Source organism: Phycodurus eques, chromosome 14 (assembly GCF_024500275.1).
Source record: "Phycodurus eques isolate BA_2022a chromosome 14, UOR_Pequ_1.1, whole genome shotgun sequence".
NCBI lineage: Eukaryota > Metazoa > Chordata > Actinopteri > Syngnathiformes > Syngnathidae > Phycodurus > Phycodurus eques.
In genome coordinates, this window is record NC_084538.1 from 16260798 (window position 1) to 16332886 (window position 72089).

General features: G+C 41.1%; 1 protein-coding gene across 3 annotated transcripts; it reads right to left on the reverse strand.

The window, feature by feature from the left end:
• Positions 1-10039: 10039 nt before the first annotated feature.
• kiz (kizuna centrosomal protein) lies at positions 10040-45021 on the reverse strand. Of its 3 annotated transcripts, none has more exons than XM_061696552.1 (14): positions 44882-45021; positions 43882-44044; positions 43071-43133; positions 41246-41849; positions 40938-41126; positions 38427-38546; positions 32646-32877; positions 31792-31936; positions 29189-29348; positions 28694-28756; positions 25203-25304; positions 24684-24753; positions 16096-16142; positions 10040-10282 (listed from the first exon to the last, which is right to left on the reverse strand). In XM_061696552.1, exons 1-14 carry the CDS (start codon positions 44953-44955, stop codon positions 10179-10181), a joined length of 2136 nt encoding a protein of 711 aa, XP_061552536.1. In that variant the 5' UTR covers positions 44956-45021; the 3' UTR covers positions 10040-10178. The 3 variants fall into 3 exon arrangements, with proteins under 3 accessions (XP_061552536.1, XP_061552537.1, XP_061552538.1); XM_061696553.1 differs by having other exon boundaries at positions 32646-32810; positions 40938-41130; XM_061696554.1 differs by lacking the exon at positions 44882-45021 and having other exon boundaries at positions 43071-43107; positions 43882-44037.
• Between the last annotated feature and the right edge of the window lie 27068 nt (positions 45022-72089).

Genomic DNA, 72089 nt, shown 5'->3' on the forward strand with positions numbered 1-72089 from the left:
TTGCACAATCAACATTGTCCAAGATTATCGCACGACTCGTCACTTTAAACTGCATACACTCCTTGCAGGCTCGGCACCCTTTGCACAATGGTTATTGCACCGGACTATTGTGACATATTTATACATATTTTTGCACAATTGTCAAAAAATATATAAATATTGTACCTGCAGTACCAGATAACTAGCAACCCTTTATTGCTCAGTGACTGTTTTTCTCAATGTCTTTATGTCTCCAAAGTGTTCTCTGTCAATTGACTGTGTTGTCGTACTATAGCTGCTCCAACTACCGGAGACAAATTCCTTGTGTGTTTTTTGGACATACTTGGCAAATAAAGATGATTCTGATTCTGATAACCTTCATAATGCGCCACACACTTTCAATGGGAAACAGGTCTGGACTGCAGGCACGCCAGTCTAGTACCCCCCACTCTTTTACTACGAAGCTGTTTATGAGAAACACCTCGGCAGCGATCTTATGCAATCTAACATCATAAACGTGGGTTGTGTCTATATGCAGTATCCAGTTCAGTGCTGGCAAAAATGTGAAAAGGTCAACTCACATTAATTTTCCAACACATCTAAAAGCGGAAAGGCCATTGCCCATTACCAATAATAGGTGTTTTTGTGAGGCCTGGTTGATTGACAAAAAAATGCAAGTGCATTAAAGCAATTGTTTATTACCAGTGAATCGTGGTACAAATAATGTAAAATGTTGTATACATTAATTCAAAAAACATGAGCTTGTATGGCGGCAGATTGTCCTTCCATTACAGGCTGTTTTCTCGCTCATAGGTAGGGCTAAAGAAATATAATGTAGCCTATTGCATTAGGCAGATCACAGAAATTGATTTACTGTGGCTAAGGTTTTTGTTTTTGGTTTTTTTGGGGCTCGGCTGTGGTGGTATTCTGCTCATATAATCAGGAATGAGCCTTCCCTGTCTACCAAATCTAGAACCACATCCCAGTGGGGAAAAATGACTTGTAACAGGAAAACCGGCATGAATACTAATTTGCCTACTTGGCTTTAACAGCTTTTGCATGCCTGTCTCAAAGGAATATGTAGAACACGATGTCTTTCCATCTTTTTATATTAATTATCCCAAATGAAAACTGGGACATCAAAAGATGAGTGTGTGCATGTGTGGATGCGTGTGTGTGTGAAAGTGTGAGAGAGAACCATGGGAATAGCTCTAAACAGGGACTCTTGGCTCTCCCTCATAAATGTGGTTAATGAAAATGTGATTTGAAGCGTCTCAAGCAGGAATCTGGCAATCTACATTTTGCAGCTCTCTGGCCACAGCTTCAGTTTGACTCTCTTCATTACAGCTTAGCCTTGTGGCATCCCTAACACCTTCTCAGCCCGCATGGTCATGGAAAAAAGACCAGATACAGGAATAATACATTGCTGATGCAAATTAATGTACCCTTTTTGTGTAAATGATTTGGATGTGATTAGAATAACTATATACCCTATGTTTAACTTACTTTCCTATAGATCCACAAGTCAAAATTAGGTACACTTAGGATTGGAAAACATCGTCTTATTATCACATAACACGAGCTAGCTGATAGCTAGCGGCTCTCGTCGTGGGATGGAAAGGCCTGCGACGATCGGTGGGATATATTCCAGCCACCGGAGGCTTCACGTGTACATATATTTGCAGCTCAAACATGGAGGGCTGTGTTTGCATAAGATTCTAGATGGAGTGGTATTTGATTGACATTGACAGTGGAGTGAGACGCGGTTTCAGCGTATTCAGTGGACATGCCCACAGCATTTGAGAGAGGGGAGAAAGGCTAGATTTTTTAGGATTTTGAAGCCTCATTTTAGATACTTGGAGATTTTTTGTTCCCCCTCTGTGGTGTGTCAAATTTACTAGATATTTATTTTCACGTTACAAGGTCAGATGAGGGCGGTGTACGTAGAAGTAATGTCTCATCACGGTTACTCCTCAAAGGTCAGCAACGGAAAATCAGACTCTCCACTACCAATGATTAAGTAACAGCAGCAGTGAGACGGTCTGGTTCTGACAAAAGAAAACTGCCACAAACTTTGATTTAAGTCTGTGCCATTTTTATGTACAATATACTTTATTTTCAGTATATTCTGTAGATGTACAGTATACTACGGGAACTTTGGTTTAAACCATATAAATTGAACAATACCATAGTGGAGTAATCAATAGATTTATACAAAATAAGTTTTTCATCAGTGGAAAGTGTATCTCATTCATTTTGTATATGTCCACACAGACCCTCCCTATAGCATCTCCATAATAAGGCTCCATTCTGAAAACATTTTCTCCTGGCCTTTTGTATGCCAGAATCTCACCTGTTTTTTAGAGTAGGGGTAGACGGGAGCCAACCTTCCCGGCCCGAGTATGGAGACACAGCCCTTCTCTGTAAGCCACTCTCATTCATAGACATCATTCATATGGAAATCTCCCTTGGACCTATTGTTCACCCTCTGCACTTTCAGATACTCACTGAATAAAGTGATAAATGCAGTGGGACCATAGGAGATGTTCTCCATGTAATGAATAATATAACATAAAACATGTTGCAAATTATTATGCAAATAGGAATTAAATAAACATATTTTTTTTTGTTTTTCTGGGGAAGTTATTGCACAAGGTATTGTTTTTTGTTTAGCGATCGATGTCAATCTCTGACAGGTTTTGTAATTAGTTTCTTATAGGAGCCTAATTTTTTACCATTTTTTTATTTTTAATTTAAAAAAAAATTAAGATGAGACTAATAAAGGTAAATTCCAGATAGGGCTGGGCATTGTTAAGAACCTCACGATTTGATTAGATTTTTTAAATTGCGATGTGATTCGATTTCGATTCTTTAGGGTTTCAAAATTCGATTTGATTTGATATTTATTTAAATATTCTGACATCGATACAGTAAGAAGTAAAAATACACAAATAATTAAGAGTCAATTTTGACATATTTTTGATTCATCCATCCATTTTCCGTACCACTTATCCTCTCTAAGGTCCCGGGGGTGCTGGAGCCTATTCCAGCAGACTCTGGGGTAGAGGCGGGGTACGTGAATTGGTCGCCAGCCAATCGCAGGGCATATATAGACAAACAACCATTCACACTCACATTCAAACTTTAACCTACCATGCATGGTTTTGGGCTGTGGGAGGAAACTGGAGTACCCAGGGGAAACCCACACAGGGGAGAATATGCAAACTCCACACATGCGAGGCCGGATTTGAACCCTGTCCTCAGAACTGTGAGGCAGATGTGCTAATCAGTCGGCCTCCGTGCCGCCTTTATTTTTGACGCCATGTAAAAATATGTTGTATGCCACATTACAGGCGAAAGGACAGCTGAAAAGATTGAGTTAAGCTTTAATTACAACCCCAATTCCAATGAAGTTGGGACGTTGTGTTAAACATAAATAAAAACAGAATACAATGATTTGCGAATCATGTTCAACCTATATTTAATTGAATACACTCCAAAGACAAGATGTTTAATGTGCAAACTGATCCACTTTATTTTTTTTAACTTAGAATTTTATGGCTGCAACATGTTGCAAAAAAGATGGGACAGGTGGGAAAAAAGACTGAGAAAGTTGAGCAATGCTCATCAAACAACTGTTTGGAACATCCCACAGGTGAACAGGCTAATTGGGAACAGGTGGGTGCCATGATTGGGTATAAAAGGAGCTTCCCTGAATTGCTCAGTCATTCACAAGCAAAGATGGGGCGAGGTTCACCTCTTTGTGAACCAGTGCCTGAGAAAATAGTCGAACAGTTTAAGGACAGTGTTCCTCAACGTACAATTGCAAGGAATTTAGGGATTTCATCATCTACGGTCCATAATATCATCAAAAGGTTCAGAGAATCTGGAGAAATCACTGCATGTAAGCGGCAAGGCCGAAAACCAACATTGAATGCACGTGACCTTCGATCCCTCAGGCGGCACTGCATCAAAAACCGACATCAATGTGAAAGGATATCACCACATGGGCTCAGGAACACAGAAAACCAATGTCAGTAAATACAGTTCGGTGCTACATCCGTAAGTGCAACTTGAAATTCTACTAAGCTAAGCAAAAGCCATTTATCAACAGCACCCAGAAACGCCGTCGGCTTCTCTGGGCCCGAGCTCATCTCAGATGGACTGATGCGAAGTGGAAAAGTGTTCTGAGGTCCACATTTCAAATTTTTTTGGGAAACTGTGGACGTCGTGTCCTCTGGGCCAAAGAGGAAAAGAACCATCCGGACTGTTATGGACGCAAAGTTCAAAAGCCAGCATCTGTGATGGTATGAGGCTGTGTTAGTGCCAATGGCATGGGTAACTTCCACATCTGTGAAGGCACCATTAATGCTGAAAGGTACATACAGGTTTTGGAGAAACATATGCTGCCATCTAAGCAACGTCTTTTTCATGGACGCCCCTGCTTATTTCAGCAAGACAATGCCAAATCACATTCTGCATGTGTTACAACAGCGTGGCTTCGTAGTAAAAGAGCGGGTACTCGACTGGCCTGCCTGCAGTCCAGACCTGTCTCCCATTGAAAATGTGTGGCGCATTATGAAACGTAAAATACGACAACGGAGACCCCGGACTGTTGAACAGCTGAAGCTGTACATCAAGCAAGAATGGGAAAGAATTCCACCTACAAAGCTTCAACAATTAGTGTCTTCAGTTCCCAAATGTTTATTGAATGTTGTTAAAAGAAAAGGTGATGTAACACAGTGGTAAACATGACCCTGTCCAAGCTTTTTTGGAACGTGTTGCAGCCATAAAATTAAGTTAGTTATTATTTGCGAAAAACAATAAAGTTTATCAGTTTGAACATTAAATATCTCGTCTTTGTAGTGTATTAAATATAGTTTGAACATCCATCCATCCATTTTCAACACCACTTATCCTGGTTAGGGTCGCGGAACGCTGCAGCCTATCCCAGCTGACTTCGGGCAAAAGGCTGACTACACCCTGAACTGGTCACCAGTCAGTCACAGGGCACATATAGACACGGACAACCATTCGCACTCACATTCACACCGTCACTGAGTGGGAACTGAACCCACGCTGCCTGCACCAAAGTCAGGCGAGTGTACCACTACACCATCTAGTTTGAACTTAATTTGCAAATCATTGTATTCTGTTTTTATTTGTTTAACGCCCCAACTTCATTGCAATTGGGGTTGTAGTTTTGTTTCAACACTCAAGGATAGAAGCGCAAATCTTTACTGGAGAATTTTTCTTTTTTTAACATCAGTGAGAAAGATTGTTTAAGTTTAAGTTAAGTAAAATCTCAGTATATAATGATGCCCTATCTGTGGAAAAAGCCCAAACTTGCATAATTAAAAGCATAGCCTTTTGTCTCTTAAGCACACATACCAAATAAGCTGCTGAAAAGGCCACATCGAATGAATTAATTTTTAATTGAGGCCTACTGAGGCAGGAGATCCAAAAGACCTTATTTGAAATGATTATTTAGTGAAAATTAAAGAAATGTACAGGGACAATGGAAGGCGCACACACTCGAGAACATTGGTTTGTCCAACTCACAGAAACATTTCACACGAGAGTGAAACCAAGGCATTGTTCTACAATGTGTTTAGTTTTTCCATTTGCTTTCATCAGAGTCCACTCTCCACTTCATCTAACATCAAATAATTGCACATAAATCAAAACTGCATAGTAACTGTCATAGACATACTTTCAGGTTAAAATATTACAAATTGTTGATAAGTTTATGTTCTTTCACGCATGTCCAAAGCATGATTTAAAAATTATTTGGACACTTTGGATCAACTGTCCACGCAAGAAAGTTAAATATGGTAAGCAAACCATAAGAAACAGCTCTCAGTGTAATCCGTTGTAGTCCGTTTCTACACCTGTGTCAACTACAACCACAGTAATACAAATATTGTTAGTGTGACAGTGACAGTGTGAATGCCAGTGTGAATGTTTGCCAGTCTCATACATATACGTATGTGCCCAGTGATTGACTGGCGACCAGTCCAGGGTGCAGTTTACCTCTCTAACAGTGTCACTCAAGAGTCAAAACTAAGTATTATCAACTGCCAAGGGGAAGACTTATCTTTCCTTGTCATGCTATTGGTACAGTCCACCCAAGAATGGAAAAGGCAACATCCATCCATTGTCTTAAATCATCTTTCATAGACCAGGAACTTGCCCAGCCAACGACCACAAATATGGCTTGTCACAAATAATTCCACCGTTGTGAACAGTGCGGCCTTGGCAGAGCTCTGGGCTCTATTAAATATCATTATATTTATCTTTTTAAAGGCACTTTATACAGCTCTTGCATTAGAGCTCATTTGATCATAATGTGTTTTATGGATGTAATCTCAAAATTCAAACGCCCTAAGGGTCATATAATTTAGAAAAGTTAAAAAAAAAAAAAAAAAAAAATTCTAGACCAAGGGAGATCAAAAGGTAGGGCGTGACTGCAGAATAATTGAGCTCAGCGAGAATTGAATAGAATAATTCCATGTGTTTTGCTTTTTTCATTTGTGTGTGCGTGTGTGATGTCGCCACAAAATCTTGCTACTTTGCAGTGATGGCAAAGAGCAATCATGTGAGGACAGCAAATGAATCAAGAATTGAACTTTTTGTAATGTAGGAATATACGGTATACAAGTCTTTTTCCTAGTTGTTATGATCTGGTTAGAGCAAAAATAAGTCAGCATCACTACAACAAGAACATACTGTTTAAGCTGCAAAGTCTTTGGGCTCTATTATCGTGACTAGCGCAAATCCAGAACTGCACGTGGTGCAACTATGCGAGGAGGCAGGTTAGACACGGTCTTGGTAACTTCGTGGACGGGCTTACAAAAATGCATTTAAAAATACTCTGGTCTGGGCATCTTCACAGCCAACTTCAATCCTGTCCAATTGAAGCAGCTCCTCTCATTCCCTTTAAGAGCGGTGCAATAGTCTCACATGGAGATGTCTCTATATGGACGAAGTGAGTCGAGCGTGACTGGAGCATTGAACGTTAGCGGGTACCCTCATTAAAAACAGAATGAGTTGGTGAAAACTACTGGCGAATATCCATCCATCGATCCATTTTCTGAGCCACTTCTCCTCACTAGGGTCGCAGGCGTGCTGGAGCCTATCCCAGCTATGATCGGGCAGGAGGCGAGGTACACCCTGAACTGGTTGCCAGCCAATCGCAGGGCGTATTTTGACATGTTTACTGTATTTCTGACATTAACTGTTCATTGTCTCATTTAATGAAACACTACAACAAATACATATGGTAGACAGTATTTTCCTACGTCAATCCCAATACTAACTTGGAACTTCCATCTACACACAGAAGAGCCTTCTTTCTTTTTTTGTTGTGTTTACAGGCAACAGTAACCCTTTGTTGTCTAAATTCAAGAGACACGGCAATACAATATATATCATACATACTGTATATATATATATATATATATATATATATATATATATACCATACATACTGTACTGTGGACAGCGTTTTTTGCCATGTTACAAGCTAGGTGAATTGTGAATGTTGAACTGCGAATATGCAGGGGTCCACTGTATCATAATATGTTTTCAGTAATGCATTAAATAATGCACCAACTCCTGCAGGGTTATATGATTTCTATATATAGATTTAAACTATTCCAATCACCATCAATTCCTTCACAGTCTTCGTCTTCTGTGGCACTAAAAAAACAAGTATTTTTATGCCCAATGTAAAAAAAAAAAAAAAATAAAAAAAAAAATGGAATCAAACAGGTTAATTCCATGACAAGACTCACTCACACTAAAATAATAGCCAGAATATCATCCTTGTCATCGGTGTGCCAAGGAACCAAAAAGGTAATTTAAAAAAAACAAAAAAGGTTGCTTCACATTAGTACAATCTAACTCCACTTCCAAAATGAGCGATCTGTTGATCTCAAGTATCTGTTGACATGCTCCTTAACACAGATATTATGTAAGGTGGCCTTTTAGCAAACTTCAAATTATTGTGCAGTCCCTTTTTCTGTGGTGGGTCAGGGCTGTCTGATGCCATTACTGATAATGAATATGCTGTTTTGATATTTATAGTCCCCTGAAGTGTAATGGAGTTCTGCTGACATTAAATGCCACAGGCTTTTACCGCATCTCAGGATGGCAGTTTTGAGTTTCATACTATGCATATACTGTATGTAAACTTAAAAAGAACACTTACAAATGGTGGACTTTGATTTTACTATGCAGTGGTGTGCCCCTATATGTAAACCTGAAATCAAAGCTGTTCATTAAAATACACCAATAAAAACATTTGTTGAGAAACAAACAGACAAACCAGCAATCCACATACATCATGCAAATGTGCCTGGTATGAGAACTGCCTGCCTCATGACCGAAAAAACAAATGACAAAAAGAGCTATTCCATGCATTAGACCTCCTTAATCTCATCTGATCCACATATAATACACAAATCCTTCACAGAATTGGGCTCGGGACTTGGGGCTAGATCCGTAAGTGCAACTTGAAACTCTACAATGCAAAGCAAAAGCCATTTATCAACAACACCCGGCTTCTCTGGTCCCGAGCTCATCTAAGATGGACTGATGCAAAGTGGAAAAGTGTTCTGTGGTCCGACGAGTCGACATTTCAATTGTTTTTGGTAATTGTGGCCGTCGTGTCCTCTGGGCCAAAGAGGAAAAGAACCAGCCGGACTGTTATGGACGCAAAGTTCAAAAGCCAGCATCTGTGATGGTATGAGGCTGAGTGAGTGACAATGGCATGGGTAACTAACACATCTGTGAAGGCACCATTAATGCTGAAAGGTACATACAGGTTTTGGAGAAACATATGCTGCCATCTAAGCAACGTCTTTTTCATGGACGCCCCTGCTTATTTCAGCAAGACAATGTCAAACCACATTCTGCATGTGTTATAACTGTGGCTTCATAGTAAAAGAGTGGGTACTAGACTGGCCTGCCTGCAGTCCAGACCTGTCTCCCATTGAAAATGTGTGGCGCATTATGAAGCGTAAAATACGACAACGGAGACCCCGGACTGTTAAACAGCTGAAGCTGTACATCAAACAAGAATGGAAAAGATGATGTAACACAGTGGTAAACATGACCCTGTCCCAGCTTTTTTGGAACGTGTTGCAGCCATAAAATTCCAAGTTAATGATTATTTGCTAAAAACTATAATAAAGTTTTTATCAGTTTGAACATTAACTATCTTGTCTTTGGAGTGTATTCAATTAAATATAGGTTGAACAGGATAATTGTTCCAATTACAAATAATTGTTTTCTGTTTTTATTTATGTTTAACACAACGTCCCAACTTCATTGGAATTGGGGTTGTATATCCATCCATCCATCCATTTTCTGAGCCGCTTCTCCTCACTCGGGCCGCGGGCCTGCTGGAGCCTATCCCAGCTGTCATCGGGCAGGAGGCGGGATACAACCTGAACTGGTTGCCAGCCAATCGCAGGGCACATACAAACAGACAACCATTCGCACTCAGTCATGCCTACGGGCAATTTAGAGTCTCCAATTAATGCATGTTTTTGGGATGTGGGAGGAAACCGGAGTGCCCGGAGAAAACCCACGCAGGCCCAGGGAGAACATGCAAACTCCACACAGTCGGGGCCGCTCAGAACTGTGAGGCTGACGCTCTAACCAGTCGTCCACCGTGCCGCCGGGTTGTATATCCACTGTAAAAAAAACATCTTTAACTGGACTGTGTGGTACGGGGTGGAGGGATGGTCCTCTTCAAATAGTTCACAGGTCACGCGGCAGCATGCCGCGAGGCCATTGTGCTTTGTCATTTAACAGGTGACTCACATCACTACACTTGAGCATGCCGGAGGCAGAGCACTCGGAGATGCTTGCGGCATTCAAAATGCATGATTTTCAGCCCAGTGCAAACAAATCACTTTAAAAGATCAGTTTAATCTATTTCGAGCTGCTATTATGAGCTGGGAGAGTTGTTCACATAAAGAGACTGAAGCAGGGTTAACTGCAGCGTGTTAGGCAACTCTTCACATACTTTACTCAGCCTGAGAGTTGTCAACTTTATTATTTGTTTTTACAACACCAGTGCTAGGTTTACAATGCAGACTACTAATATAGAGGTCAAGGTGTAAAATAACATATATTTAGCCAAGCTGTGTGAGTAGGCGCTTTTATATAAACGCAGCTTTTTTCAAGCATCAGTCGTAGAAGTCATCTGTGTCGTCGTCTTTTGTGTTGAAAGGTTGTGGACGCAAGGCTGCTTCGATCTCTGAGTTGCTGTCATCTGACTCCCCCCAGAGCTCTACACCAGACAGTAGAAAGAAAGAGAAATATTACACCACAGCCAAATGTTTATTATTGTATGCTGACGCTGAAGATTATTTGCATACTTGCGCTAACCTGCTAAACTGACACTTCATAAGCATTCCAAGATTTGAACACGGAGTAAAAAGCTAACCTTGAAATACCACAATGAAAATCTTATTGCACTCTCTTTTATACAGTCTTGTATGTTTATTTCAATTTGTATTCTACCATTACAAAATTAATGCTCAGGAGTTTTTAAACTGTCAGAGAAGATTAATTTATCAATACATTCGTAATTGTGGCGGCACGGTGGCCGACTGGTTAGAGCGTCAGCCTCACAGTTCACAGTTCACTCCAGGCCCCGCCTGTGTGGAGTTTGCATGTTCTCCCCGTGCCTGCGTGGGTTTTCTCCGCGCACGCCGGTTTCCTCCCACATCCCAAAAACAATCATTAATTGGAGACTCTAAATTGCCCGTAGGCATAACATCCCAAAAAACATGCATTAATTGGAGACACTAAATTGCCCGTAGGCATGACTGAGTGCGAATGGTTGTTTTGTTTCTATATGCCCTGCGATTGGCTGGCAACCAGTTCAGGGTGTACCCCGCCTCCTGCCCGATGACAGCTGGGATAGGCTCCAGCACGCACGCGACCCTAGTGGGGAGAAGCGGCTCAGAAAATGGATGGATGGATTCGTCATTGTGGCACCAGCTTATGAAGTTAACCAAGGTAACCAAATAATAGAAACATGGGATGTTCTGGCCTGTATTGTACAAGACCAAACACAGATTGGTAGACTACGGACACCTTTTCAGATGCTTTTCCTGACCCTCATGCACCTTATGCTGAATTTGCCAATATAATACATTGCCCACATCTTTCATGATTGTAGACAGAAAAATCAGTTTCCAACACATTCAGTGACATCATAAATGTTTTGCATGCATTATCTGCAATTAAGTACACTATATTGCCAGAGAAAATTACCCATCAGCATGGTGGTGTCATGCAAGGGTGAGGACATGACATTCCTCAACAAGACTGTCTCAATGCAGTATGCTAACATGAGTCATGGTGTAGTTGTGAAACACAGCTAAAGCTACTGCTTTAGTATACTTTTTATCATGAGCAAGATTTATTTATTTATTTATTTTTTGAAATAAAAGAGCCATTTTTCTTTTGCCAATCATTCCTACCTTTATACTGAACACATACAGTCCCCTCCAATAGTATTGGAATGGCAAGGTCAAATCATTTGTTTTTGTTGTATACTGAACTGACTCTCTGATCAAAAGATGAATATGAGACAAAAAGCTCAGAATTCCAACTTTTATTTCATGGTATTTACATCTAGATGTGTTAAAACAACTCAGGACAGAGCACCTTTTGTTTGAAGCCACCCACTTTTCAAGTGGGCAAAAGTATTGGAACATGTGACTGATGGGTGTTTCTAATTGCTCAGGTGCTGCCTTTTAGATTGATTGCTTAAACATTAGATAGTGCTTGTTTTTGGCTATGGGTTTCACTTGTGAAAACTGCATTTGCTGTTAAGCAAACACGAAGACCATAGAGCTGTCTCTGGGTGAAAAGTAAACCATTTTGAAGCTGAAAGAAGAGGGAAAATCGATCAGAGCTATTGCACAAACATTGGGCCTAGCCAATACAACAATTTGGAATGTCCTGAAAATGAAAGAAACTCCTGGTGTACTGATCAACAGACATTGAACAGGTCAGCCAAGGTTATCAACAGCAGTTGATGACAGAAACATTGTGAGAGCTTGCTTCTTTCTTTAACACACTAAGAAAGTCAAGCAGTCACGGAAATTACTGCCAACTTCCACAGGGCAGGGGTGAAGGTACCACAAGCCACTGTTCGAAGAAGACTTCGAGAGAAGAAATACACAGGCCATACCACAAGATGCAAACCACTCATCAGGAAAAAGAATCAGATGGCCAGATTGAATTTTGCAAACAAGTACAGAGATGGGCGGTGGCCAAAGGCGGGGACCTTGGCGATCTGATCCCCGGGTACAGAAGCTGCCTCTAGGGACGTGGAATGTCACCTTTCTGGCAGGGAAGGAGACCGAGCTGGTGTGTGAGGTCGAGAAGTTTCGACTAGATATAGTCGGACTCACCTCCACACACAGCTTGGGCTCTGGTACCAGTCCTCTTGAGAGGGGTTGGACTCTCTTCCACTCTGGAGTTGCCCACGGTGAGAGGCGCCGAGCAGGTGTGGGTATACTTATTGCCCCCTGGCTCGGCGCCTGTACGTTGGGGTTCACCCCGGTGGACGAGAGGGTAGCCTCCCTCCGCCTTCGGGTCAGGGGACAGGTCCTGACTGTTCTTTGTGCCTATGCACCAAACAGCAGTTCAGAGTACCCACCCTTTTTGGAGTCCTTGGAGGGGGTGCTGGAGAGGGCTCCTGCTGGGGACTCCATCGTTCTGCTGGGGGACTTCAATGCTCATGTGGGCAATGACAGTGAGACCTGGAAGGGCGTGATTGGGAGGAACGCCCACCCCCGATCAGAACCCGAGCGGTGTTGTTATTGGACTTCTGTGCTCATCACGAATTGTCCATAACGAACACCATGTTCAAGCATAAGGGTGTCCACACGTGGACAGCGCTCTACTTCTGAGGAAGTAGAGCGCTGTAGTCTGGCTGCAGCAGCCTGGATAAGCGGTGTGGCTGCGTATTGCCGGCCCGTATCTAATTTTCAAACACAACGGCTCATTATTTTATACTGAGACAAGACCACAACGATATCGAGGTACATGTAATTTTGCGATATCGCGAATATTGTTACATCCTTAATAATAATAATACATTTAATTTAAAGGCACCTTTCTGAGCATTCAAGGTAACGTTACACAGCAGATAAAATCAAGGAAGCAACAACAATAAAACAAAGGCAGAGGATAAATACAATGTAAAAAGCGAGCATGAAAGGTTTGTTGGGTTAAATGAAATGAGGCACTGACAAACCCACACTGGCTCTTCATACAGTATGATGCTGTGCAGATTTACACTATAATAATAATAAACATGAATATGTCTCCGACTGTGCAGATAGAAATCTGCCTTGTATAAAGGCAGGCTTTTTGATACAGCTCTCGTATTACGAGTGCATGAAAGTTAGTATACTAATGATGGCAATCTTGTGCTATTCAAAAATCAGGGAAGCCCCAGAAGCAGGTCATGATTATTTTAAGATGATTTTATTGAATCAGAAATGTAAGAGATTACCTAAAATCAGACCAATAATGTTTTTGATTGTAGAAAAACATTATGTACATTACTTTTCAGTAAAAGCGATTCAGCTTCAAGGCTGATTTCTGGAGTACAAATTCTCTAAAAGGGATTTAGCTCCAAGGCCGATTTCTGGCTTACAAGTTCTGAAAAAGCAGAGCTGCTTTGAGAGAATTTTTTTATTTAAAGTTAAGATAAGCCAGCAGGCAGCTAGAAGCTAAAGGGGCAAACCCGTGGGAGCTAGCGGCAGGAGCTAGCTAGCTTACATTGCAATGCAGAGTAACGATCCAGGAAGGAATGAGTTCTGAGTGAAAGTCTTAAAGGTAGCCAACTGGAGACCAGGTTGTGGTGGAAGGTAAGTGGTAATTTACCAGGTACTGTATATAGGGCAAAGTAGCTAGCGAGTGGTGTTGCGATGACCTCACAATCGGTCCTTGACCCGGAAGTCCGTCAAGAGAGATATGATATCGATACGACAGTGCCCCAAAGATGTCATGATTCTTGGGTGAGCAGTGAAACTTTTGCGGATTATATATACATTTGTGCGGCGGCACGGTGGGCGACTGGTTAGAACATCTGCCTCACCGTTCTGAGGACCTGGGTTCAAATTCAGCCTCGCCTGTGTAGAGTTTGCATGTTTCCCGTGTCTGCGTGGGTTTTCTCCGGGTACTCCGGTTTCCTCCCACATCCCAAAAACATGCATACGGTAGGTTAATCGAAGACTCTAAATTGCCCGTAGGTGTGACTGTGAGTGTGAATGGTTGTTTGTTTATATGTGCCCTATGATTGGCTGGCGACAAGTTTAGGGTGTACCCCGCATCTCGCCCAAAGATAGGTCGGAGAGGCTCCAGCACGCCCGTGACCCTAGTGAGGATAAGCGGTAGGGAAAATGGATGGATATATACATTGGTAATATTAGACATTACATATCATATTGGAATGAAAGTCCTGTGGTGGTGGGTTGTAATTCTCCTCCGGAAGTAAGGGCCGATTAATGTGTTTAAGATAGATAAGTTAGATAGTTAAGATTCTGGTGTCTACTTCCCTTCGACTTCCGTGTTTCCTTTAGAGCGCTTTCTTTTACTCGACATTAAAAAAAAAAAAAAAAGAATATATATATATATATATATATATATATATATATATATATATATATATATATATATATATATATGTATATATATATATAAATATGTATATATATATATATATATATATATGTATATATATATGAATGAATTCTAATTAATATTAATTTATTATATATATATATTAATTCTAATTCATCCCAAAGGTGTTCTATTGGGTTTAGGTCAGGAATCTGTGCAGGCCAGTCAAGTTCATCCACACCAAAGTCTGCCATCCATGGCTTTATGGACTTTGCTTTGTGCACTGGTGCACAGTCATGTTGGATAAGGAAGGGGCCAGCTCCAAACTGTTCCCACAAAGTTGGGAACATGGAATTGTCCAAATCTCTTGGGATGCTGAAGCATTCAGCGTTCCTTTCACTAGAAGTAAGGGGCCAAGCCCAGCTCCTGAAAAACAACCCCACACCATAATCCCCTCTCCACCAAACTTTACACTTGGCACAATGCAGTCAGACAAGTACCGTTCTCCTGGCAACCGCCAAACCTAGACTCGTCCATAGGATCGCCAGATGAAGTGTGATTCGTCACTCGAGAGAACGCGTCGCCACTTTAGAGTCCAGTGGCGGCGTGATTTACATCACTGTATTTTACTTGAGCGATGTACTCTGTGAAATGGCGGTTCAGAAATAAATCTGCCATCCAGTAAACTAAGATGCTAAATCAGATGCTGTCAACAGACAACAGATATATATGATATGTTATGACGGTGCCCGCAATGACGTCATGATTCTCGGGTCAGTGAAAATTGACCGTATTATATATGAATTTTGTAACATTACATGTCACATATCCTATTGGAATGAAAGTACCCCGTTTACACAACGCCTTTGGAGCCTAATTTATTTTTTATACATGGGAAATTACTATTATTATTATTTTTTTTTAATTATTATTATTTATGAAAACTTTCATAAAATGTTTCATGAAAAAGAACTAATATAATGCAATACATACAGCATAAGGCTGATGATCAATATTTTTGAAAGTGTTTTCTGGGGTTAAAGTGCACCATTTCCAAGAACGTCAAGTGTGTCAGGAAAGCCTTAAATAGGTGTTAAAGGTGGCTGCTGTGATGAGAATAGTGATCATTTAAGGGAAGATCATAACAATAAGATATGTGTCTTCTGCGTTTAGGGTTATATGTCATACGCCTGATCCAGGATTACATCCATTCATGTTTTAGTTTTGTACAATAAATAAATAATAAAAATATACTCTGTATGTTAAAGTTTGTGTTTAGCTAAAAAAAAATGCTTTGACTCCAGAGTTGAGCACTTGGGAAGTGCACTTTAGCAAGTGTGATCCTTTTTACATGCATTATGTATTCTACAAAACTTTTCAAGTGAGCTAACACCGCAGTAATGGTAGTTGTCTATTTCCACCTACTGTGTGGTTTTGTATACACTAACTTACCTTTTGACTGCAGAGCAGAATAAATCTTTGGGTTCATCTTGTCTTTCCTATGAAAACAAAGGCACTTATCAGTTTTTGTCTCAATAGCTATGGTAAGTTGTTTTGAAATTGCAGAATGTAATAGTGGAAAATGTGACACTACTACAATACATTGCTCAGAATTTCAAAACTGTAACCTATGCACACTTTTCATGAACATACAGTGAGAGTATTTTTCTATAAACCACCAAAATAAATTCTGAACGTACTAAGGAGTATGTATTGGTATTTAAGGGGGATTTATACCACCTATCAAAACTGTTTGGAATTGATATCAGTGATTTGAACATAAGAAACAACATGCAGAGACTTTCCCAGAGAAATAAAATATTTTATTTGACTTAAATCCTGTTTGCATAATCATTTGAAGCAAAGTGTATTCTACATAAAATGGTTGGTAATTCAGAAATTGTAAATATGTCATATTTTTGTGAAACTCTTAAATTAAAGCTGAAAGTCTGCACTTGAATCACATCTTTTTTGAAATTTCAAACCCAGTGTGGTGAGCGGAAGAGGAAAAATCCCCAAAACTATTTCTGGACGCAACTGTATGTTGAGGTAAGATTACTCGCAAAGCTTGAACAGTAACACAAGAAAAACTTCCCTGACTCCTGTTGTAATTGTGCCAAAATGATTCCACAAGGCCCCCCATTGAAAACCAGTCCAATGCCAGGGTTGCCAGGTTCCCATAGCTCTGCTGATATCGCTATGTAAATGTATGACCTCCAAAAAGGCTTTGATCTAATTCAATGCATATTCAATAAAGTCCCCAGTTCCACTTAAAAGCCCCCAGTTCCACACATCTTCACAGAGCCCATTCATAGCCTCAATCTACACTCATCTCCCAGGTTAGCATACATATATATATCCATATGACATATTTGTGTGCTTCTATGCTGCGTTGATTTTTCCGGGAAGAGGAGAAAAGGGGGAGAAAGATGATGGCTTTCAACAAGTCATGTTTTCCTCCATATCTATCAGTTCAAACCCATGACCTCTTGAATTTTCATCCTTTCACTCTTATCTTCTCATCTGTGCCTCAGCTAATCTTGGCACAGTCGGCTGTACATTGAGAATAAGAAGCAGAATACATTGGCTGCATTCGAGTTGCTCTCTTCCCATTTATAACGTGATGCTTTGCAACACTCAAGCTATAGCCAGTGTACTCACAACAAAACATTTATTTTCATTTTCTACATGACTTTGACAGGGCATTTTTTAATTCTGCTCTTAAGGTGTTTAGAACCAGAGGTAAACACCCGCTTACAAACTAAACATTAGTACACACTTGATTGAATACACAATGGAAAATTAACTTTGTATTTCATGGTTTGTATACAAATAAGAGCTACAGGTGAACAATGAAGGAATTACAACAGTTTGTATATGTACCTCCCACTTTTTAATGGACCAAAAGTAATGGGACAATTGGCTGCTCAGCTGTTCCATGGCCAGGTGGGGCATATACCTGTATGGCTGCCAATGGAACTGGTTTCCTTTTATTCATTGATGATGTAACTGCCGAAAAAGCAGCAGGATGCATTTGGAAGTGTTTTGAGTAATATTCTCTGGTCATATTCAGCCAAATGTTTCAGAACTCATTGGACGGCACTCACAGCACAGATGAACACTGACCCGAAGCATTCTACGAAAGCAACCAAATAGTTTTTTAAGGCAAAGAAGCGGAATGTTATGCAATGGACAAGTTAATCACCTGACCCGAATCCGATTCAGCATGCATTTCAATTGCTGAAAACAAAGCTAAAGGGAACATGCCCCAAGAACAAGCAGGAGGTGTAGACAGTTGCAGTAGAGGCCTAGCAGAGAATCACCTGAAATGAAATCTAGCCTCTGGTAATGTCAATGCGTTTCAGACTTCAGGATGTAATTGACTATAAAGGATTTGCAACAAAGTATTCAAAAGTGAAAGTTTCTCCCTGCCGTGACTTCCTTTTCTCCCTGTGGACATCGATCGCTAACATCGCGGCTGATCTACAGAAATGTGATAGGAAAAGCAGGAATCAAGATCGGAAAGGAGAAAGAAGAGTGGAGATGTGTTGGAGACTAAAACACCTCAGGCTGGACAACCGCAGCAAACCTCCTCCACTCCGCTGCTGTCAAGTGTCAAATGACAGCTGCACCTCGCTATCAAACCCCAAACATTCCGCGATTGGCGATATGGACGCTCTGAACGGCAAGCTTGTATAGGCGTTTGATCCTGTACATATACTGTATATTGTACTTTATCACATTTATTGAACCATAAAAAGATAGATTAATAGTTGGATGTAACGGGTTTCTACAGAACAGGACGTGGGAGTGCAATACAGTATTTTAAAAGACGCTTGTTTATTTGAATGGCCGGTGCGGTACGTATAGCATAACAACACATAACACCCGCATACATTTTAGCCACAAGCTTCGCTTTTTTATCCACAGGTACATAATAAATATAGTTCAGTATTGTTGTAAAACGCCAATATTCTTCGCGTCGACTTAATCGCTAATCATGTGTTTTTGACATCTCTTCTTCCAATTGGCCATATTACAGGAGAGTCTTGACAGCTGCCGTCGCCAGACTATTATGCTCTCTGGAGCAGCGAAATGTCCAATCAACAAAGCAACATAGTCTTCACACATCTGTGTTAGTCAGAGAGTACAAAAATGAGGTAGAAGAGAATAGTGGTTAAGCCCGTTAGCCTCACTAGCGTAGGCTTTTCTGATCACCGCTAGTCTTAAAGATTCATAACAGTAGGACTATGGGACTCGCGGTGGGGAACGAGGGCAGTGGCGCAAAATGCAACTATCTTCGTCGCCTCAATGTTGTCTAATAATGCACAAACAACAAATGTGCGCTAATGGCAACTTTATTCATAATAGAAGTTGTGCGTAACCTGCTGATGACTCATTCTGACACTAAGTTCAGTGACCAATTCTCTCTGAGAACATCAAGTTTGAAGCCTTGCAATGGTAAGGCTATGTTGATAAATTGGTAGGGGTCTTTCTTGGTTTCTGGAAGTCAAAATGTGAACAGCAAGAGTGGACTGCTTAATTCCTTATTTTAATTGAACCTGTAAATTAATTGGTCGATTTAGGATAGAATACCCCTTGTGAATTTTGCTGTCTAGCTCCTTGTTAGAGAGCAGCAACTTGTGCAAAAGTTACAGAAGAATTTATTAGTTTATTAAAGGTTAAATTGCATTAGAGGGTCATTGAGAAATTTCATCCAGAAGCCCAATATCCTTAACTTTTTGTAAGTAGTGCACAAGTGTATATATGTACATATTGTATATACAGTACCATGAAAAAGTATTTTCCCCTTCCTGATATTAGACAACCTAAGTAAATACAAAATGCAATTTCTAAATGATGATTAAGAATAAAAAAAATCCCAAAATATCTACCCCCATGTGAATAAATAATTTTCTGCCTTGTTTGCCACATTAGAGAAAAAAACATTTTCAGTGAAACAATAAAACAAATAAAAAATACATTTAAAACATATAGGTGACTGTGCGAGTATGGGGCAGTCCACTGTATATATAGTGTATTTACTGTATTGCTAGAGCTTAGCAGGCAGCTGGCTCTCGCTTTGTACCCGGAAATGTCATTTTCAACATAGACTTTTTGATTTGCCGCTACATCTGTGACATTATGATGCCGTTCACCAATGATTCAAATTTCCAATCACAGCAAAACGAGTTGCTGATGGTTGGCCAATCATGAGAACGAGTTGCACAACCCCGCACACCGCGTGACAGTTCAGTCGCATAGAATCTGAACTTTCTCCCTTTCACTCGCCTCAGGGCTTGCCTGACTTGCACACACACACCTGTTCTACTTGCACAGGTGCTGTGAATAAATTATTTGATTGATGTACAATGCATGAGCTTGTTCTGCATTTGCTGAGTGCATTCATATATTTATTATATTGCATTGACCAGAAGAGTTGCCATAAAGGTGCACGGGTTAAAACAAGACAACTTTAAATCCCACAAAAATTGCACAAATTAAATTACAAGCATTCATCAAAATGGTTTAATAATAGTTCTGTGTAGAACGGCATCTGGATCAGGACCCAGCCCTTCGCTTTAAAGGGTATATTAATATTGCTCGAAATGTCTCCCATAGCAAGTAACTTTTAATCAAGTCATTACGAATGAATTATGGTCGACTGTCAGAGATTCTGGCACAAAATGACTCAGTTTAAAAAAATAAAAAAAAGGCATCTCATAATCATGTAATGCTTAGGACAATTATTTGTAGGGACACGCAGTAATGTATTGTATGCATGTTGGCTTTATGTCGATAATAGGGGAAAAGAAAAGATACATGAAAAGAGAAAATCTCCCTTCCATCGTCATTCAATAAAGTGAACAATGGTTGAAACAAAACAAAAATGTATATCATAAGGTTATAGGTTACAGATACCAGGCCATGCTCCAGTAAAAAAAATACATTAGTAATCTATGCAAATATATGCTATAATTCCTTTCTCTGCTCAGAAATAACTGTTATAGTGAGTAAAAATTATTTTTATTTTTCTTTAAAAACCCAATTTGGATTTGAATTAGTTGAGCATGCTTACTAGTCTCAAGCCCACATAATATGTGCAAAAAAGAAGCTAAATCAGAGTCTGCCTGCTCAAAGATTTTGATTGACACTGTGGTGTACTTTTCAATGAACAACAGCACTGTATCACGCCATGGTGTCTTTAGATTAGATTATTTTATGATTTAGATTGTTTACCTATATAAGCAATGTAACATTTAAATTAGAGCGATCCATGTTAGGTGCATGTGCGCCAGTCAGATGCATCTACTTGATGGAACATATATACACACTACTAAAGCTATGCATCAACATATAACTAAAACATAAAATAAAATAGAAATCTGCTAAAACAGCTACTCTATGATCTTTTGATTATACGGTAAGACATCAGCAAGCATAAATTTTGGCTGAAATAAGGCTTACAAAGCATTTGACACTGGCTTGCAAATCCAGACTGAGTGGCAGAAAAATGCTTTTGTTTACCCTTTTTTTTTTTTTTTTTTTTTTAAGCTCCCGCCACCCACACACAAATGTTAATAGCTCAACAGCACTTTTGCACAACAGAGCTTGTCTAAAGGTAAAGGTAGACCCATCACCTCATAATTCCCATCAACTCCTACTCCCATCCCAGCTATGACCCCCGCACAAACCATGTTTAGGCTAAGCTTGGATGTACTCTAACGGGCCTGAATGGCAGCAGGATGCCGCCCTTTGTGGGGGCAAACAACAAGAGACAAATGTGAGTGCGCCGTGCGTGGGCACACTCTAACATGTGAGTGCTCTCTGCTGGCAACGCGTTTGTACTGCAACTGAGAGGAAGTCGCAGCCATCTCAACAGTCTCCTCCTATCCTGTGCGTGGCGGTCGAGTGGGGACAGCCTAGCTTGATTGCTAATGTGACCAACGGTAAAATATAATAATACATATTAAAAGGACCATTTTAATCACTGCACAAAGCCACCACATACTACAGTTTATAACGGTGCCACGAGCAACTACTCGCACTGTTCACAACACTGCACCTGCACAATCTAATGAAATAAAACAGAAAAAGGTATAAAAACTATTATTTAAAAAATGTATGATATTTTTCTGAGACTGTCAATGATTCATTGCAGTACAATAACACCACTGTTAATGCATCTTTTTAAAGGCTGTTGTTTTCCTATAGAGCCCCTGTATTGGATCTCATTATTGTAAGTGTACCTAAATATGTTTGTATCACCATTTTGAGTAGTAGTATGAATAAATCTAACCTAAAAAATAATAAATATACAATCTAAAGGCAGCTATCAACACTTATTGTTTGGCATGTTTTGTCTCTGTAGAAAAAAAAACACAACTTCCTTTATATTAACTCAACTCTAAAACTGATTTCAAATGACTAAATTTTTTTCTTTAGTGCAAAACATACAGATGCATATTGTAACATAATAATGTTGCCCTTCCTAATGTTGTTTTTCGCCTTCTCTTTCTACCTGCGGACCTCCCCTTCCCTCATTTCCTCTCTTGGCTCTCCCGTCCTTCCCTCCTCCCAGCGAGCCGACGGATCCAAACACATCACCTACCCACAAGAGAAAGAGAGCGCTTCTGATTTTGACACTGTGAGTGATTTGAGGTCGAATGCTTGAGCACATCCTGTTGTCCAAGGCAAAGCTGTAAACCACTAATTGTTGTGTCAAGGTTTTTGTCAAGCAGGTACTAGGCACAACAATAACACCGGCTGATGGTGAGCGGATCTTTTTCTTGCGCGCGAGTGTGCGTGGTCATGTGCTGACCATAAAAAACAGGGACGAATTTTAAAAAAGGTATTTGAAATCGCTAAACAAAAATAAGAAAGGCGTGGTTTCTGAAATGTCCATGGGAGAGAGGAGCACAATGTTTCTTTGCACTAGAGGAAGCAGTGGCATGCACTTGCATTCAAAGGGGAACAAGTGGTCTTTACATGGAGTGCAGCTGCTTATTAAGACTCACTCCTTCGTGCATTATTCCTTTCATCCCCACTCAACCACAAAGTGATTTTACTTCAGCATTCAAAAAGACAGCAAAAGATTTGTAATGGACAAATCCTTAATAAATGTTGCAGACCAGTTGCTTCCCCACCAGTTATAATACAATACACACATTTTATATATATATAAAAAAAAAGACTAATTTCTCAATTCTCTCAAACTCCATAATAGTGAAATGAGCACATATAAATGTGTGAAGAGTATCTCATTGCATCTTGTATAGACTGCATGTATTTAATCTGTAAAGCTTATTAAGGCTTCGGTCATTGCTATGCAAAGCAGCACCCAGTGCTTTTCTCTCGCTTTTCATCCAAGTGCAGTGTTTGGCCAATAGGAATGGCCCCCCGCCTCTCATTCTGCATTCATAACATGCAACATTTGCACAATGTATCTCTCAAAGGCCCTGAATAGAAGGCCTTAATACTCATGTAAACAACTGCAAACCAATTACTTAATGAATCAGGCCCACACATAATGAGGAGCCTCACAAAGAGTTATAAATGCATTTTTTTGCACCAAAGCTTCTGCTTTAAACTACAATCCCCTCTGCTGCAGTCTAAGCTTAACAGACAAATCATAATTATTGTCTAGACAACACAGCGGAGGACATTTTTGTATTTGGAGTCCAGCGTCATCTGCTTTTTGATGTCACTCATCAGCTCGCTGACCAAAAAAAAAAATTAAGTCAATAATGAAGAAGAGGGAGGGAATTGGAAAAGAAAGAAAATCCTCAAGGAAAGAGGACGAGGGGCAAAAAGACGGAGACAGGGCAAAGAGTGACAAAGTGAGACAGAGAGAAGCTGGTCAGAGAATCCTGCAGTGTTATGCTTCTGCTTGAGTGGAGGGCTTCTGGACCACTCGTGGGTGCATTTAAGTGCAAAAAGCGACAGTAATAAGCGGGCCGCTTAAATCTAACATCCAGGAGAAGATGAAAAAAGAAAACACATGACCAGAGGACGAATTTAGGGTGACTAAAGCACTTATTGGCACTGTTTCTAACTGTAGAGAGATGAGAGGGACAACCATATCATCATGTATAAATCACAAATCAACTTGTGTTTACAATCTGCATCACTATCGTTTTGTAGAATTCTCTTTTTTTGTTTTGTGAGTTTTGTTTAATCACATATATTTTGGGCTTCCAAAGCAAATTAATAACATGGGGACAGGCAACATCTGAGAGGGTCTGGGTCTGAAATTGGCTCATGTTTATTAAAGAGGGTGGTCCATGCACTGTGGCTGGCAGAAGCAGACATCAGCAGCTATGAGGACCACAATAGAGTCAGCCCATTAGCCCTTCCCTGGGCTAATAGGCAGACTGCAGCGTCTGCTTGCCAGGCCGGGGACATACAGCCTTCAGTCCTCATATCAACGTGCTGCCCAGTAATCACATGAAATCAGAGAAGATTATTCCTCATAACGTTTACGCAGCCATTACAGGAGCCCAAATGGGTTTTGTGGCGAAGAGGTGCTCTAAGGACCTGATAGGCAATTGCAGATTTGATGAAGTTGTGTTGATATTCAAATGTAAGCGCAATGTCGTTATCTTCCGCGAGGCTGTTTATCATTAAATGTTCTCGTGCGGTCCACTTAGGGCTCTGATTTTTGAGAAACTTCAATACATTTGATGGTGAAAAATGAAAGGACGCTTGTCTTTGTCAACAGATCTTTGAAGGTAGTTGCTCTTCATCCTTCTTAACATGATGTGTTTGCATTCTTGCAAGGAGCCTGAAAACAGTGATATTATGACACCAATTTAACTTTCGGGTTGCTGTTTTGATTTTGATGGGTTTTGAACCCTGGTAACAGAGTGAGAGGGGCTTTAGGGGCTTTTGTCTTTGTGAGCAAGTTAATGGGTGGTGTCCCCTTGATCTTATGGAAATGAACAGAGAATTATTAGAGTGGCCATGCAAATGTACATCAACCACTTTGGTGTCTGGTGGCCCATTTCCTGTGGGATGTTGAATAACAACAATGTTCTTACCGAGGGTAAGGGTCTTGATGTGAGGAGCATTTGGCCCTCCCAAGGTCCACTTCAGGGCCATGATTTATTTCTGAAGCAAAAAAGACCAGATAATACATTGTTATTTGGGTAGACTCCATACTCAGAATATTCATTTAGAAACTTTGAAATAAATCCATCAGAATCAAAAACAAACTGAAACGTGCAAGCCTTGGTTCTGCTGACAATAATTTTTTGAGTGTTGGCTCATCAATGACCAGGCTTCAGTCAATGTGTTTTTACAAAACTTTTAAAGGAAATGGTACATAAACTACCACACTATATGACCTTTGAACTGGACCACTGAACATCACTCAGCAGTAATGCAATCAAAATAGCGTAGAGCTAAAATTGTTAAAATGTTTGCTCTTTTTAGCTAAAAGTGGTTAGAGGTTACTCTGGGTCATTCTTCTCACATTAATAATCAAAAACTGAGACAAAAACTGTAAAATTTCTACTAGAACGGTGTCTCCCTGTACTTCTTTGGACCACATTCCTTACCTGAGGCGTCATCCTGCTCTCCCTCTTCTTCCTCCTCCTCTTCAGAACTCGGCAGTCGTTCTTGCATGGCTGATAGCTTAAGTAACTGATACGCTTTTGTCTCTGTTCACATGCATGCAGATGCGCACACACATACACGCACGCACACACACACACACACAAACTCAAGTCAAATATTTGCTTAAAACCCAGGTTTCCTACTTTCAGAGGTTTCTGTGTTTGACGAGCCAACATGCTTCAGTAGCTGAGTCTTGAAATCTCAGTTAAAAGCGAGGGCGAATACATCACCTTAGCTGTTGATTCAAGACAAAAGTAGCAATCTCAGTGTCTCCACAACACAGCAATTAGCAGTCATGTTTTTTCCGCAACCCCTACCAGAATGACTGAGTAATTTCTCATTTTGAAAAATTCACAATTACATTTTTAGCACACAAAATAAAGAGGAGACAAAGTCTACACACTCAATTGAAAAAAAAAACTTTTTCGAGAGGGGAAGTTAAAATAAATGAGATAATGTGGTTGCACAAGGGTGTACACCCTCTTATCAGAATAATCTTTATTTGCCAAGCATGTCCAAAAAACACACCACGAATTTTTCTCCGGTAGTTGGAGCCGCTCTAGTACGACAACAGACAGTCAATTGACAGAGAACACTTTTGAGACATAAAAACATTGAGAAAAACAGTCACTGAGCAATAAAGGGTTGTTAGTTATCTGGTAATGCCAGTACAATTTTTGCTTTTTGACAATTGTGCAAAAAGATGCAGTCCTCTAGCACTTAGAGCTGTTTGAATGACTAATATAGCAATAGTCCAGTGCAATGACCATTTGCACCAGGGGCGCCGAGACTTCAAGGAGTGTATGCAATTTAAAGTGACTAGTAGCGCGATAACCTGGGGATGTGGCTGTGTTCGGAATTAACCAATCACATTCACACTCATATTAAATGGGAGTCAGCACAAATCTGCCCCCAGAGGCACCTCTGATTAATCCCCCAAAAAGTTGCGCCTCCTGATATTTTTGTGCTTCCAGCAGAAACCTGTAAGTTTTGTGCTAACGCTACTGGTATTTGGAACTGTTAATTCCCTCTACATTAACAAAGGCCCTTGTTCCAGCTAAAGAAAAACAGCCCCAAACCACAATGCTGCCACCACAGCGCTTCACTGTAGTTACAGTATAGTGTTCTTTTGGTGATGAGCAGCGTTGTTTGCAGCAGACATACTCTCTGGAATTATGGCCACAAAGTTAAACATTAGTTTCATTGGACCATAACACATTTTCCCACATGCGTTTTGGAGAATTCCAAGTGGATTTTTGCAAAATATAGTTAGGCCTGGATACTTTTCTTTCTAAGAAAAGGCTTCCATAGTTATTTCTTACCTCAGACATAAGAACAAGATGGATGATTGTTGTCGCATGTACTAGCTCTAGTTTTATCTAAAAAATATTTCTCTAGAATAATCTGTCTTAATATAAACAACCCTAAATACTTATTTGATACAGTAGCAATGCTAAACTAACAGCAAGCTACTTGCAACAGCTCCCCCTGTTCAACTCACGATTTCATGCAATTTTTAAGGAACAAGATTAAGTCTTCGATTATTGAGACTAATATGGGGACTAAAGGCCTCTTTATACTCCGCGTGGCCGACAACGCCCGCATTGCATCATGTGACTGATGAATTGGCCCACGCGGCCCTTCTGCGTAGCTTGACGCGCACACGGCAACAATTGTTGCTGTGCGTCGAACGCCGCGGAGATCATCTCTCGTGTTTGGTCCATTTTAGTCACATGCTGTGATGACGTACTCGTGACCGAAAGAACGAGATCCCGGATACAAGCGGCCGAAATGAGTTTGCTCTGCAGGGTGTCCGGCTCTCCCTTAGAGATAGGGTGAGAAGCTCGGTCATCCAGGAGGATCTCTGAGTAGAGCCGCTGCTCCTTCACATCGAGAGGAGCCAGATGAGTTGGCTGGGGCATCTGATTCAGATTCTGATGCCTCCCGGACGCCTCCCTGGTGAGGTGTTCCGGGCACGTCGCACCGGGAGGAGACCCCGGGGACGACCCTGGACACGCTGGAGAGACTACATCCTTCGGCTGGCCTGGGAACACCTCGGGATCCCCCCGGAAGAGATGGATGAAGTGGCTGGGGAGAGGGAAGTCTGGGTGTCCCTGCTAAAGCTACTGCCCCCGCGACCCGACCTCGGATAAGCGGTAGAAAATGGATGGATGGATGGATGGAATAGCTTAATGATCACGTGGCCTCTAGCAATCTAAAGTGAATACCAATTTTTAAAAACATTATTTGAATGGCTTGGTGGGGCTTCGCTCGCTTTCAACCTGGAAATATAAAGGATGGCTGTCTCTCTCTCCATTAACAGAAAGGTACTGTAAAACCACAGTGGTTGGAGAACGTCTATGTACTCTGGATATTGAAATATTGACAGTTTCTCTCCGCCAATTTTATTTACAACCCCAATTCCAATGAAGTTGGGACGTTGTGTGAAACATAAATAAAAACAGAATACAAATGATTTGCAAATCATGTTCAACCTATATTTAATTGAGTACACTACAAACACAAGATATTTAATGTCCAAACTGATAAAAAAAATTTTTTTTTTTTTATATGGCTGCAACACGTTCAAAAAAAGCTGGGACAGGTCCATGTTTACCACTGTGTTACATCACCTTTTCTTTTAACAACATTCATGAACATGAAATTATTTATCTTTATCTCATTTTGCATTAAAATACATTAAACAAGGGTGTGTAGACTTTTTATCGACTGTAGGTATGACATTAAAGAGGAACAAACAGACCTCGATTGTAAAATCATGCCACAGATCATTAAAAAATGACCTGTATCAACATTTTAGGGGGAAAAAACAAATTGTAATGTGTGAAAAAAAAATCCTTATTTAGTATGTTTTCCCTCTGGTTTTTTGGGTCCTTTTTGATTAGGTAAAACAGATTGACTCTTTTTGTTGGCTATGCACTGCAGGGATCTTCAGAAATGAAACACTCAGTGGGAAATCTGGCAGCCGAGGGTAGTATGAACTCACTTTACATTTTAGAGCAGCAGAGGGATGGGCACACCAACTGCTGCAGGATGCCTTCACAGCTAGTATTTTTCAAGTCCAGCCACCTTGCTCCACCATTGTTAGATAGATAATGAGAACCTATGACAGCTCTCATGCACTACCACTCTGACAGCCGGACAATTAAAGCTGAGTACATTATTCCAGAATAATGAAGGATAGACTTTTTCAGAAAGCCTGTGACCGAGGCGAAAACATGGCTAGTACTTTCTATGAGATAATTAGAGAAAACCAGCACCGCTCTTCAGGTGAGACTTTGACCCCGGTTTCACCTTGATCATGCTGCCACTGCCAATGTGTAAAAGGGCCTATTATTCACTGCAGTGGGAAGCAAACAAACCACCACATAAGGAAAGTGTGAATGCTGGGACACAGGCGATGCCTTTTTACCTCTAATAGGAACACTTTCCACAGGGCTTTCGTCGTGGCTCTCCTCTTCTGCACTTTGTAGTTCTGTAAGAAATGGAAGTGCATAGAGAGCTGCATTGGCAGGGGGAAAAGTAGAGTGGGGAAGGAAATGGGAATGTAGAGTCTTTATTTAGCTCTGAATAGTATAAAGAGCTGTATGAAAACCAGGGAGTGAGGGATTTAAAAAAAAAAAAAAAAAGCTCAATGGTGAAATTGATTTCTTTCACAAAAAAAATAACTTTTAGTGCACTGTATTCGTAATTTACGATACAGAAGCATTCAAAGCTGTCCCTCCTAATAGTCTGTTGCAATGAAATGACAGGTTTGTAAAATGGTAAATCATTGTACTCACTCACATCACATCATTGTATAAAACCTATAGTGATTTGCTTTAACTGGGAAATAAAACCAAATTCTTGTCGTTTTGTGAAATTTTTAGTCGGATATGTGAATTGAACTTGAATCACTTTTTCTGACCTTGGATCTGTTGCTCTTGGATCCTCCTGGCAGGCTTCACATCTCCACAATGTAGTGGGAGAGACGGAGGGCCACAAGAACAAGTAGAGTCACTCTCCTCATCTGCTGAGGGGCACTCCTCACTGGACCGGGAAAGAAATGTCCTCAGCAGCACTTTGGCCTGCGAGCAGCACAAATTAAAACCAAACCATTAATTGTTCCCATTCAGTGAAGGAAGTGTTAAATTAAACTCAGACCGATTAGGCATTTCATTTACTTTGGCAATGGTTGCTCGCACTGAGGTGCAGCAGCAGTTTGTGTATAATTAATACCAAGAAAAAAAAGAAAGCCAAATACTCTCTCATTTAAAATGAAAGATTATTTTGCACTTTTGTTTCCACTCTCCTTCTCAATCACACTTTTCTTTTTTCTTCACACCCTCTCTTCTCATCCATGAGATTAGTGAAACGCCACAAGAATCCAATCACCCTGGCGTTAATGTGCAACTCGTTCTGCATATCTCCCCTCTCTGCTGAGAGGATTGATACAAACTGCTCTCCTTCTCCCTCTCTAGCTCAGTTTTTTTTATAATCTCTGGGGAGATGAGGGTACACAATTAAGAGGAGCCGTTTCAAGAGATGTGGAGAAGGGAGATGCCACACACTGATTTGCTTCCTCTCCTTTTGCCCCATATCAAATCCGCCCATCACCACCGTTTCTCTTTTGTCGTCAAAGACTGCCTCTTAGTATCAAATGCCCATTTGCTACTTTTTTAATGAGCACTAATGTGGAGTAAGGATAAGGACAACGATCAGGATGAGTCCAACCGTGACAAACCAAAAGTACATTGTAAATTCTTATCAGTGGAGATTGACAAATGTAAATTCTTTCATTTTCTGAGAGGCAAAGACAAAATACACACAAGTTTGCCACTTGGTATTTCCTACTGCACAATAAAACTTGATCCATGTCCCTGATATCACCCTTCGTTCCTTTTTTTTTTTTTCCCCCTCAGATTTTGTCAAATGTACTGTGGGCTGTTGCAGACCCACAGCATTTTAAATATCAATGATTGCAACAGTTAGCACTTGAATATTTAAAGAGCTTCTTTGAGTGTCCATATGCGAGCTGCAGGCTCCCATTTTCCAGAGTGGTTGCACTGTGTGCTAAGAAGTGAATGGAAAATTGTGGTTGCTCTCTTTTGTGGAAAGTAAGCAGTTGTAAGAGACTACAGAGGACAGAACGAGAGTTAAAAAAGGAGGACTAAAGATAAATAAAGATGGATGGAGTGTGAGTGAGCGATAAAGCGGGAGGACCATTTTCACACAGCCTTTCCCCAATGCACAAAGATACAATGAAGATGGCAGTGCCTCTCTTACATTTGTTGGTTCATATTTTAAAGTGGCTCTACCTGTTTCCCTCTTTGCCTCTCCTCATTGAGGCCAAGACATCGAAGTAACATCTTTATGCCACAAAGACCTCTGTTATATTGTGTACAAAATAATAAAAAGGCAGTCATGTATACAGTATATAAAGCAATTCCAAAGGGGAAAAAAAGGTAGGATTGGAATTTTATTAAACCAATTGCACTGATATCAACACTCATTGTTGTTTATCTTTCAGACAAGGGACCACATTTGTTAAGTTCTATGGTATTTCAGACCTGGATGCATGGGCAGTGACAATGTCTCATTATGTGCTACTCATTCATCCATCCATCCATCCATCTTCTGAGCCGCTTCTCCTCACTAGGGTCGCGGGCGTGCTGGAGCCTATCCCAGTTATCATCGGGCAAAAGGCTGGGTACATCCTGAACTGGTCTCCAGCCAATCGCAGGGCACATAAACAACCATTCGCACGCACGTTCACACCTATGGACAATTTCGAGTCTTCAATTAACCTGCCATGGATGTTTTTGGGATGGAGGAAACCAGAGTACCCAGGCACGGGGAGAAGATGCAAACTCCACACAGGCGAGGCCGGATTTGAACCCAGGTCCTCAGAACTGTGAGGGGGATGTGCTAACCAGTCGTCCACTGCGCCACCTATGTGGTAGTCAACAACAGTGGATAGTATGGAAAAATAGGATGATGACAAAAAGTGAATAATGAAACAACTGAAATACAGTCCAATAATTGTCGCTAAAATTTAAAATTTTGAAGTATATTAAAAAATTATTATATTAATATAATTATTTTATATTAATTACACATTAAGTGGTAATTAAAGACAGTAACATGAAAACATGGTTCTCCCATGAATTTGGACCAGCAAACTGATTCACTTTTAGGAATGATACCAAATTTAAAAAATAAAAAAAATGAATGAGTGCTTGTCAGATGAATATGCTGCACGAGATGAAAGAAGATGAGCAGAGAGGGTAATTTGCCATTAGCACATGGGTCAGGGTTTCCCTTTCGTCTGGGTCAATGTGTGGAGCAATCTGATGAGGCGGCAGCCAGGCTTTGGCATCAAACACCAGACACAAAGAGGGCTCCCTTACTAAACATCCAAATAAATAAGCTTTAACACACACACACACACACGCACACACACGCGCACAATCAATCGAAGAGTGTCACCTCTCACTTTTGTGCACGACTAATGTGTGACTCCAACGCTACCTGGTGGTGATATGTTGCATGACGCTCCACGAGCAAGGGCGCAAACAGTTCGACCAAGCGCTCAGTGCTAAGGACACGGCTCTCCTTGAGCAGAAGGGCGTGCTTGAACCAGCGATCCCACAGCCGAGCGGCATCAGGAGGGAGGCTGTGGTGAATGCGGGGGGTTGATTGGATGTTTGCCAGATATAAATAAGTGCTATCTTACATTCATTCCATTTTAACACTTTAAATATAATTAACTATTTCCACTAAATGAAGAACCACCACACATGACTATAAGGTCCATGGTTTAAAATGGGAATTAAATTAGTATAACAGTAAAGCCATCTACATACACAGTAGAGGAGGACAATGATAGGTGGCTTTCTTGGGAAATATAACAGAAAAACGTCTGGAGCACGGATTTGGCTCAGTGTATAACACTACTCATTATCCAAAGGACTGCAAGTCATAGATAGGGCATTTTAATTTACTCATGACATTCACCCGTGCTGTGTTGCAGCAGGAAGTGGCACCAAAAATGACCTTTACATGTGTGGAGGTAGACTGAATTGAATGGCTATTTCAGTGTCTGCTGAAATTGTGTCTCCTCTCCCATAGTCTGGTTTACAAAACAGGCTGTCATCTACTTTGCTAATCAAGAGGTGTTTTAATACACTTTAAAATTAAGATTAATCATTATACATATCTTTCCCCTCCCCTATAAAGGTTTTCAAAGGTTTTTGGGAAACAAAATGCACAGAAATTAGGTATAAAACGTTACAACACCAAACTAAACACATTGTGATTGTGATCTTTTTCCAATCCAAAATATAAGTCAGAACAAATATTGGAGGTGGTTGCAGGACCCTTACCTGACTGTTATATGCTCAGTGCTGGACGGGTGTGCACTCACGAGCTCCTGTGGTAGCAGGCCACCCTTCTCTGTGCTCAATGACAACCTCTGGAGCTCATGAAGCACCACTGCGCCGCATGCTTCAAGGTCCTCCTCATTCAAGCCCGCTTCACTGTCACAAAGGCTGTCCAATATATAGAGAGCAGCCATCCATTGCCGGGGACCGTGGGTCAGGCGTACATGGAGTAAATCTGACAGCTGTTAACAGCTCATACACACATGCCATGCTATGCACCATAAACATCCAGGTTTTCACACATATTGCAGTGAGAAATAGCTGAAAGGTGTGACACAGGCTGGCCACTTGAAGACTAGAAATGTGGATAGCAACACAAAGTGGGAAAAGTAATTGGATGTACTGGTGTTAATACAGACACCTTACACACAACTTTGATGTTTTAAAACTTTCAGGGTTCCTACACATTTGAGATTTCAAAATACTATACTTTTTCTGGACCCTAATTTACAGACTTCTCTGTAAATAATTCAAATAATTTGTGACATTTGTGTAAATAGATGTGTATCATTCTGATTTTTTACATGCCACTATGTCGCCAAATAATTTCCAGAAGATTATAGGAAGGATAAAATGTGATACTTCGCCAACCCATCTATATTTGTAATTTATGAGCCAGTTGTTAGGGAATTTACATCTACCCATTATGAATTACAGTATGCCAACCCTCACCGGAAACGAGTCCGACTTACTGTCGGCAATGTGGACCAAACTCTTGATACGGGGTCGGAACAGCCCGTATCAGGGGGTTCGGTACCCCATACTCCACCGAAGCACCCCCCACAGGACTCCCCGAGGGACACGGTCGAATGCCTTCTCCAAGTCCACAAAACACATGTAGACTGGTTGGCCGAACTCCCATGCACCCTCGAGGACCCCGCCGAGGGTGAAGAGTCCATTGTTCCACGGCCAGGACGAAAACCACACTGCTCCTCCTGAATCTGAGATTCGACCTCCCGACGGACTCTCCTCTCCAGCACCCCTGAATAGACTTTACCAGGGAGGCTGAGGAGTGTGATCCTCCTGTAGTTGGAACACACCCTCCGGTCCCCCTTCTTAAAAAGGGGGACCACCACCCAGTCTGCCAATCCAGAGGCACTGTCCCCGATGACCATGCGATGTTGCAGAGGCATGTCAACCAGGACAGCCCTACAACATCCAGAGCCTTTAGGAACTCCGGGCGAATCTCATCCACTCCCGGGGCCTTGCCACTGAGAAGCTTTTTAACCACCTCGGTGACCTCAACCCCAGAGATAGGAGACCCCGCCTCAGAGACCCCAGACTCTGCCTCCTCATCGGAAGGCGTGTCGGTGGAATTGAGGTATTCGATGTATTCTCCCTACCGACTCACAACGTCCTGAGTCGAGGTCAGCAGCGCCCCATCCCCATCATACACAGTGTTGATGGTGCCTTCCTCTCCTGAGATGCCGGATGGTGGAGCAGAATTTTCTCGAAGCTGTCCGGAATCGTTCTCCATGGTCTCACCGAACTCCTCCCATGCCCGAGTTTTTGCCTCAGCAACCATCAAAGCTGCATTCCGCTTGGCCAGCCGGTACCAATCAGCTGCCTCGAGAGTTCCACAGGCCAAAAGGGCCCGATAGGACTCCTTCAGCTTGACGGCATCCCTCACCGCTGGTGTCCACCAACGGGTTCGGGGATTTCCGCCACGACAGGCACGGACTACCTTACAGCCACAGCTCCGGTCGGACGCCTCGGCATTAGAGGCAGGGAACATGGTCCACTCGGACACAATGTGCCCCGCCTCCCCCGAGAAGTCGATGAAGCTCTGCCGGTGGTGGGAGTTGAAAATTCCTCCAGACGTTCCCAGCAGACCCTCACAATACGTTTGGCCCTACCGGGTCGGACCGGCATCTTACGCCACCATTGCAGCCAACTCACCACTAGGTGGTGATCAGTTGACAGCTCCGCCCCTCTCTTCACCCGAGTGGCCAAGACATCCGGCCGCAAGTCCGATGACACGGCCACAAAGTTGATCATCGAACGGCCACCTAGGGTGTCCTGGTGCCAAGTGCACATGTGAACACCTTTATGCTTGAAAATGGTGTTCGTTATGGACAATCCGTGGTGAGCACAGAAGTCCAATAATAGAACACTACTCGGGTTCTGATCGGGGGGGCCGTTCCTCCCAATCACGCCCTTCCAGGAGCATTGAAGTCCCCAGCGGGAGCACTATCCAGCACCCCCTCCTAGGACTCTAAAAAAAGGTGGGTACTCTGAACTGCTGTTTGGTGCATAGGCACAAACAACAGTCAGGACCCGTCCCCCCACCCGAATGCGGAGGGAGGCTACCTCGCGTCCACCGGGGTGAACCCCAACGTACAGGCGCCGAGCCGGTGGACATAATAATACCTACACCTGCTTGGCACCTCTCACCATGGGCAACTCCAGAGTGGAAAATAGTTCAACCCCTCTCAAGAGGACTGGTACCAGAGCCCAACCCGTGTGTGGAGGCGAGCCTGACTATATCTAGTCGAAACTTCTCAACCTCACACACCAACTCAGGCTCCTTCCCTGCCAGAGATGTGACATTACACGTCCCTAGAGCCAGTTTCTGTAGCCGGGGATCGGATCGCCAAGGTCCCTGCCTTTGCTCACAGCCCAGCTCACACTGCACCTGACCCTTATGGCCCCTCCCACAGGTGGTGAGCGCATGGGAAGGGGGACCCACGTTACCGTTTCGGGCTGTGCTCGGCCGGGCCCCATGGGTGCAGGCCCGGCCACCAGGTGCTCGCCTTCGAGCCCCACCTCCAGGCCTGGCTCCAGAGGGGGGGCTGGTGACCCGCGTCCGGGCAAGGGAAACCTAAATCCATTAATTTTATTCGTCATAGGGGTTTTTGGAGCCGACTTTGTCTGGTCCCTCACCTAAAACCTGTTTCTCATGGGTGACCCTACCAGGGTCGTGAAGCTCCAGACAACTTAGCTTCTCGGATGATTGGAACACACAAACCCCTCCACCACGATAAGGTTTGAAATGTATTAAGTTCAAATTTTCATACTTTTTCTTTGCGTAGAAATCCTGAACTTTATGGAAAATAGTTATACATACTATAAAAGGCATAATACGTATAATGACAACTTCTACTAGCTCTTGGACTCCTAATAAGCAAGTCACCAGTGTGTCTAAAGGTGCTTATACATGCACTTGGTTTTCATGGCACCCAGAGTGCGGAAGGGAGCAGGACTGCAAGGAAACAACAGCGGCACGACGGAAGCTCTCATATTTGGCACTGGTTGCTAAGCGACCAAACAGAAAGTAGCTTGGTGCCTTTTCCAACCGATTTGGACATACAGTGCCATGAAAAAGTATTGGTCCCCTTCTCAAATTATTTTATTTTTGTATAATTTCCCGACTTTGTTTAAGATCATCAAACATATATACAATAAATAATCAGACAAATAAAACCAAAGTGACCTTAATTTGCTGTTTTTAAATGGTGATTTAATTTATCCATCCATCTATTTTACATACCGCTTATCCTTACTATCCCAGCTAACTCTGGGAGAGATGCAGGGTACACCCTGAACTGGTCACCAGCCAATCACAGTGATTTCATTTATGAAGGAAAAAAAAAAAATTTCAAAGTTACCTGGCCCTGTATGAAAAAGTAATTGCCCCCCTTGTTAAATTATGAAATAATTGTGGCTAGTCACAGTTTTTGGTTAAGTTTCACTGATCACACCCAAGCCTGATTACCGCCAGACCTGTTCAATCAAGAAATCACTTAAACAGAATCTGTCACAACAAAATCAAGTCGGACAAAATATCTAAAATAGCTGCAACAAAATTACATGATCCAAAGAAATTCCAGAACAGTTGAGAAATACAGTTATTGATATCTATCAGTCTGGAAAGGGTTCCAAAACCCATTTCTAAAGCTTTGCGGATTCCAGCGAACCATAGGGAAAGCCATTATTCTCACATGGAGAAAAACAGTGGTGAACCGTCCCAGGAGTAGCCGGCCTACAAACGTTACCCCAAGACAACAGCAATGACTCATCCAGTTGGCCACAAAGGAACTCAGGACAACTTCTAAAGAACTGCAGGCCTCCCTTGCCTCAGTTAAGGTGAGTGTTCATGACACAACAATAAACAAGAGACTGGGAAAAAATGGCATCCATAGCAGACTGACCAAAAAGAAGATAAAGGCTCATCTTACGTTTGGCAAAAAACTGCTGAATGATTCCCAAGACTTTAGGGAGAATATTGTCCATACAATATTCTTCCTAAAGTAAAGCGAAGACGAGATGAAAGTTGAGCTTTTTGGAAGGTGTGCGTCTCGTTACATGTGGCGTAAATGTAGTGCAGCATTTCAGAAAAAGAATATCCTACTACCAGTCAAACATGGTGGTGGTAGTGTGATGGTGTTGGGCTGCGTATCTCCTTCAGGACCTGGACAACTTGCTGTCATTTATAGAACCATGAATTCTGTTTTTTAACAAAAAATCCTAAAGGAGAACATTCAGCTGTCAGTTTGTGACAGGCAAGCACTTGGGTTCTGGAGCAGGATAACGATACAAAATATTCCAGCAAGTCAACTTCTGAATGACTTCAAAAAACAAAATTAAGGTTTTGAATTGGCCTTGTCAAAGTCCAGACTTGAATCCGTAGTGGCATGACCTTAAAAAGGCCGTTCATGCTCAAAAACCCTCTATTTTTGCTGAATACAGAATTCGGCTAGGAAGAGCGGGCCAAAATATCTCCACATCATTGCCAGTTATAGAAAACACTTGATTTCAGTTTTTGCTGCTGAGGATGGCCAAACCAGTTATTAGGTTTAGGGGGCCATTCCTTTTTCCAGGTAAATTTAGATTTAGTTTTTTCCTTAATAAATGAAATAAACATTTAAAAACAACATTTTAAGTACACTTGGGTTATATTTGTAAGGTATTTACATTTGTTTGATGATCTTAAAACACTGAAGTGGGAAAACTATATAAAAATATAAGATTTTGAGAAGGGGCCCAATACTTTTTCATGGCACTGTAAAGTACGCTTCAGCTTGGCGATATGCATTTGTTTTACAACAGAAAGCTGTGTTTTTGCTTATAATAAGGAGGAGATATGATACATGTGAAGCATGTGTGGCTATGCAGTATTTTATTTTAAGCTAACATTTTTATAACTAAAATGATAAATGCGTTTCTACCACTTTCAACCATCATGGCACATCCAAGGCAGAAAGAGTTCTACCATCACTGCTGCCTTTTTTTTCCTTTTTCTTTTTTTTACCATGTCGTAGTACGCCATGTCTTTTGTCCGTGAGTTCAAGACACTACAACATTCCATTAAGTATTGATTCCTCAATTTTCCCCCTTTCATTTTGTATGCTTCTTTCACCGTCGAACGCGGCCAAAATCTCTTGCTATTGTCACTCTGAAATCACTCCACCACCTTCTCTTCTATTGGATAACCTGCCTGGATGTCATCACAGTGTGCTGCCGCCTAAATTGAACATGTTTTCAATTCGGGCATTCCGTTGCTCTGCTGCAGCACACACAATAAATGGGTTAGTCGAAGTCACACTGCACTGTGCTGAGTACAGTGAGCAAAGGGCTTAAGACAGCTGTGTACACCTCAAAAATAAAATCATGAGGATGGCCATGACACTTCATCACAAGGGCTCTCGGCCAGCAGAATAATGTTTTTGTCAAAAATTGCAAATACCGTACAGAGCAAATTAGATTTAAATTGAAGCTATTTACCTGATAATTCGAATGAATTGTCTTTCATCAATTGAACAATTCCCATACACTCTTGTTTGATCACCATGGAGTCGCCCCTCAATGTAGTGTATAAGCTTAAAGAGTCCTTCCAGGGAGAGTCTGAAAAAACAAAGTGAGTAAGTCAGTACAATGCATTTCGTATTCCATAAAATATTGTAACAGAGTATTCAAGCATAACATTGTGGGTCGTGCTACAAAAGGTGCCCCGTTTATTTTATTTTTCACATTACACGTATATATCATATGTGATGAAAATAGGACAATGAAAAGTGAAATCTGAAATGGGCTCTGGGTTAGGAGGTCAGTTAACAACTGTAGCCTATTTTTTGCAGGTTGCTTCGTGTTAACATTGTGATTAATCTGGCATCTTCAATTATATATATGATATATATGATGATTATATATATGATCTTATCTTATCATCAGCGTGAGCTTTGAAATAGTCACCTCTCTCTACTTCACTTTGTTAGTACTCTTCAGAACAAGTCCTTCAGAGATTTAAAAAGTGAAAATGAAATTGTTGTTTTCCTGCAAACCCCTCGCTCTTATTGTGTTGTTAACAGCTTTAGTGTCAAGGTCTTCAACTTTGCTTTCATGCTGCTGTTTACTGACGTTGTGACAGTATCGGCAGCATAATGTTTAGTTGGAGTAAAGGGTCAGATTCTGTGATGCAATATTGCTCTACAGTGTACACTGCACATTTTGAAGTGATATAGGCCTAACCACCAATGTAACTAAATGTAGGACTAAACATTTTCAGATAAAATACACAGCACCAGAATAACATTTTAATTGTTTTGCATGCTGTTAGCAACAGAGCAAAACCATCATGCAGTTCAGGGCTAGAAAGACAACAGATTGACCATTATGCTTCTTGAAGAAACCTGGAGGATATTTCAGGCATCCACCCTCACTCACCCTGGCCATGCAGGAGAAAAAATATAATGGGATAATCTAATGAATTGCCCAGGCTTGTTTTCCACTGACTGCCAGTTGAATGGAGGGAGCGATATAAACTCTAACCTCAAAGAATAAGAAAGAAAAGAGGGAGAGGATGGAGACTGGATGCTCTCGGAGCTTTACATCAAAGCCTGTGGTTTTCTCCTCATACACACAAGCCCTCAGTGTTAACAATGAAAGCTGCGGCCCCCACCCTTGTCGCCCCTGCACAGGCAAACTGCGGCGTCTATTGAGGTCGCGCTATAAACAGTACAGCAGACCACACAGAAACTGCCATGTACAAATAAATATTCTACACTTCGTGAAAGGAAAATAACGGTGCATTTTTGTTTAAAATGTAGCAATAGCAACACAATTATGAAAGGGAAGAAACAACAAAGCTGCTTGGCAGCAAGAAATGTGGGGGAAAAGCCCTTTTAGTTTCATTTTACTTTTTGAAGGGTGCAAGGTGCACCGTCTAAATACAGTTTCTGTACATCATAACAAAAAATGTTGAGGCTTCTGGGAGCAACATTGGCCTGGCAGACATCATGCATGGGGCTAGGTTTGTATTCAGTTTTAATTGACTAAACGAGTGATGGGTACTGATTAACTGCTCTGGGTGATACCTTTGGGGTACCAACTGCAGGTAGCTAAAGGGAGGGGCTTGATACACTGCAGGCTGTTGATTGGTTGATGGAGAACAGCCACTTCCATGTGACAATGGGAATGTATTTGGGAAAATATAAAACAGGCTTGTTTTTAAATAAAGTTTGTCTTCTTCTTATAATAGCCAACCTGTCTTTATACACACACACACACTCACATATATATATTTTTGTTTTGTTTGTTTGTTAGTTTGCTTGTTTTTTTTTTTGGGGGGGGGCTTCACATCATTCTGAACTGGTATCATGTCACACTATTTAGGTAATAGCTATCACTATCTGCCCCAGTGCAAGTAAGAGGGTTTACTCTTCCAAACAGTACAGTGGCGACCTAAAGTGAACTGTGCCGGTCGGTGGAAATGTGGCTTTGTTCACATCGGACTATGTGGTTTTAAACCCATCCAAAATGATCCTTCAACTAGAGGCCATCATCACACTAAGGATTTGTGTCTGTAAGAGCTGGCCACATACCAATCCTCCAGAACACTCTGTGGTGCCACAAATTTCCTCCTCCACTGGGGAGTTCCTGAGGTCTCTCAAGCAGAAAATTGTTCTGTTACAGCATTATCATGGATTAAGCCAATATGGTTGGCGGCAGGTCCTGAGCTCTCTCTGTAAGATGCGTTACTACCACCGCTGGTGCTGAGCTACACAGTGCATGGCTGCATATCTACCATAACTCCCACAATTCTCTTTTGACAGCCTCCACTGAAATGACATGCTCCTACCATCAACAGCCCTCTGTGATATGCATGGAGAACAACATCCCAGTCCCTTATTTTTTTTGCTCTTAAATTGTAAATAATACCACACTGAACTATGACTATAGCATAATAAAAATATTTGTTAAATTTTGTGAAAGCCTGCAAGACCAAATGTTACATACGAGTGAGGTGTGCTCTTGAAGCTTGAGATGGGACTGCGCCAACTTCCATCAGGTCCAGTATTCCTTGCAACTGCTTCACTCTCAGGCTCGTCATCCTCCGACTCGGATTGCGACAGAGAAATGGACAAGTTACTAAAACTGCTTTCCGACACCTGCGCATCATCAGTGCTAGAGTTGAAACTGTCAGATCTGCCTGAATGGAATCAAAGAGGAAAGTTACCAACAAGTCCAATTTCAAATCTTCACAATGCAAACTGGAGCAGGAAATAACCAAAAGTACACGATTAGAGAAAAGCACATTTTCAAACCTGAGATATCTTCAAATTTTCTTGCAGCGGCTGTTTCAGGCTTTAAACGGCTAAAACCTCTTGCGGAATTTTCCATTAAGGGTGTCGCAAGAGCAATCGCTGTGGAGTTCATGTGTTCAGCAGGGGGATTCTGGAGCCCTATTGGGTTATTGCTGCTGCCCAGAGATGGATTCCTCTTGGAACTCCTCAAGGTCACCTGAGGTTCAGGTTCTTGTTCATCATCATTTACAAAAGGCACCGTTGCAGTTTGAACAAACTGGAGCGTCGCCAACCTTTTTCCGTGTTTGTCAGTCAAATTATGGCCATCGGCAGGATTGTCTGGAGCTGAAATGTCATCTGATAAATGTGCTCGGTTGGCGGTGGCTTCCTCTCCAACAACTGTGAAGTCCTTCAAAGGGCCACTTGGTAGTCGTTTGCATGAGTACATGCTACGATTGGGCGAACAGTGCAATGCTTGGTGTGAGAGTACACTTGTGATGCCAGTTGCATGGTAGGCCCCTCTGGAGGTTTGGTGGCCCATTGAGATGACCGCAGGTGCATTTGTAAAATCCTCTGCTATGTGAGAGAGGGAGCTGTCCTCGCAATCGCCTTGTACAGATTTCAGCTGCAAATATGAATGTATAAATTGTATAAACCCACACTATCATATTAAATGTATATTTGTCAAGATAAAACAGAACAGTTGCAAAAGAACTTCACTTTTAACTCAAGTTAATGAAGTCTATTTTGAGAGTTTTTCATCTCAAGTATGTTCAATATCCACTATATAAATTTGAATGAGTGTAGCATGTTAGGGCCAAGGTCAGAATTCTCTCTACTACATCTCTCAAAAGAATGTCTCAGGATAAATGTTTTAACTTTTAATCGCATTAGAAATCCTTCACACAAGTTTTGATTCATGTCAATGTCCCCAAGGGAGGAGCGATGGAGGCAAAAACCCTCCCTCCAAACACAATAACAAAAAAAAAAACATAGCTTCTGTTTCTTTTCTGATAAGCGTCTTAAATACCAAACAGTTAGCTGCTTAATAACATTCACTGTAAACCATGCAGCCCACCCAGCAGATCCACAAAGTAAGTATAAAAAAGAGGAAAAGTTAATTTCTTGGCTGAGTGATTCCATCGGTAGCTGCAGGGCAAAGTAGAAAGTGTCTCACTAAAGTAGCAATTGATTCTTCTATCAATCTGCAGCACGCGTGTGCTCTTCCAAGGAAAGTATTAAATATGAAAATCATATCCCGTTATCATCTGTCTCCAGCTTTCAGCCTGGTAAGCTTCCCTTAATGAATGCTGCAGCCTGAGGGACATGCACACTGCCAGCCAATGGCTTGTATGCATAATGGAGGTATGGTACCATTTTGCTCATTACAATATCGACAGACTGAGGAGGGGGTTGGGTTTGCACACAGTTACAAGTGACTACTCTAGACAGCATGGTCCAAGTTATTATGAGATGTCTTAGACATTTCATCTAAAAGAGCTTTAACTGCTTTAAGTGAAAGGAGAAAGCAGCTATGGGCTTGAACCACACTGCACGTGCAGGTGCACCAGCTAGGATTAGACACCTGTGCTACTACAGACGTACAGTTTAAATGTGGCAGTTTTACCCAGAATTAAATGGTAACTGGTGTAAACCTAAAAAAAAATACAAATAAAAAAATCTATATTAAAAGGAGTGAGAATAACAGGTACCTTGAAAAGAGTACAATAAGATTTGTGCATAATGAAAAATATTTGAGTGACAAAATCAAAGGTCATAATGTTATGTTATTCCTTTGCATTTATATTCTATTAGTGAGAAAGATGTGGTGCAAAATTAATCATACCTTTGAGTTTCCTGTTGTCTTCAATTCTTCCATAAATCTGAAAATTTTATTTGAAAATTCAGCCTGAAAGAGAGATTTAGACAGCCAGCGAGGTCAACTCCAAAATAATTGTCAGATTTAACACTGATTTTCAGTCAAAACAATAAAAGATGTATTTGAGGAAGGAACCTGCTAAAACAAAATAAAGAGCATACCAAATGACAAATGTAGTGCTCATAAAACATCAAGAGGAAATAAACCAACTGCTACAGAGAAGGACTAAACCTCTAAAGCACTTCACAGTCTCTATATTGGCCAATTAACTCTGTGAGTCATAATTAGCCAATTTTGTTAATTTGATATTAAATTGTCAAGTACTGTTGTTGCGTTTTAAGCGATAATCTGACTGGCTCATTGTTTCCCCCGCTCGTTCATTTGGTTGTTGTGATAAATTGCACATTTTGAGTGTTTACTGTATCACATTGCTGTTCCAAATAATAGTGCAAATATTACAACTCCCTGTTTAAATGATGTGAAGGCTACTGTGTGTAAAATTACTTTTATGTTGATAATATGACAGAAGAAAAAAACAAGAGTGCATCATTTAAAATACTAATACTAGTAATAATCAAGTTAGAGGTGTTTTTGTTTTTAAAGTATATACATTGATGATAATGATGATTATTTGAAGAGACATGTTTCTTCACATACAGCATTAAAAATAGCAAATGTTGAACATTTTGAAAAAAAATAAGAGTAATCTAGAACTCGATAAATGTTGTTAGTCCACATTGACTAAACAAAAATGTTGTGTGTGTATGTGTGTGATTACCTTTTGTTGTTGTAAAGAGAAAAGGTTAGGACTGTATTGTTGCATGTTAATTTGAAGGCACTCCACATCTCTCAAAAGCTCAAGGTTTCTCATTTTCGCTTGTGCTTCCCTGACACTGATTTGCTTGAGATAACCGTGCAGTTTGGAACCTTTTATCTGAGAACTGAAGGCACAGGAGAGCTATTATTCCAAAGAAATGATCAAGGATTCTTGTCAAAAAAATAAGAGCAAGGCTGAAAATGAAAGAAAAAAAAAGGTTAACCACAAGATGTTCAAAATTCAAATATTATTTTCAACCAAGCTTTATTTTTGTGACCTAGCATCTTATTATTCATGAAAATCACTTTACTATGATGACAGCTTACTGTTTACAGTACATGCACTTCAGCTTAATGTGGGTGAATATATATTTCACGCACATATTTCCAAGCTAAGATGATTAGAAATATTGCTGACAATGAACATTGTAAATTGCTAAAATATTTCAAAACACGTTGCGCTTACATCGCTCGCTAAGCGTACACAAACAGCTCGTTTTCCACAAGCAGCCTCTTGTTTCTCTACAAACGCGCCAGCGCACACACACGCACGTACTCAGACACACTCACACGAGCGTCAAAGAGGCGCTGCTCCTATATTGAACGCCGTGACGAAAGTGCGTAATTTGTGAGACAAATGTATTTACTACTTATTCGTGCTCGTGCTAAACCAATCTAACAAAGTAGTGTTGCGCGTGCGCTTCAAGACTCCGCGACATGTACATGCGACACGTACTCAATTAACAAGGTTTTTGCCACCAAAAGAGCCACCACGACTACCATGTTAGAAGTTGCGCGAGATTACAATTTTGAACTAAATACCCCAAATGTACGCGTTCTATAATTCCACGTCGGTTTGCCCACGTCAGGATAGCTTAGCAGATAGCTAGCTAGCGATTTTGTAGGAGGCAAAAAGGCGATGTGGTTAAAAAAAAAAAAAAAAAAAGCGAAAGCCTCCTTACCGTTGATGGATGCTCTGTTGAATGGACGTTATCCTCGCTAAGTATTTGTCCTCGACGCGAGCCATGACGGCCATTTATTTCAATTTTCACACACCTTGCTTTGCCGCTGAGGCAGACCCGCGACTAGCAACAGGAGGGACGTTGATATTTACAATGGTTGCCATGGGCACCATTTCCCAGAAGCCTTTGCTCATTAACATGGAGGTCACGTGACGGTAATGGAGACGCGAGATTGCATAATGACTGTGTGCCAACTAGTCAGTTTGATTGGTAAGAAACAAGAACTGTTCTTTTCAGTCACTGGCGAAGCCAGCCCTATTTTGGATGTGCTCAAGCCCACCGAAAATTTGCCTTAGCCCACCCTATGAATTCGTCCTCAAATTTATTTAAAAAAAAAAAATACAAATACAAATAATAATTAAAAAACATATATCTAATAATTAAAAAAAAATTGTTTAAAGAAAAAAATCTCATGTGGTGATAGCACACGCTTTGGCACTGACAAAAAAAACCTCGCGAAAATTGATTGAAAAATGAGCAAGTTATGACTTATTTTCAATGCCCATGCATTGCCTTTTAAGGGAACATCGACCTTCTCAACATGGCCGCAACGTAGGCACGTTGGTTAGCCTGACTGTTATAAAGTGCTAGCGTATTGTCTTGATATCTATGGTCTGAACCACGACACACATCTCCAGCTGTGTTAACGCTAATGACCAGGTATTGCTTGATTTATAACCATGACATAATTTATGAAATATCAGTTGACCACATGGTGATGTTTCAATGTCTCCTCTGACCCGCCAGGGGTTTACAATGGTGCGTACTGCGTAACTATTAACTAATAAGCTAATTAGGCACTTGCAGCTATCGCTAGCTAATTGAATAGCAAAGAGTTTTTGATACGATATCTGATACGATATGAAATGACTCCTTGAAGTATCTTATGTCATACGCGTTTTTTTTTCGAGTATGGGGGCAGAAAATGTCCTGCAAAAACTCAAAATCTTATGAAGAATATTTTATCTATACTCAAAACTAATTCAAATTAGACGCATCACGTAAAAAATAATATAACAAATGGTCAACAATAATGTAACCCCCTGGCAAGCTTTTTGTCTACTTATTTCAAGTAAATATATAACTTGAAAGAAGTGAAAAGTGGCTAAAAACAAGGTGATGAGTCTTACTTTTTAAGATTTTGAGTTTGTGCAGCGTGGGTGTCACTTTCATTGCCATAACTACGTGCTAAATCTAGTTAAATGCTAGTTTATGACAGAATAGCTGGACATATGCTAATCAGACTCAGAATATTTGCTAAGTAATATTTAATAAGAAGTCAGGTAAGAGACTGTAAAAAAAAAACATTATTGCATGATAATGAGTTTGTCTTTGTTTCTTTTTTGTGTCATTGTTGTACTGTAATACATGTGTTTTCTGTTACTCAAATCAAAAGTTGACCATGTAAACAACTTCTTTAATAGAGCTAGAGACTAGCCATAATGTATTTTTTTTTTTATTTAAAAAAAATAATTATTTTATTTTAACCTGTCCTGTTCAGCTGCATGGCCATGCACAATGGTGGATCTGTATGCCTTTTGTACTGGAACAATTTTGCTGGTCAACAGGGGAGTTTGAAATACTCCCTCTGCTTATGTTTTAGATTTTTTTTAATTATTCTGATGTTTATTGAAAATGCAGCCGGACAGAAAAGGGTTTTAGGGGACAGACAAGAGGGACAGAACGGACAAGGGGCGTAGGGGTGCGAACCACAGCAGAACAATATTTGATATTTCACCACAAGTAACGTTAGAACAGTCAAATCATTTTCTTATATGTGGATGTGGCGGGGACACCGGGTGAGGACATTCAACAACTAACCAATAGACTGCAGGCAGGCCAGTCTAGTAGCCGCACTCTTTTACTACGAAGCCACGCTGTTGTAACACGTGCAGAATGTGGTTTGGCATTGTCTTGCTGAAATAAGCAGGGGCGTCCATGAAAACGACGTTGCTTGGATGGCAGCATATGTTTCTCCAAAACCTGTATGTAGCTTTCAGCATTAATGGTGCCTTCACAGATGTGTAAGTTACACATGCCATTGGCACTAACACAGCCCCATACCATCACAGATGCTGGCTTTTGAACTTTGCGTCCATAACAGTCCGGATGGTTCTTTTCCTCTTTGGCCCGGAGGACACGACGTCCACAATTTCCAAAAACAATTTGAAATGTGGACTCGTGGGAACACAGAACACTTTTCTACTTTGGATCAGTACATCTTAGATGAGCTCAAGCCCAGAGAAGCCGGCGGTGTTTCTGGTTGTTGTTGATAAATTGCTTTTGCTTTGCTTAGTAGAGTTTCAAGTTGCACTTACGGATGTAGCGCCAAACTGTATTTACTAACATTGGTTTTCTGAAGTGTTCCTGAGCCCATGTGGTGATATCCTTTACACATTGATGTCGGTTTTTGATGCAGTGCCGCCTGAGGGATCGAAGATCACGGACATTCAATGTTGGTTTTCGGCCTTGCCGCTTACATGCAGTGATTTCTCCAGATTCTCTGAACCTTTTGATGATATTATGGACCGTAATTGATGAAATCCCAAAATTCCTTGCAATTGTACGTTGAGGAACATCGTCCTTAAACTGTTCAACTATATTCTCACGCACTTGTTCACAAAGAGGTGAACCTCGGCCCATCTTTGCTTGTGAATGACTGAGCAATTCAGGGAAGCTCCTTTTATACCCAATCATGGCACCCACCTGTTCCCAATTAGCCTGTTCACCTGTGGGATGTTCCACACAGGTGTTTGATGAGCATTCCTCAAATTTCTCAGTCTTTTTTGCCACCTGTCCCAGCTTTTTTGGAACGCGTTGCAACCATAAAATTCTAAGTTCATTATTATTTGCTAAAAACAATAAAGTTTATCAGTTTGAACATTAAATATCTCATCTTTGTGGTGTATTCAATTAAATATACGTTGAACATGATTTGCAAATCATTGTCATCTGTTTTTATTTATCTTTAACACAATGTCCCAACTTCATTGGAATTGGGGTTGTAAGTTCACCATTCCATAACAAAGTAGTTCACAGTTCTTTTTTTTTTTCAATGGCTTCTCACGATCACAAATCATCATAATCATGCCATGTTTTAGAGTCACGCTCATGCATGTCAGTGAGGGGCGCGGCTTCGATCACACTGAAGGGTGGGAGGGATTAGTAAAGAGCAGGGGCTTGCAGAGACCTTTGGAGGGGCAGGTGCCAAGTTAAAAGGGGGGCACATGCAGCAAGACTTTGAAATGTCTTAGCATAGCATTGCAGGCTATTCATGAAAACAGAATAAGAAAAGACACTTACCTTAAGGACACCAGGAATTGCAGTTTCTAGCAAAGCTACACACCATTTGCTTAGTTGTTAATCGGAATGATAACAAACCCACCAATTAGTATTTTGTGTGCAAATTATGACCACTTTTTAGTCATATATTAGCATTTGGTGTGTAAGTCACAACTGTATTGTGGCCACAGTAACATTCCCATGTCATGTCTGGAGCTCTGGAAATGTTAATTGATTTATTCTCTAGAAGTGTTTTTGTTTTCAATGAATCACAATTGAGAAATTGCGCACCCTTCCCCCTTTAACGTCCGCATGCTGTCCTCAGTCACGTCCGCCTTTCCTCTATATAAGCAGCGTGTCGGCAGGAAATGCTCCCAGTCAGTCAAGCGGAGCGCTCATCAAAGTCACACAACAACATTTACAGATTTTGAAACTTGGTGCACACATAAGGCGCGCTGCATTATAAGGCGCCCTGTCCATTTTGGAGAAAATTTAAGACTTTTTAATGCGCCTTATGGTTGTGAAAATACGGTAATCTGTTTTTTTTTTCAACACAGTTACTTTAGATTGTATTGATGAAAGGCCCCAGACAAGCTTGCACACACGTCAGAATAAAAAATTGACAAAGAGGCATCAAGCGCAAAAGGGCAATCGTATGGCACATAGAAATAAATGGCCATTTGCACTCACATTCACACCTACGTACAATTTAGAGTCTTCAATCAACCTACCACACGTTTTTGGGATGTGGGAGGAAACCGGTGTACCTGGAAAAAAACCACACAGGCACGGGGAGAACATACAAACTCCACACAGGCGTGGCCGGGATTTGAACCCCGGTCCTCAGAACAGTGAGGCGGATTTGCTAACCAGTCGCTCACCGTGCCGCCTCCCTTGTCAAGGCTCCTAAATAATATTGCTATATCAAGCAAAGCAGTTCGTGATTTTTGTGAATTGCCACATTACGTCAGCTTCAGTCAGCATACTGACTGGTCTAAATACCAACCATCAAATAATTAATTTGATAAGCTTCCCTTTCTATCAGATACAGATGTTTCATTACCTTGGATGGTTGAAGAATCATCACATCATCTCATTTTACATTATCAAAGTTCACCATTGACAGCTTTCCCAATGTTGCATTTTAAGCGCAGCAGCATGTAATTTTCTCATTCATTCCTGGGATTCAGAATTTGACAGATCCTCCAAGTGCCAATTCTAATCAAGCAAATTCACCAATTTTGCTTCAGTCAAATTGCTCTTTAGCTATTGAATTGGGGAGTTTTGTTGTTCTCTTCTTATGCTAATCATCCAGATTCAGTGTTCCTCTCTGAGGCAATTTGTTGTGAAATAAATCCCCTTGTTTGCCTCCTGTATGTATAATTGATATTGTTGCGGGGCTTTTTGTTTGTGCTGTTGATAGGTGAATGGCGGCACTTTGAAGGCCATGAAGAAAATGGGACATGCAGCACTGCTGTTCCAGCTGAGCGCAGTGGTGTTTAATAAGTTTGCTGGATGTTCATATGACAATTAGTACACTGTAGATACTGTAGCATTTATATCTGTCTGTTAGCAACATATCCAATGAAATGTTTGGTCCATGTTGTGGAGTGTTTCCTCCAGCTGACTTTAATTTACCATCTGATGAACAAGAAGAACAAGGTTTCAAGGTACTTTTATTGTCAATTCTACAATATGCGTAGCACTTACAGAGGATTGAAATGATGGTACTCATGGGCCCACGGTGCTGTAAAAGTATAAATAATATACATCAGTATAAAGAAGCTAAATAAAACTATGGTATATACAGTATAAAAAGTATATATTAAATGTGAAAATATCAAAGATTAGGAGATATGTCCAACATAGTCAAAGTCTGAGTACCAAGGCACATAAAGACATTTACAAATTAGAAGGCAGTGTGGGGAGGTGTGCGCATGTGTGTGCATGCACATGTGCGTGGGTTTCAGAGTTCAGGAGAGGACAAGAGCTCAGCTTCCTGACAGCCTGATGAATAAAACTATCTTTAAGTCGGGTGGTCCTGGCCTGCAGACTCCGCAGTCTCCTCCCTGATGGCAGCAGACTGAAGAGGCTGTGACATGGATGTGTGCCCTCTCCCGCTATGCGGAGGGCTTTGCGGGTGATGCGGGTGCTGTAAATGAAACAAAAATGACATGGAATGATGTCGGTTCCGACAGTAATACACCTACGCCTTCTTCTGATCAGGGACAATGCTTGTGTAAATAGTGAATGAAAGAATGGACACGGATGTGAAGTTTCATGCGCTACAAATTTACCATTAAGTTACAGTATGTTGAAAGCAATATCTCTGTCTAATTTTAAGTCCTTACATTTAATCATCTGATTGCTGAATACTTCCTGGCTCTTTAAAATAAAGGATAGCATGAGCTAATGTTTACCTATGTGTAAAGTACTCTATGCAAACCCCACAAGCCACAACAATGTTGAGTCCCATTGTAATACGCTCAAGTAACATTTCAGACATAATTTGAAAAAAAATAATTTTCAAAAAATATTTTTAAATTCAGTTTGCTTAGGATTAGGGCATATACTTATATCCTATAATGTATTAGATGTCTGTTGTTCCTGCAAATTGCATTACAATACTTTCCTTTTCCATACTAGCGTGAGTGGCATAATAGTCATCACCCCTTCTTTCAGGCAGAAAACCCCACAAGATGCACTGGTAAGGCTCAAACCTAATCTTCATTGTCATCTTTGCCATCTTTGTATATGCAGTGCCGTGCATATCCCTTAGTACCAAAGAATGTAGATATTAGAAATGAAGAAACTGAATTAAACTGTAATAATAAATAAAATCATTCAGGGTGAAAGTACTCATTTAATTACTGACTAAAATGATAATTTATTAGTTGTTAATGATTTAATTTAAACAACATTTACAGTAAAACAGCTGCCGCTGAGTCAGACCCCAGTGGAAGATGTTGATTTTTTAACGAATACATTATTTTATAGAATATCAGACTCTAATGTTCTCTCCATTAATTCAACTAAACCAAGTTGTGAAAATAATTAAATGATTTTTTATTTATTCTTACAATGATCAGCTGCTGTAATAACATTTTACTGCTTATTTTATGTTTTGGGCACACGTTTTTTCTGCCAATTCTCATAGGACAGAGATTGCATGCGTATGGATATTGATTTGCCTTAACAGAGGTCACAATTTGAATAATAATTAACAGTTAGTAAATTAAATTGATATTCAGTGCACATCTCTAGTGAATCATCCAAACCTTTGTTCGCCTGGCTTGCAGAGCTCACGTTCAGCCCATAGCTAGTCAGAAACATCTGTGCAGTTAATAATTTGATGACAAGCTTACACAAATATTAAATTATCATTTTCAAACCCTCCCTTTTCTTCTGCCCCCTTGTGTAAGAAATAGTTGGATCACTCTCTGTGGTTTCAACATGGCTGTTCTTCCATGGCTTGTTTTCATTGTGGTGCCTTCACTACTAGCATGTATGCATTGAGGCATTTTTGGGGGTTATTGCAAATTCTGTATTAATATCTACTGTAAGCTGAAAAAGACATTGTTGCCTATTGTGGACAGTTTTGAGTGAAATTAATACAATTTAACATCACTGTTTCATAAAACTGTCTTCAACTATTGAAGAGATTTGAACATTTCCTTTGCCAGTGTTCCCTTTGACTGTTCATACTGTGTATTTTTATCAGCATGCATTCTACATTACAGCATAGACGCTCAAGTTTGAAGTGTTCATTCCATGCTCACTTGTTTTAGCTCTAGCAAGAGAAATTTTACTTCGTATTTTATTTACTTCACTACGTAGGTGCTTGTAGTTGGAACATATAATTTTATTTTCACCAAAAAAAATATTAAAAAGATGAAAAACAGATAATGCTATTAGCAGACCAGGTTTGGTCAAGTTTAAAAAGGGCTAGAAAATGCTACAGTGTTTTATTTTTGTGGCTGAGTGTTCGTTGTCCATATACTGTAGTTTATTCGTGTGTCTATGTTTAATGACGTTTTGGGCAATGAGAGGGAAGCAATTAGTTAAGTGCTATCAAGTGGATGAAAAGCTGCAACAAAACCCCTTTATAATTTCGTGGAAAAGAAAGCTCATAGTTGAATGGGTTGAAGCTGACGTGTAGTTTCACAAGTGCCTTGTTTTGGTTGTTAGCTAAGAAAAAGACAATACAACTGGTTATCAGTGTAATTGTAGAGTTAGTATGTATTTGATGAAGTTTTATAAAGTATCTTATAGGGATAGGATTACTGTAAAAATTGGATGCACTGGGATGCTGTAGTTGTTTGGTAATTTGAATAAACATTAGGACAGGCTCGAGCGTTGTCTGAGAGAACAGTGCTTGAATATGGTTTCAAACAGACTTGCGTCTAACGTTAGTCTGTATTTGTTACCGCGTGTACACCTACTGATACTGCAGTTATCGAGTGGGATCCGAGCGAGTCAGCCTTTGTTACATTTTGGTGAATATTGGATTTCTCAGTGGCATGGTAGTGAGTGGTTAGCACATCCACCTCACATTTCAGAGGTTGTGGGTTCAAATCCGGGATCTGGGCTTCTTGTGTGGCATTTGCATGTTCTCTCTATGCCTGGGTGGGTTTCCTTCGGTTCCCTCCCAGATTCCACAAACATGCATGGTAGGTTAATTAAAGACTTTAAATTGTCCGGAGGTGTGAAAGTGAGTGTGAATGGCTGTTTGTCTATACATATGTGCCCTGTGATTGGCTGTTGACCAGTTCAGGATGTACCCCGCCTCTTGCTCGAAGTCAGCTGGGATAGGCTCTAGCAGACCCATGACCCTCGTAAGGACAAGCGGTGCAGAGAATGAATGGTTGATTGGATTTCTCCACTTTATAATTTATACATTTTCAGAAAATACAAATGAGCATGTGTTTTTACCATTTGCTTTCACACATTAGATGCTTTGTAACAAAAGAAAAAAAGTCTTACTTGCATAGCTTTTGTTCTTCAGACACCAAGTGAATTGATAATGAATCAACAGCATCTCTGCTGGTTGTGCCCAAATAGTCCTAGTTAAACAACAAGCAATTCCACCCCATTGCCAGAATTCTCAACAATCATTTAATTTGACAAATTATTATGAGGCAGCACGGTGGACGACTGGTTAGCACATCTGCCTCACAGTTTTGAGGACTGGGGTTGAAATCCGGCGCCATGGTAGTGAGTGGTTACCATATCCACCTCACATTTCAAAGGTTTTGGGTTCAAATACAGGATCCGGCCTTCTTCTGTGGTGTTTGCATGATCTCTCTGTGCCTGAGTGGGTTTTCTTAGGTTCCCTCCAATGTCCCAAAAACAATGCATGCTAGGTTGATTGAAGACTCTAAAATTGCCCATAGGTGTGAATGTGAGTGTGAATGGTTGTTTGTTTCTATGTGCCCTGGGATTGGCTAGTGAGCAGTTCAGGGTGTACCCCGCCTCTCGTCCGGAGTCAGCTGGGATAGGCACCAGCACGCCCGGACCCAAGTGAGGATAAGTGGTACAGAAAATTGATGGAAATTATTATGCAGGGCAGCACGGTGGACAACTGATTAGGACCTGCCTCACATTACTGAAGAGCCTGGTTCAAGTCCGGCCTCGCCTGTGTGGAGTTTGCATGTTTTCCCCGTACCTGCGTGGATTTTCTCCGGGTACTCCGGTTTCCTCCCACCTTCCAAAAACATGCATAGTAGGTTAATTGTAGACTCTAAATTGCCCGTAGGTGTCAATGTGAGTGCAAATGGTTGTTTGTTTATTTGTGCCCTGTTGGGGGTGTACCCCGCCTCTCACCCAGAGTCAGCTGGGATAGGTGAGGATAAGCGGTACATTTAAAAAAAAAAAAAAAAAAATGGATGGAAATTATTATGCACATCCATAGTCCCGATTTCAACCCTCTCAAATACATTTGCATTAACTAGAACAGTGATTGAAAACCAGGCCCTGTCTTCTTTTGACCTCACAAATGTTCTTTGGGCTGGATGGACAAAAAGTCCCTCAGCAAGACTCCTCCCAGAAGTATGAAAACTGTGCTGAGTTGTTTTGTATTGGACCTTTATCAACAAGCGATACTATATAAAAAAAATATATATATACACACACGCACAGTATATATATATATATATATATATATATATATATATATATATATATATATATATATATATATATATTATACAGTATATATACTATAAATAGGATTTAATTTTGGTATGTCTGTTTAAACAGCACTTAATATAAAAAAAGTGCATCCAAGATCAGATTTTTCTGTCGAATACATGTAGCCAAGGGTAAACATCTCATTATATGAGCACCTTTCACTGCACCCAAAGGGCCTGGATGCCCCATTTGACCCCATTCTCGAAGAAAGGCTCACAGGTCACATCACATCCACATTAAGTTTCAGGGGATGCTTTGTTTGTTTGCGTGAGGGGCATCCTCTCCCTTCTGTTCCAAAGGTCACACTTGGTTGACACTGCTGCTGGATGTCATTGCGCTTATGTGGGTTTAGTCTTCCATGTCAAATTATCCCTCAATTTGAAATGAAAATGGAATCAGTAGAGGCAAGGATCAGCTCAGGCCCAAGCTCTCTCCTCTGTATTAAGCCATCACAGTGTTGTAAGGCGAACTCATATAATGAACCCTATCACCACCATCGCCTCGCCAATATCCCCACATCGTATCATGCATATTGATTGCAGAATGTGAGTGATGAGGTTATGTATATGTGCATGCTCGCACAAGCTCACCTTTTTTCCAGCAAGGAGCAAGGGAATCATGTTACTCTTGGACTGATTAGACAGCTCATGCATAGGAAATCACGACAGAGACACTGCTCCCCATCTGCCTGCAGTGCAGGTGAAAACAATTTACACATCGGCAGGCTAATGGAGACATTCATAGGGAGCACAGGCAGAGGGGAGAGAAAAAGAGAGAGATTGTAATGGGCCTAAGCCAATGCAGGCCACTGGCCCTGCTCATTGGGCCAAGCCAGCAAGCAGCATATCAGATAACACATAATCACCCAGGTCAGGCTCTGATGAATGCAGTCATGGCCCATGAGGGTAGGCTTTTGCCCGTGCTAAAGACACTTGTAAACAATTCGGCTGGGTGAAACATGGCAATAATATGTTGATTCAGCAGGTAATGAGATTCTCCCTGAATCAATACCCTCAACTAACCCTTCTCCCTGGTGGGACAGAGAAGAGCATTGAGCCAGGTTGGTGAGCACATACCTCTGCCGATGACCTTTCCGCAGCAGTAAGGACACGAGGCAGTCTGAAGAGGACTGTTCTCGCATTGCACAAGGCGCTGAGTGTCAGAACTTTCATTCGCAGCAAGCAAATGAACAGGCAGGTACTGCATGCTAATGAGCGGCAGGCTATTTTCCACCTTTTTTATCTGCACATTATGCTCTTGACTTTGGAGAAGGTGGGAATTAGGTTGGACCTCAGTGTCAGGCTGCCTGATGGCTTCGCTCAGGAAAAAAAACTGGTAATTGAAGCCGATGGCTGCCGCGGAGGAGGTCTGAATTTGGAAATAAACAGTTTCAAGCACTGCACGTCATTTCTAGAGAGAGGACGGGAAATGGAAATGAGCTGTCTGGATCTAATGTGCTTTCACAGTGGTGAAAAAAAGTGATCTTTCATGTAACAATTCCACTCATTAGGATTCCTGTGCCTCAGTAAAGACAAGATACTAAGATGCTAAAATCAGAGAGAGCAATTAGGATATTCTGGCAACCACGCAAACCAAGTAAATAGACACGTGGCTCTAGTTTTACAAACACTGATTAGCTTTCATGTGAGAAAAGGACAAATAATACAGTTCCCTGTGCCAAAGATGCTTGCTATGCAGTCTGTATTACAATTTCTGAGTATTCGAGTAGTTCTATGTTCCATTCATAAATATCATTAGTTCAGCTTCTTCAACCAAAGATATTTTCTGTTTAATATACAACTTCTTCATTCTTTATAAAATAATATTGCGTTTTCATTTCAAGTCATATCCGTTGTTCAGCTTGTTGTGTAGGTGCTATGATGCTTATTGCTTATGTTATGTAAAGCATATAGGGGCACATTCTCCTGCGTGCTTAAGTCAGAAAAGGCACGCACCTCTGCGCTTCTCTAGCTGCGCGGATTCTCCCGTCCACTTAAGTAGGTCATAAACACACACTTGTGCCAGCTATGCACTCTGGGTGGGGCAATCCTGGAATGTGGGCATTCACTGTCAAACATTCACACATTCCGCCGTCGACTTGAGCACTTTTCATCCTCTACTCTGGAGGCTGTAGTAAGTACAGTGCCCCATGAAGGTGAAACATCATATGGCACTTGAAGTTTGGAGGCATTTACAATATCTAATACTATGTGAAAGAGTATCCTGGAAAGATATAAAAAGTATTCAAACTGTCACTGTCACTTTTTATTTATAAAATTTTTTTTTACCACCAACATTCACTTAAATGTTGTTTATTAGTTAAGTAAATTTGTATGACAAGAGGATGGCCACACAAGTCACTTTTTATTTTTATTTTTTTACCACAAACATTCACTTAAATGTTGTTTATTAGTTAAGTAAATTTGTATGACAAGAGGATGGCCACACAAATACCTACGCAGGGGACGACAGCACAACAAATATGCCAAAGGATTTTCAGTTGTCATTTCTAGGGATGTTCACAATTTTCACCAGTTAAAGATAGGACAAGGTCACCATAGAATATATGTTTTTATTGAATATACAGTTCAGTAATCGTTTGCAATGTCCTCCCCTTTGCTGCGTTGAGTTTTATGAGCGCGCACCACTGCTGATGCACTCAACGAGCATTAGCTCCTCCCGCTCGTTTAATGACACACTAACATTTGGATTTTTGACACACTAATGTCCAAAATTAAAATGTGCCGGTGACGCCGTATCACCAGCGCCGATGCGTGTAGTTATGAGCGGAGTATATCAATCGGTGGACATGTCTTAAGCAATGCGGCGATGATTAATTTCCATATCCGCTACCGAGTTTGATTTCACATTTGGTCTGTGACATGTTTTCCAGGTGGATTTCAATGCCATTCGCATGTCTCAGGAAAACTACACATTGTGGGAAATCTACCCTCCCGCAGACTTCAGTGAGTCATGCCTCTCAAGCCGTTATGCGCAAACTAGCCAGGTACCCACAGGTTTTGTGGTAGAAGTTAGTGTGGGAGGATTCTGAAAACCTGAGCGCACGCAAGCTAGGCAAGTGAAAAAGAAACTTGTGCACGAACGGGAGAATGTGGCCTAGATTGCGTAGCTTTTCTTATAATTTCATTGTAAATTCTGATAAGAACGCATAGCACTGTAACGTCGGCGTTACTTCATTCAAAATTGGTTCAGTTTTATGATTGTAGTAACAGGCAGAATAGTAGCAAGACTTCACAAGACATTAGTAGTTTGATAGTCCATCTTTCCTACTAGCGTATTTTCATGACCATAAGGCGCACTTAAAAGTCTTACATTTTCTCCAAAATGGACGGGGCGGCTTATAATGCGGCACGCCTTGTGTGTGCATCGAGTTCCAAAATGGTAAATGTTGTTGTGTGACTTTGATGAGCGCTCCGCTTGACTGACTGGGAGCATTTCCTGCCGACACGCTGCTTATATACAGGAAAGGCTGACGTGACTGAGGACAGCATGTGGACGTTAAAGGGGGAAGGGTGCGCATGAAAGAGGATGCTAAAGGCACGCCCCCAGGAGGTATATGGCGCCGGTATGTGCATTGTGCAAAACAACATCGGTTTGGCTAAGGAACCCCGAAAATGGCACCTATGAAGAGACACAATTACGAAGCACATTTTAAATAATCAGTTACGCGGAGGAACATGGGAATCGAGCAGCCGCGAGAGGATTCAAGATCAACGAATCCATGGTTCGCAAGTGGAGGAAGCAGGAAAACGAGCTTCGCCAAGTCAAGAAGACGAAGCTGAGTTTCCGCGGAAACAAGGCGAGGTGGCCCGGGTTGAAAGACCAACTCGAGCAATGGATTAATGAGCAAAGAACAGCCGGGAGAAGCGTCTCTACAGTCACCATTCGACTGAGGGCAATAATGCTTGCAGAAGAAATGAAAATCGTACATTTTCAAGGAGGTCTTCTTGGTGCTTTTGTTTTATGAAATGGCGTCATCTATCCATCTATCGCCGGGCGAGTTACGTCACCATATGTGAATGGATTGTGGATGCCTGGGTTAAGGGATCTGCTTTGATTGTTGTCCGAGGTTTCCCAAAAGCCGGCATCATTGCTGAACAGCCCCCCAGCAACGAGACTGACCCCGACAATGACGAGAGGGAACCCGGCATGTTTGAAGGAGAACTTGCCCAGCTGTTTATTTCAGATACAGAAGGTGAGGACTTTGATGGATTTGTGGATGAGGATTGATCAAAAAATAATGTGAGTACATTGTTAAATACTTTAATAAAGTACAACCGAACTGAGTTTTGCTCCCGCTGCCTTTTTAAAAACATAACACTAGCATGCATGCTAGCGTGTGTTTTAGCGTGCAAGCATGCTACCGTATGTTTTAAGGTAGCGTATGTCTTACCATGCCTGCGCCCAATAATACGGTGCGCCTTATGGTCGTGCAAATACAGTACACTCCTTTGCAATTATGGCAGATATAGCCTATTGACTTTCCTCTCACTTGGCTGCAATCCACTGCACCCCCTGTGGTGAACACCATTTCTCCAAGCTCTCCAATGCCTCGTTGTAGTGCAGCAATCCTCTCAATTTCCAGTACATTATCAACAATAATGCATTTCCTGAATTGATGTGCAATTACCACCTTCCTATACCAAAACTTGTTCCTTGTGACTCCGACAACTATGAACCCTTCATAAAATTTAACAATTTGGAAAGGAGTACATAATCAATTTATTATTAAAAGTTTCCAAAATGGCTGCCGGGCTGACCTGCCACAATGTTTGTATACTGTCAGCAAATGACAGCAGCAGTTAATCTGGCATGTGCAAAAACAAACAAACAGAAAAAAACAACAACAAAAACTGCAACCTTCCATTGATGCGGCATGCAACCTTGATGCACTGTAGCGGGCGAGACCACAGGGGTTTCTTGGGCTCTGATAGCCTTCATGCTCATGAATAAAACAGGGGGTTTAGGGGGCGTCCCGTGCAGCTAATTCACAATCTGTTTTTATGGTACTTGGTGCAACAATTTCTCTTGCCCTGCTTCAGGGCTGCATATTGCACACAGAGTGGATTCTCTGCAACTCATACAGATAGTAATTTGCCATAATCAGTCAGTGTGCACTGGTGAGTTCAGCGCGAGCTGAGACACATGATACGCTGCGGTGTTTCTTCAATTTTATGCAAATAAACAAAGTAGCACAGCTTCTAAAATTGCCCACCATTTCTGACAGTCTATCTATTGGCATGTGCTAGCAGCACAAAGATGTGAGGTCAATTATTTGAGCTATGTATTTTTTATTTGTCATGCTACTTTTATTAACTAATTTGAGTTTATCTCACAATACAGCCAAAAATCTGAAGTTGAATGTCCCCGAATTGATATAATTGTAAATCTAGCACGTTTTTTCTATTTCAATTTAAAATCCCCAAAAACTCCAGAGTTTGAACCCCCAGCTGTGACGCCACACAAGACCTCTGTTCAGTGAGCATCAAAAGATTAACTCTGCTCTTGTCTGTTCTTTTTCTTTGGCTTTTTGAGGCTTTTTTTGTAAAACTTATTGTAAAGAAGTACTAACCTCAACAAGGGGTGTTAAGTGAAAAAGAATAGTCTTTATAATGGAACTCGTGAAGTAAGCAGACCCACATTGTAAGAAGTAAGAGTTCATTTCTGCCGTAAGTAAATTACAGTAAATCAAGACAGAGGGCTCTATTTTTATAGACCGCGCATCTGCGGCGGGGCGCCAATGACTGATTGAATGAATGAGCAACCCTTTATTGGTCAGTGACTGTTTTTGTCAATGTCTTTATGTCTCAAAAGTGTTCCCTGTCAATTATTGTCTGTTGTCGTACTAGAGCAGCGCCAACTACCGGAGACAAATTCCTTGTGTGTTTTTTGGACATACTTGGCAAATAAAGATGCTTCTGAATGATTTTCCTGCAAGCACAAGGCTCCCTGCACGTGTTTGCCAACTTGGCAGACCGATTTGCACCAAGCTGGGCATTCCAGGTGTGAGGTGGGTGTGTCCTTGGAGATGCGCAAGTTGGAGTAACAATTTGGTGGTAGAAAGTCTGTCTTAACTTACGCCTGCTCAGAACACATCTACGTTTTGCCGCAAGGTAGACACATGGTCTCATGAGATTTTGGTGAATTTTATCAGGGCACAGGCAGACAGATATGGAGGTTTGCGGACATACAGTATTTAAGTCATCAGCGGTTATCACCACCTCATTGTGTATTTAGTGAGAGTACCCGGTCACACTGTCTGTTGCAACACCAGCCAAGAGCAGTAACAATGCTCTACTCATGCACGGATTGCAACGATTACGCATCGTCCTCTTCCGCATAGAGATGTCTCCCTCAAGACGGTCAGTTGCGCCACATTTCAAGGGAATGAGAGGAGCCATTTTTATTGGTGGCGAATGAAGTCGGGTGTAGAAACACCCACAGTGGCGCAGTCTGCCCGGTCGCATCCGCCGCGGGCTGCCCTCATCTACAAAATTACCAACACTGGTCTAACGCGCCCATGGCGGATTGCTATACACTGTACGTCTCCTAACATCCAGGCCATCACTCTTTGTAATTAGCGACAAGGTAGTGGTTCTCTCCCTTGTGAGTCCTGTTTGCGAGCTCATTACGAAGCTTTGCTGTTTTTTTACAGCACTGAGTGGAAGTTAAACAAAGCACCACTCACATGCAGCCCCTCCATGGTGACAGCAGGCTCCAGGCCCATCACCAAATGCTGAGAAGTGAAGGGCCTGTGAAAACAAACTGCTGTGGCACCCTTCACGCCTTCTTCCACTCAACCGCGACCATTGACATTGTCCAAGCTAGTCATGGATATCTTCAACTACAGTGTCAAGATAACACATCTTGCAATGAAACACTCCCATATCTGAATTCGACCATCAACCCAATCATGCCTAATGGGCAATAAAGTTGAAGTATTTTAATTGTTTTAACTGTTTGATACCCATACCTAATGTGGTAAGATACATGCAAAGCAGATCCACAGATATGGTTAAAATTTTAAATTAACTGTACATATTGATGCAGTGCATTTGTGCACATGCATACACTAACAATAAGCAGAGGGCACCTAATTAAATGCACACAGTGACTGTGTGGACTTCTGGACACTGGTCCTGAGTTCCAAGCTGACACAACAACAGTTCATCTTGGCCAATTAAATGTTGCATCAAAGCCAGGGCAGTTGTAAAGCAGTGGGTTCACAGACACCATTGTTGTGTGCGTGGTTAGCAATCAACCAGAGTCCCCGCTGGGATCGGTCGCTGTTCATGACAACAGCCAATGCTGTGTGATCGTCCGCTAATGTGTATGTGACTGATGTTAAAGATATTTTTACAGTACATTTGAATCCCCTATGAGTTTTAGGTTTATTAGTGTTCTTTCAATCAAGCTATGTCCCCTGTTCTATCCTCAATGGTCTGTGTTAAAACCAACGATAGAGTAAATACTTTTGCATGAATAATTAATCATATAAAACAGTTACATTCCAGGTGGAACAGTGAGTGACTGGTTAGCACATCTGCCTCACAGTTCTGAGGACCGGTGTTCAACCCCCGGGCCCGCCTGTGTGGAGTTTGCATGTTCTCCCTGTGCCTCCGTGGGTTTTCTCCGGGTACTCCGGTTTACTCCCACATCCCAAAAACATGCAGGGTAGGTTAATTGAAGACTCTAAATAGCCTGTAGGTATGAATGTGAGTGCGAATGGTTGTTTGTTTATATGTGCCCTGCTGATTGGCTGGCGACCAGTTCAGGGTGTACCTTGCCTCTCGCCCGGAGATAGCTGGGATAGGCTCCAGCACGCCCGCGACCCTAGTGAGGATGAGCGGAACGGAAGATGAATGAATGAGTTACATTCCAAAAGAATGCTAGATATTCAATGACTTTGTGCCATTAAGCTTGAGGCCTGCATTTTCTGATTCAACAGGCTTAATTTGCATGGTTAATTCTCATATTGAGTTGAGAGAGACATTTGGCTCTGGAAATAGTTTTTTGTCTTCTTTTCTTTCCTATCTTGACATTTTTCTCCAGCTGTGCATTCTGTCCCCTTGCAAATTAAATATTTCACATGAACAAAATTAACAAGGGTGCCTTATTTTGCCAGGAATTTAATTTGTTTTAGTGGGTCCAGTCAAAAGGCGCTTTTCCTTTACAAGTTTCAGAACGGCCTGGCCGCGATCTGCCCCGGGCTCGCTTGGCCTGTCCTGGCCTCTGTTGCTTTTCCATTACCTGCTTGTATATCCGTTTGATGCTGTGTATTCAGTGTATTGTACTTTATCACGTCTTGAACCACAAAAAGATTAATAGTTAAGGAAGAAGCAGGTTGCTAAAGAGAGAGAGTGTTGGCGAGAGCGTGTGGATATTTGAAAGGAGGCTCGCTGGCCCCATTCATATGAACGTACCCATCGTGTACATACGTTTTCGTACATTCCGGTCACAAGCTTCAGTTTTTGATCCGCAGGCACATTATACATTATGAATATAGTTAAATATTGATGTAAAACACAATATAGTTGTTGCTTTATATACTATTTATATCGTTTGAGGCGGCATGGCTTGGTAAACCCAGAAATGTTTTCCCAGTGAGGGAAAGGTTGTCTGCGTTTTGATTGGCTGTAAGCTGTGACGTTAAGACAGCGATTAAATGTTTGAATCGCCGCAAAACCAGTGGCAGACTGATCGGGTGATGATGATCTGATTTCATGAAAACAGTCGCCAAACCACACAGTGCATGACAGTTCAGTCAGGTTCGGCGGCGTCACTCGGTGTGCTGCAACCTTTAGACGCCATGATTAAAGAAACGAGAGATGATAGTGACGTCACGTTTTAGAACCAGGTCCCGGGAGATGATAGTGACGTCACGTTTTAGAACCAGGTCCCGGGAGGTTTTGAGGAACGGTGCCGTTGTCACCCCCCAGCCTCGAAAATGTGTAATGGAAAAGCGACCACACAGGGCGGAACCAGGCTGGTTGTGGGTAGAACTGGTACAATGGAAAAGGGGCAAAATGTATATGAAGGTGACTTTGCATGAATCAGAAAAAGAACAAGTTCAGTCATGTTTTCTGGATGGCACATTTACACTGACTAGGTCGCCACAGGACACGGGAGTCATTCAGAAATGGGTGCCCCAGTATAAGGAGGGAGTCAGTGTTGGAGTACTGCCATTCTCCTCTCAGCAGCCAATCTGCACCTCACTCATTATACCTGGGGAGGTCAGAACATTATCCATAGTGCATTGGGGGCCTCTGGCACAGGCCTACCTTTTGCCTCTTATGAGAGGTAGACCGCATTAAAAGAAATGACGGGACATGTTTGTATGCAAGGTCAAGATTTACAGTCATCTCTGTGGGGTTTTTAATCGGCATGTCTGCCTCCCAGTCGAGAGGTTCTGGTTTCGAGTCTTGACCCAGGTCCTCCTGTGTGGCGTTTGCATGTTCTCCCTGTACTTGCGTGGGTTTTCTCTGGGTACTCCAGCCTCCTCCCACATTCCAAAAACATTCGTCATCGGTGACTTGAACTCTAAATGTACATACGTAGGTGTCGATGTGAATGTGAATGGCTGCTTGTCTGGTGTGCCCTGCAGTTGACTGGTGACCAATCCAGCTGGGTGTACCCCACGTCTTACTCAAAGTTAGCTAGGATAGGCTCCAACTCACCTGTGAACCTAAAGACAACAGGCAGTATAGAAAATGGATTGATGGTAAGTTTGCATTCCATTAAAATATTTCCACAGAACCAAAAAAACGATGTATTTTCAACATCTGTCCCTGTGCTCTGCCTTTTAGATTCTTGTAATATCAGTCACATCGTCTATTTCAAAGTGCCTTCATGGTAAATTGACCTTGTTTCCATGAGGTATAAAGGCATCCATTAACCATCAAATAGGCTTTTGGTAATTTTTTTTAAATTAATTGATGCGCATATATATATATACACATATGTATGTATGTGTATATGTATGTATATATATATATATATATATATATGTGTATATTATTTTTCCTTGAGCTAATCGTAATTTCTGATTATGCAATGTTCAGGTCTGATGATTACTGTCCAGTGTTTGAAAGGCTGAAGCCCTTAGTGAATTAGACAATGATTAGTGCAGAGCAAATGTACTTCATTTTAAATATGTTAATTAACGGTCTATGCAGAGGGTGTAGCCGCTAAAAGCACTAGTAACCTCACACATGCTTCCAGTGTAGCTACACTCTAAATTGCTTGCTGTGGGATTCTATGAAGGCTATATTTAATTAATATGCTGCAGCTATTTTGGGGCTAATGGAACTTATATTATTTGGAAGAGATCTAGTGAGGAGTCACTTAACCATCCATTAGGAGTGCAGTGTTTTAGGCGCAATAATTGGATTAAATGAGCAGTCTTATACAGTTTAGCTCAGATTTGATTTGACAAAGAGAATGCCAAGTGTGTCTGTGTCTGTGTGTCATTCCTTTTTCTTAAAAAAAAGATATAAACAGATTTATTCAATAAGTCTATTTAATAATATTTAATTTTCAGTATGATTCATAGTGCGAGATTAGATTTTTACCACCGATGAATTAGATATTTTTTAATTTGTTTATTTAAATTTTTAATTGAACATTTAGATTTTTAAAAGTTTTTGTCAAGTTGTCTCTTCAGGACCAGTTGCAGTGGAGCGACATCTAGTGTCATGAATTAAAATGAATAAGTCACAGGCGTGAGCAGATACCCAGAAAACCTGTATTAGAGCATGTGAATTTACTTCAGAAAACATTTCAACTTTGTACGATAACATAAGAAAACATGTAATACATGTACAGTATACAAATGTGCTCATAATGATTTTCTTGGTTTGTTTTCACGTTAAATGAAACTATAAGGAGCGCAAATGCTCCCTTTAAAAAGACTAGTACTGTGGTAAGCTGTCATAACTTGGATAAGGTTGCCCCCATCTGGCCAAAATACTCGTGGCTTTTGTGAGTGCCTGCTGCTGTTTTGGCTCACTTTCCTGCCTCTTTGCACTGTGACCTTTTAGGCAAGGTTTCTGCCAAACATTTAAGATTGTGTATCAAAAGTAGTTGAATTTACATTTGCTGATTTTAATATTTAAAATGCCTACGATTGGCTGGCAACCAGTCCAGGCTCCAGGGTATACTCCACTTCTCACCCGAAGTAAGCTGGGAGAGGCTTCAGCAACCCTAATGAGGATATAAGTCGTTTAGAAAATGCATGAATAAATATCTAAAGTGATTATTAGTCAGAAAAAAAATTATGCATATATATTGATATAAATATTGTATTATATATGCGGTATATTTGCACTACATATAGTATGTACAAACCTCAATTCCAATGAAGCTGGGACATTGTGTTAAACATAAGTAAAAACAGGATACAATGATTTGCACATCCTTTTCAACCTGTATTCAATTGAATGCACTACAAACACAAAATATTTAACTGATAAACTGTTTTTCATGCAAATATTCACTCTTTTTTTAATTTGATGCCTACAACATGTTCCAAATAAGCAGAGACGGGCATGTTTAACCACTGTGTTACATCACTTTTCCTTTTAACAATACTCAATCAGCGTTTGGGAACCCAAGACATTATTTGTTGAGTCTGGTGGGATTGTTTCCCATTTTTGCTTGATGTACAACTTAATTTTTTTGCTTTTCATAATGCGCCACACAGTTTCAATGGGACACAGGTCTGGAGTGCTGGCAGGCCAGTCTAGTACGTGCAATCTTTTACTTCAAAGCCATGCTGTTGTAACAATTGCAGACTGTGTCTTGGCCTTGTCTTGCTGAAATAAGCATGGTCATCCCTGAAAATGATTGCTTGGATGGCAGCATATGTTACTCCAAAACCTGTATGTACCTTTCAGCATAACTGGTGCCTTCACAGATGTGCAAGTTACCAATGCCATGGGAACTAACACAGCCCCATACCATCACAGATGCTGTCTTTTGTACTTTGCGCTAATAACAATCAAGATATTCCTTTTCATCTTTGGCCTGGAGGACACGGCATCCATGATTTCCAAAAACAATTTGAAATGTGGACACAGCACACTTCTCCACTTTGCGTGAGTCCATCTCAGATAAGCCAGCGTATATATGCTATATGGCTTTTGCTTTGCATGGTAGCGTTTTGACTTGCATTTGTAGGTGTAACAACGAACTGTGTTAACTGACAATGGTTTTCCGAAGTGTTCCTGAGCCCATGTGGAATGTCCTTTACACAATAATCCCGGTTTTTAATGCATTGCCCCCTGTGGGATCGAAGGTCACAGGCATTCGATGTCGGTTTTCGGCCATGCCGCTTGCGTGTAGAGATTTCTCCAAATCTTTTGATAATATTATGGACCATAAATAATGAAATCCCTAAATTCTTTGCAACTGTACATTGAGAAACGTTGTTCTTGAACTGTTGGACCATTTCCTCACGCAGTGGTTCACAAAGTGAGGAACCTCGCCCCACCCTTCCATCCTAGCTTGTGAACAACTGAGCCTTTCTGGGATGCTCCTTTTATACCCAGTCATTACACTTAACTGTTTCCAATTAAGCACCTGTGGAATGTGTTTTTTTTAGCAGGCAACAAATTCAAAATGAACGAATATTTCAGAAAAAAAAATCAATCAGGTTCATCAGTTTTAATAGTTAATATGTTGTCTTTATAGTGTATTCAATTGAATATAGTTTGAAAATGATTTGCAAATCATTGTATTCAGTTTTTAATTTACATTTTACACAACGGGGCGGCACGGTGAACGTCTGGTTAGAGTGTGTGCCTCACAGTTCTGAGGACCGGGGTTCAAATCCCGGCCCCGTCTGTGTGGAGTTCGCATGTTCTCCCCGTGCCTGCGTGAGTTTTCTCCGGGCATTCCGGTTTCCTCCCGCATCCCAAAAACATGCATGGTAGGTTAATTGAAGACTCTAAATTGCCCGTAAGTGTGAATGTGAGTGCGAATGGTTGTTTGTTCATATGTGCCCTGCGATTGGCTGGCAACCAGTTCAGGGTGTACCCCGCCTCCTGCCCGATGATAGCTGGGATAGGCTCCACCGCTCCCGCGACCCTTGTGAGGATAAGCGGCTCAGATAATGGATGGATGGATGGATTTTACACAACATCACAGTTTCATTGGAATTGGGGTTTTTAGGTAATTCTAATCATTTATAGGGCAGTGTCAATTCACAGAAATTTCCTATTTTCAGTCAGGCTCAGTCCTTATATGCCCTGCATATAGCAGGGCTCCACTGTTCAAAAGCTGTAACAAACATTCTGCCTTTGCAAAGATAATAGTATTAATCTTTGAGTGACACTGACAGAAAGGTATTAGTTAATAGCAGTATGTTCATTACTGTTGCTAATTTGCTGTCGTTTGCAGTAGTGTACAACTGTATGACATCATATTGAGAGCCGTTCCTAATATTGTAATGCTCATGTAATTAATTGAGGTAACCAAAATGTTTGTATTCAACTTAAAATTCCAGCTGTTCATAGAGTGTTGTTGTTTAAGGTATAGCAATTGTGCTGATGCAATTTGTAGGCTTGTCGGATGAGCCCCGTTTCTTGTGCTTGGTCACTAGGAACTGCTGCTCATCAGTATGACAGTCGATGAGGTGAGGAAAAATTGTAATGATGGATACTGAGCGGTGGGAATCAGCTGCTCAATAAGCCCCCTTAATTGCTTAGCAACAGTCTTTCAGGGTCTCTCATTTAAGATCAAGAGTTTAGTGGTCTGAAGGCGCCGCTTTGGAGAAATGGATCTTGTGCCATTCGATAAGACGTCAGAGAAATGGGCTCTATCTTCCAATTCCTCTGTGGCCTCCTTCCATCCCCCTTCTTTCTCTCACTCTCTCCTTCTCTTTCTCTTGCTTTCGCTCGCCCACCGCCCCCAACCCCTTGCTACAGGGATGATTATGTTACCTTTCAACTGCATGATGTATTCAGTTCACTAGATTATTTTCTGTCATCTCAGTTAATTGAATTCTGTCCATCATATATAGATGTTTTCACATTTGCATAAAGGTTATAGTAGTGAAGAGTGTCAAATCTCAATTTAGACAATGTCACTCAAATAAATATGCTGTCCCCAACCTACACTACCCGTCCACTGCTTTTCCGAGCTTTCCGGAGGTGAGATTTGCACAGAATTTAAATAGAGATATTCCTGAGCTGAGGTGGTTCTCATATATATGTAAATATGAATTTAAAAAATGAGGCGGAAGGCTCTAAATGTGACGGTGTTGTTTTGTGAGAATCTCTATGTGCGCTCTGTGTGTGTGTGTGTACATGATCGCCATCACTGCAGGTTTGTGACACAGACCGCATGTAGGCATCACTGTCCTTTTGCAGAGGCTCACAGGAAGCACTCCCTCCTACTCCCCTACTTATTGTCAAGTGCTTGTAACACCCAGCCTACCAGTGTCACGTGAAAATCTAGACACACAGTGGGAGGAGTCTTGGACCTACCTCGTATTCTCTGCAAATGTACATTCATGTATAATAGACGAAAACAGTTATCCGCTGATTTTAAAGCCCTTTTTCAATGGCAGTAATCTGTCAACGTGACAGAGGGAAACAGAACACGATAATGTCACACAAGCAAACATTGTAAAGATGGAGAAATGACTCAGAATTCCCTGACAGACATTTCACTTTTAATAATAAGTGTCCCGCAATATCCAATTATGCTCGCGTTTGAAAATTGATTCGCATGTCTTTAGCGGCAATTTCCACATTAGGCTCTTTCAAATAAACATCTATTACGTTTATGTATCACACAGGCGTGTGGTGACAGCTTGCAGCCAGAGTAAAAATATGTCTGTCAGTTAGTCAATAAATGGGAGTGCGAAGGCAACGGACAGATTAGAGTGCTTATCTCTTTTCATCAACTGTGAATGTGGGCTGAATTTGAAGGTCAATATCTGAGGATTCTCCAAGCCAAGCAGGTGACTGGAGAGTATGGATCGGCTCTCGCACGATCTCGCTCTCTCCCTGTCCATCTTTGTGGGCAGGCTGGGGCCAATTTCAAATGTGTCACCACCTCATTTGAGCCTTCAGTTACAAGGACAACAACACCATACATTATGCTACATTCCTCTTTAGTTTGCCTCTCTCTCTCTCACACACACACACAGACGCACATAACGTCCTTGATTTCCTTTCTTCCGTCTGAGTTGGTTGAGCTACTGTGTGTCACATTGGGCTTTGTTACGCATGGTTAAAGTTATCTGTGGGGACTGGAAATGTATGGTGGTTTATTACTTACAATATCATAGAAAACACAATTGTGTGCTCGTATTGACTGAAGCATAATTTTTATTGAATTGAAAATAAAGCTGTCAGAAGCTCAGCTGTTGAGGCCTAACCTTTTTCTTAATCTTTTTTATTGTAAATTTCAAAACATAAATACAAGAAATATGTGGGCCGGTAAAAATGTGCTGTTTTTCAATCGAACATCTGTCTGCAGCCATCTTCAAGGCTGTTGGTTATTGATTGCATCTCCATTTCTTATTCCAATGACACAATCAAACACATTGCAGATAAAGAACTATTTAAAACTTCCACAGGTAAAATACAACTCTGTTTTGCTTCTTTTCTGTCCTTTTCTGCTGAGTGAATGCAGCGCTTTACTTGGAAATAGAAAGTCAAAGACTGCTAAAGGGGGGTGAACGGGGCAGATGGCGCACAGCTCATTGCTGCAACTCCCAGTGTTTGTGTTTGAGCTTAGCACTATGTACAAACTCTACAATCGCACAAAAAGCAGTAGATAAAGCATCATTGGCACTCCTGCGGTGTCAGAGATAAGTGGATGCGGAATGCATGTGTATGTGCAGTCAAGGCTGGGTTTTCGAGGCTGCGGAGGTGGCACTAGTATATTGAAGGGTCTTGTCCAGTGTGTCAGAGGGCCCTTTCGGCTACTCTCTTCTCAGACAAAGCTTTGGTGAAGGGGCTCACTCTAGCAGGACATGGCTGCTGGGGGGAGAGAGCGACAGCAACACTCCAGACCGACTTGCCTGCAGGAGGAGGCTATCAGAGCCGCCCGGTCCAGCTGGCTGATACCCTTCACAACAACCACCACTACCCGGAGGGAAGGCCATTTGACCTGATCGCATGTGTGGAGCTGTATGTGACTAAAAACACTGATCACATCCTGGGCAACAAGCATTTCACTATGTAGGAAAATACAATGCACTTAAATGTGTGCACAGCCTGCCATCCATCATGTTTCACAGACTTATCAGTTTGGCAAAAATAATATTAACACTAAATATGATGCCTTTTTTGTGCTTCAAGTTAAGCTGGAGAAAAAGAAAAAGACATTCTGCACTGAATAAAGCTAAAGCACCAATGGAGAGTTGCAAAGAAATGAACTATTTGTGTATATGCATCTGCACTATTATTGTGGCCATTTTTATTCACGCATGCAAAGTTGTGAGCTCACCCTCGGTTTTTATTTACACTGTAGTCTTTCGTATGCTCGACCGGAGACCCTGGCAAGCTGAAGATAGGTCCTTTCAGGTATTTACAAAGGCCGCTTCAGCAGCTTTTTTGTTGCCGGAAATACCACTTTCTTCCTCACATTTCAAATATCCTTGTTTCAAACCTGGTAGCCTTGATGAGCAAGGTTCTATGGAATCAATCAACTGCGTTTCTTGCAATATCTTAACATGATTCATTGTTGGCCTTGCCGCATTGTCCCTATAGATATAAACCCCATCCAACTTATGCCTGAGATCCAATTTTCTTTTATGTGGATTCTTTTTGTGTAGAGTGGATTTCAGAGAGGTCTCGGTGTGGGTGCAGGAGGAAACACAGCTCGATAACCCAACCAAGGCTAAGCCATTTTGTATTTTATTTTTAATTTTATTTTATTATTATTATTTTTTACTCATACACTACAGTTCAAAGAACAATCTTAAAATGTCTCCCTTTCAATCTATTTTCAGCATTTCCCAGAACAATTATGAGTATTTTATGAGGACATGGTAATCACAGGCAATCTTTAATACATGAATTTAACCTTCATGTTCTGCTTTGAGTCTAACTGAGTAGTTTAATTCAATGTCAAGTTTTTAATCGTGTCTTCACAAAAATTTAGAGAAAAACATTGGAAATGTGAAGCAGGTTGGAATTTTGTTGCCAAATATGACCACACAATATGACCTGCTCTGACATGCCCTGTGTGCATGCTTTAAATTTAAGTGTTTTGCAAAACATTTTTTATATATTTTTTAATACAATACATTTTACAAGAAACCCAAAATATGCATTTGTGAGTGAGGGGAGGGGTTAAGCTTCCACTAACTGTGAAGGTTGCCATCATAAGCCTAACTCTTTTTTCCATTTCACTCATTATAACACACATTGAGTTTTTTTTAGGTTTTAAAAACTTTGTTACGAAGCTAGATAGCATGGTGAACAAGTGGTTTGCACATCTGCCTGACAGTTTTGAGGTTTTGGTTTTGAATCTAGGTTGCTCCGGCTTCCTCCTGCATTCCAAAAACATGCGTATTCAACATTTACAAGACAGAAAAGACCAGACAAATATAAACAGTATATACAGTGAGTACGGAAAGTATTCAGTATTATGGAGGCCACTGTGCTCTTAGGAACCTTAAGTGCAGCAGACATGTTTT

Coding starts and splice junctions, on each gene's coding strand:
- kiz (XM_061696552.1), bottom strand. CDS start 44,955: ATGGCCGTCATGGCTCGCGTCGAGGACAAATACTTAGCGAGGATAACG. Junction 44,045..44,881: donor CAACAGAGCATCCATCAACG/GTAAGGAGGCTT, acceptor CTGTGCCTTCAG/TTCTCAGATAAAAGGTTCCA. Junction 43,134..43,881: donor TCTCTTTACAACAACAAAAG/GTAATCACACAC, acceptor TCTCTCTTTCAG/GCTGAATTTTCAAATAAAAT.